General features: G+C 36.7%; 1 protein-coding gene across 1 annotated transcript; it reads right to left on the reverse strand.

The window, feature by feature from the left end:
* Window positions 1-38631: 38631 nt before the first annotated feature.
* LOC114412510 (pectinesterase PPME1-like) lies at window positions 38632-40485 on the reverse strand. Its single transcript, XM_028376440.1, has 4 exons — window positions 39960-40485; window positions 39637-39843; window positions 39293-39534; window positions 38632-39142 (listed from the first exon to the last, which is right to left on the reverse strand). Exons 1-4 carry the CDS (start codon window positions 40452-40454, stop codon window positions 38977-38979), a joined length of 1110 nt encoding a protein of 369 aa, XP_028232241.1. The 5' UTR covers window positions 40455-40485; the 3' UTR covers window positions 38632-38976.
* Window positions 40486-72089: the final 31604 nt, after the last annotated feature.

Below are 72089 nucleotides of genomic sequence, written 5' to 3' on the forward strand. Positions count from 1 at the left end.
ATAAAACTTTCCCAGATTGGTTTAAAGATACAATCTTTGCTGATGATAATGTTTTTGAAACGTTAAGAAAACTAGCAGATGGGTCTAAAAGAAATGTTATTACTTGGCAAGGATATAATATAAACAAGTATTCCTTTTATACAAAAGCACAAGATGAGAAAAGTACAATACAAAACAGTGGGGTCACCCTAAGGGCTGAATCTCAACACTTCGTCAGTGTACATGATGACAATCCTTGTGTAGCTTCCATCCCTTACTTTGGGCTCATTGAAGAAATTTGGGAGCTTAACTATGTCAAATTTACTGTTTGTTTTTTCAAATGTAAATGGGTTGATAGCAACACCAGTGTGCAGACTAATGATGTAGGATTTACGTTCGTAGATCTTAAGAAACTCGCTTACCACAATGACCCATTCATCATGGCAGAACAAGCTAAACAAGTATTTTATGTTCAAGACCCTTGTGATGAAAGGTGGTTAGTGGTTCTACATAGGAAAATAATTGGTGTTAATGTTGAAGATGATGATTCATACATTGATACTTATGTTAGTCCTTTGTCCATACAAATGTCGCCTAACATCATCGGAGAAAAAGAAGCTGACGACGTTCATGCTAATCGTAATGATCATGATGCAGGAGACTTAATTAACATCGTCTAATGTAATTTTCTTATGTATTTCATTTCAGTCCATTCATTTACTAAGTTATTCAGTTTTGTCATAATGTTAATTAACTAATGTTTTTTCTTTACAGGCAAATGGCTACCCCACCCAACTCTCCTCCTCCTCCTCCTCCTACTAGTGTAGCATTACAGTTGCCATCTACCTTGAAGCGCATAAGAAATGCCACATGGCTAAGATAATTGGCGACTAGACCAGTTGGGGCAAAGAGACCTCTGGTCCATGTTGATCCTATGACCGGGAAAGCCGACGGTCCCCACAATAAGAAGTTAAAAACATATTTGGGGATTGTCGCTCGTGATAAGCTCAATGTCACATACAAGAATTGGAAGCAAGTCTCTGCTACTCAGAAGGATATGATATGGGAGGATATTCAGGTATTTTAGTTAAATCTTTGTGTGAATGTATGAATACATGATTTTGATGATGCCAAAGAAGAATCAAACAAGGTTGTTTCAAAGGATAAGCATTGCTTGAAGATTAATACAAGGTTGCTTCAACAAACAAAGCCTTGCTTCAAGATTAACTAAAGATCAAGCCTTGCCTCAAAACAGTGTTTCCAAGACATCCAAGGCTCCGGTAATAGATTACCAGGCAGTGTAATCGATTACTAGAAGCCATTTTCGAAAAATAGCTGTTAAAAAAGGTTTTGAATTTGAATTTTGAACCTGTAATCGATGACCAAATGTTTGTAATCGATTACCAGCAACGGAACTCTTGAAATTCAAATTCAAAAGTCATGACCCTTCAAAATATAACTGTCTAATCGATTACTAGAAACCTATAACTGATTACCAGTGAAAAAATTCAAAAAAAGCTTTTTTGAAAAGACATATCTCTTCAAACCATTTTGAAAAGGCACGAAGGGCCTATATATATGTGTGTTTGATTTCAAAAAGCAAGAGAGAGATATTCCAAGAGAACTTCATTGTCAAATGCTCTCTCAACAACTCTTGGGCAAACTCTTGCAAATCTATTGAGAGTTCGTCCAAGAACTTCAAATTGTATTATCCACTCTAAAGGGGAGAAATCTTTCTGTTCTTCTAAGAAAGTCAATTGTAATCAAGAGACTGGTTGTCTCTTGAATTGCGAGTTTCCTGAACACAAGGGAAAGGGATTCCTTGGGTGTTCAGAATTTGTAAAAAAGATTTTTTACAAAGATAGTGGAAAATCTCAAGTGGGTTGCTTGAGGACTAGTATAATTCAAGTTTGCATTTCTCTCTTCCTTTATCTCATTTATTTTACTACAATTAATTTTGTCTTGCATGTTTCAAGAACATTATTAAATTGATTGCTACTTCTTCTTCTATATTCTGAGCCTATCATTTAGAAGGAGATTAAAAGTTTGTTAGTGGGAAATTAATTCACCCCTTCTTAAGTTATTGAGGCCACTTGTCCAACACTTTGATTTTATTCATTGATAATAAAATTGTAATTTAGTAACAATACAATGTAATTTTTTGTTTTTGAGGTTGAATTTGATATCCCTGAAACATCTGATCAGAGGACAAAAAAAAAAAATACATCAGATTATGGGGGAGCGGTGGAGACAATTCAAATCTGATTTGACGTTGAAATGGGCAATTGCAGTCGACAAGGAAAGTGTCGACGACACTGTATGCCAAAAGTATGGCATTAGCAAGGAGAAATAGGCCCAATTTTGCCAGAGCCATAGAGACCCTTCGTGGGAGGTATCTAATTTGTGATTTTCGTTGTTTTCAACTTTAAATTCACTTATTATAATACATTGTAATGATGAGTTTCATTAATGTTTAATCTTTGCAAGATGTGCAGAAAAAGGCACAGGCCATCCAGAAGCAAAACATTACCCTCCACGTGTTGTCTCGTGGGGGTTATGAATATTTAGAAAAGAAGCTGATGGATGAGAAGACAAAGAAAAAACTGGAGGAAGCTGCTCAATCCTGAAGCACTGACATCATGATTGATCCTTCTTCTCCCATCAGACGACACATCAAATGGAAGATGGCCCTCACGAAGAAAACTGGTCAGATGACGTCTGAGGCAGCAAAGCAATTGCTGACAAGATTGTAAGTCACATTTAATCAATAATTGTAATTATTTATGTTTATTGTGTGATTGAGTAAACCAATAAATGTGTTCTTTGTAGGATTCATTGGAGGAGCAGGCGTCACAGGATTCCTTTGTCGCCCATGGACGTCAGGATGTACTGACTGCTGCCATTGGGCGACCAGAACACCCCAGTCGTGTGTGTGCTGCTGGAGCCGGTGTGATGATCAAGCAATACTTTGGACCTGCTCCATGAACCTCCCACACTTCTTCCTCCATGGCTCCCGAAGACATAGAGCAGCTGACTCAACAAATCAGGGACCAGCTGGAGGAGTCGATCACAAAAAAGTGACTCCACATCTAATGTTATCCTTCAGCTAGATGCAATCCCAGTTTCAGTCACAGATGCAATCACATGGACTTGTACTGCCTCCAGAGCCTGAGGTTTGTCCTTTAGCTGCTCGTGTCAGCACAAATGAGAGTTATGTTGATCCCTTAGGGAACGATCCAGACACGGGTGTGTGGAAGCAATGCTTTCCAAGGTTATTTTGATGATGCCAAAGACTCAAGTCTAGAATCAAGAGTCAAGCAAGTTCCAAGAATCAAACAGTTGTTCAATCAAGAATCAAGATTTAAGTAAAGAATCAAGTGAAGACTCAAGATATGCAAGAACCATTAAGATAAGTATTAAACGAGTTTTTTCAAAATATTGAATAGCACAATTTTGTTCAAGAGAATTTTTCGAAAGAAAAATCTTTTACCAAAAGTTTTACTCTCTGGTAATCGATTACCAGAAGACAGTAATCGATTACCAGTAGTCAATATTCTTTTCAAACTGATTTACAAAACAATACTTATATTTTATATCTGTGTAGACTAATTTGTAGTTAAAGTTCAATACGTAAATTGCATCATGTATTTAGTGTAATAGACAAAAAGGAAGCACTGAGTGTGGGTATTACGTGATGCACTGGATGTCAACAATAATCCTAGGAAGTTTCAAGAATAATTGGGAAACGGTAATTGTTTAATTCAAACAAATTTGATTTTGTTATGTTTGGTATTATATTATTAACTTATGTTTTATTTTATTATGCAGTATTTCAATGATGCTAGACCAGTGGAACTAGAGAGATTGAAGGCACTTCGCATCCAGTGGGCAAAGTATTATTTGAAAGTTAGAAATGAAACTTAGGATGTTTAGGCAATTTTATACTTTAGTTTAGGCAATTTTGTAATTTTAGTTACTACTTTACATTTTTTACAATTCATGTCTCCTTTTAACATTAAATATTATTTTAATTCTTAGTTATTAATAAATTTATCATGAAATTTTTCTGCTAAAAACTGTTTGAAAACAGAATGAAAATTATAAATGTTATGCTATGTGGTTTAATTTAAAATTTGCAGGTTAATTTTTGGGTTTATTGAAAAAACAGACAGTGTATTAGAAAAATTCCTAAAAACAACATCGGTTTTTTTAAAAAAACCGATGTTAACGTATAATAACAACATCGGTTTCTACAAAAACCGATGTTAACATTAGAAGTTAACATCGATTTTTGTAAAAAACCGATGTTAACGTTTGGAAGTTAACATCATTTTTTTTAGAAAACCAATGTTAATGCTGGATGTTAACATCAGTTTTGATAAAAAAATCGATGTTAACTACCAATGTTGGTATTAACATATATACCTTTTATCTGTAATTCTTATTATGTTAACCGATATTGTTATTTTACGTTAACACGATAATAATTTCAACATCGATACTTTCAACATCGGTTAATAACCGATGTTGAAAGTCCTAAATAACCGATGTTGAAAGCTTATTTTCTAGTAGTATACCCTTGTTTACTTTTCTTATAACTTTTACTTTTTGAATAATTATAATATTTTTGGTTTTAATTTTCAAGTTTTAATAAGAAATTTACATCAAAACTATATAATTCACTCCATACTTCCTTATTTTGTGTATCAACAATGAAGACTTTTTGAATTATATGATAGAGCTATCAAAATGGATCAAGTCTGATGGGTTGAGCTCTTTAATTTGCATCCAAAAAGAAATTATACCAATTTGGTCTGAACTGATAAGCCAAACGAGTTAGGCTATTGTAGTTAAATATAAGCCCAAAAATTATTGGTATATATTTGTTTATGTAAAATACATGTAAATTATTCAAAAATTAAAATTTGGCCCAAACTTGTACTACTACAAGATTGACATTTAACATCGATTTTTTTAGACATTCAACATTAATTTTGAACTAAAAGTGATCATCCTTAAAAGTAGGTCATTTTTAACATTGGTTATAAAACTGATGTTGAAATCCACTATACAACATCAGTTCTCCCCCAAAATTGATGTCGTATAGCAGCAAATTGACAAAAAAATAAAAATAAAATTAAAATTTGCAAGTTTGGGTTTATTTAACAAATAAAAAAAGACAAAAATTACAAAAACAACATCGGTTTTAACCAATCAACACATTGTAGTACCAAAATCGATGTTGTAAGTACTCACTATTGGAAACAAAGCATTCAACGACGGTTTTTACCACATTCAAAGGCAATTCAAAATCGTCTTTGAAGTTAATGTCATGGGAAGATAAGACATTCTAAGACGATTTTTCCAAAAATCATCTTAGGATGTCATTTTTTTAAAAAAGTCTCTTACCATATACATAACTCTAAATAAAAAAAAAATGAGATTTAAATGAAATAAAAGGAAAACTTTTTAACAGAAAATTGGGACATCAAAAAGTTGTTTCTTTAATTTTATAATGTAATGTTGACATGCACGTATATGAAAAAATATATATAGAAGTAATCATATATATATATATATATATATATATATATATATATATATATATATATATATATCACATGTGGGGTTCACAACCAAAATTTTTGTAACCATGATTTTAATTTTTTTTCAAGTTTTCACAAAAACTTACTACATTATCATGCTTAATATTTTAAAAAATAAATAAATGCATGATTTTAATAAATTATCACAAATTTAACAATAATAATATTTCATTAAATAAGTCAGTCCATTAAATTTAAAAAGCTTTTTGGATCATCTAAAGCTAGATCTTTTTAATTAAATAAGTTTAAATAAAAATCTTGACTTAATTAATATTCAAAAAATGTTTTGATCTTATTTATACTAAATTTTACACCCTTGTGAGTGTTGTGTGCTCTATTTTTAGTAGATACATACACACAATTGGAACTTGAAGCCAATCAATGGAAATGGCCAGTGGCGGGCCTACATGTGAGTGAGGGTGTGCACTTCCACCCCTCATTTTTTAAAATTCATCAAATTTGTAAATAAAATCTTATATTTTTATATTTTATTTTATCTATATTTATATAAGTGAACCCACTGATTTTATTTTTTATAATTTGCACACATTGACTTAGGGTCTTGGATCTGCCACTGGAAATGGCAGTACCTTGCAAGTTGCAAATACAAACACATAAATTTTCTCCAAAATAAAGATCATGTAGGATCAAGTGGCCTCAGAATAATTAAGAAGGGGGGGTTGAATTAATTATGAACGTGTCTTGACTAATTAAAAATTTATCCTTCTTAATGTTACTATATTCAATTAGGCTTTACTTCTAAGTTATAAGAAAGTAAAGAACAGAAACAATAACTTAACCAAAAGTAAAGCGGAAATAAAAAAGTGTGCAACGGAAAAATAAAGAGTGTAGGGAAGAAGAAAGAAAACACAAGATTTATACTGGTTCGGCCACAACCCATGCCTATGTGCAGTCCCCAAGCAACCCACGGTTCTTGATATTTCCAATAACCTTGTAAAATCCTTTACAAGCAAAAAGCCACAAAGGATGTACCCTCCCTTGTTCACTTTGAACAACCAAGTAGATGTACCCTCTACTCGAAGCAAACCACAAAGGATGTACCCTCCCTTGTGTTCACTATTCAACCAAGAAGCTACCCGCTTCTTACACAGAATTCTCAAACGGTTAGTTCTTTGAATTTTTTTGGCAAGAAGGAGAAGGAATGAAGAAAAAGAATAGCACAAGTTTTTGGCCAATGAACTTTTCTTGACAAAGAAAGTATTGAACAAAAAATCTTAGAAGAATGCTTTGAATGAATGAAAGAAATCTATTTTTAAAATTTGTGCCATAGTCACATATTTATAGTCATTTGATGGCTCAAGTTAAAAGTTGTGACTCTTGCTAATTTCTTCAAAACTGGTCACTTTAAAAGTTGTGACTCTTTTGAAAACTAGTCACTTTAAAAGTTGTGACTCTCTTGAAAAACTAGTCACTTTAAAAGTTGTGACTCTTAAAAAATCCTTCAGAAACTAGTCACTTTAAGAATTTTGACTTTTGGTAATTTATTTTTCAAAATAAGTCACTGGTAATCGATTACCATTATAGTGTAATCGATTACACATCAACAGATGTGACTCTTCGTGTTTAAATTTGAAAATCAAAATGTTTAGAAACATTGGTAATCGATTACATATATTGTGTAATCGATTACACAAGTTTGAAAATGTTTTATCACAAGTTGTGACTCTTGAAATTTGAATTCTAACATTTTAAAACATTGGTAATCGATTACATGCTCATGGTATCGATTACTGCTTTGTAAATCAGTTTGAAAAGAATGTTGGCTACTGGTAATCGATTACTGCCTTCTGATAATCGATTACTGCCTTCTGATAATCGATTACCAGAAAGTAAAACTCTTGGTAAATGATTTTTCTTTCAAAAAATTCTCTTGAACAAAATTGTGCTATTCAATATTTTGAAAAACTCTTTTAATACTTATCTTAATGGTTCTTGCATATCTTGAGTCTTCTCTTGATTCTTTACTTGAATCTTGATTCTTGATTGAACAACTCTTTGATTCTTGAAACTTGTTTGACTCTTGATTCTTGACTTGAGTCTTTGGCATCATCAAAATAGGCTTGGAAGCTACGTTTCCACAATCTTCCCCTTTTTGACGATGACAATCCTGAAATCAAGAGAATGCATGCAAGTTTTGTTCTATCATTCACTCATCTCTTTCTCCCCCTTTCTTTTTGAATTCATGCTTAATTTTAAAACTTTGAAAATATAATATCTTGATTTCTAAAATACCCATTTTCTCTCCCCCTTTGGCAACATCAAAAAGCCAAAGTGCGTAAAATAAAATCATACATAAATAATTTTAAAGCATAATTTGAATAACACCAAATTTAAATACAAACCACTAGTCATATATCATCAAAATAACCAAGTCTAAGCACAAAACATAAACATCTTAGTGCAAAATAAATAAAAGTATCAAGTTTAGTCATAATTAACTAAGTACCAAATACTTAACACATAACCAATGTTCAGAGAATAATGTCATAAAACATAGCCAAATACACGGCTTAAACTTAAAATATAATAATAATCTAAATATATGAAGATGGTGGTGGAAGGTCAAAGCACTGACGAACAAAACTCACATCCTCCTCAAGCTTGGTGATGCGTGTATCCATTCCTGCAAATCGAGCATCCATTGCATCAAGAATGTTGTGCATAAGAGATGAAGAATCATCTCTCTGAGGAGGTGGTGATGGAGAGCGGTCTTCTAGGGCCTGTGCGGGATCCTTCTTTACCCAAGAACCACCCCTCTTTTTGCGGTATCCAAACGAGGAGACCACATTTGCACCGATAAAGAAAGATCTCTTGACTTTAACAAAGGGCTCAAAGTCAAGAGGGACATTAAAATGATGCAGAAACAAGGTGATCAGATGGGGATATGGAAGTGGAGCATTTGATCGCAATGCCTTATGCATGCGATATCTAACAAGATGGGCCTATTCGATTTGACGATCAGTTAAGAAAACCCATATAATTATCAAATCTTCCTCAGAAACCTGTGCAAGGTTGGATGATCTAGGAAGTAGGATGCACACAATCATGTAGTGCATGATGCGGCATTCGAATGCCAATGATCCGGCAAGAAGCCTTTTGGTCATATCCGCTTGATTGGTGCAAACCAATCAGCAGGCATCAGAAACAGAAAAGTCAAACTTCCAATCATCATCAAGTGTACCTTCAAACGGTACACCATCACTAGATAACTGGGTGAGTTCAAAGAAAATGGACTGGTCTATGACCATCTTAATCCCATATACCTCGGAAATCAAGGAATCTTCTTGAATTTCTAAGTTAGAATAAAAGGCTCTAACTAATTCAGGATAAAAAGGAAATTTCATGGAAATAAATTGGATTAATCCAGAATTTTGAAATGCTTGAAAACAATCAAACACTTCATCATCAAAGAAAGCTAAGTCTACAAACTTAGGGTCGATAATGGAACGAGAAGAGAAAAGGGAATTGTACCGGATACGTTTTTCTTCCGAGGAAAACAACGTAGAAGATGATATGGAGGAAGGAATTTGTGTTGTCTATGCTTTGGATGCTCCGTGGCTTCAAGTTCTAGTGACTGAGGATGAAGTCGAAACACCCTTTCGCTTCTTCGATGGTTCTGCCATTTGAGGGATTTTTTGGAAGTTTTGATCGGTGGAGATGAAAGAAAATGAAAAATGATGAATTTTGGGCTTTGTGGGACATGATTTGGTCAAGAATTGAAGGAGAAATCGAGTTCTGAAGTTTAGGGATTTTAGGGTCGCGTTGCTGCAGAAATCGCGTCTTAGCAGTTTCTGAAAATTTTGAATTTATTGGCAGAGACACTCTGTAATCGATTACAGGAATGTTGTAATCGATTACACTTAGCCTAATTGCCTGTAATCGATTACATGTGAAGGTAATTGATTACCAGACACTATTTCCTAAGACTAAGTGCTAATTGACTATCAACACTTACCAAGATGAATTTTTGTTAACATAGAAGGTTTTATCATATCAAAATAATTTTATATGAAATAAAATATAATAATTTTGAAAAGCATAAAAAAAATATTTTGAACAATCAATCAAGTAATCCAAACACATCAAACAAGAATTATACAAGGATTGAAGGATATAGAACACAACCATCATCAAGCATTCAGATTTGTTAAAGGTAATTTAAAACATGGAAAGTTTAAAGAAAACAATCAATCATTTTAAAAGCAATCCCAAACCAATAAAAAAACATGTTAGTCATCATGTTAACAATTTAATTCAAAATTAATGAACTGAACCACTTAATTGAGTAATTGGATAAGATAATACCTTTTTCGTGATTGGAATGTTTGATCTTCATCATCGGAATGAAATGGAAATTAGATTGCCATCTTGATTTTAATCCATTTGAGTGATGTCCTCTTCACTCTCATAGTCTTTTGTTAAAAGATTGATTTCTTCCTTTTCAGATACTTCTGATGAATAATTATCATCCCAAGCGATGTAAGCCTTCTTGGTCCTTCTTTCTTAATGGCTTTTCTTATCACTCTTCTCAGGCCATTGCTCGTTTGAGGGACAATTTGCGTTGATGTGACCAAGTTGGTTTCACTTGTAGCATCTAAGAGTTGGAGAGCCTGCTTGGAATCTTTTTCCATGGTTGAAATTTTGACGCCTCTCGATTCTTCTATTCTTGACAAATTTGTGAAACTTCTTCACAAAGAGTGAGAAGTCTTCTTCATCTTTTGATTCTTCATCTTCATTTTCCTCTTGCATTTATGAGGAGGCCTTTAGTAAAGCAGAAATAAAAAACAATAACTTAACCAAAAGTAAAGCAGAAATAAAAAAGTGCACAGCAGAAAAATAAAGAGTGCAGAGAAGAAGAAAGCAAACACAAGATTTATACTGGTTCGGCCACAACCCGTGCCTACGTCCAGTCCCCAAGTGTCATACCCTAATTTCGTCTGGGGACCTTTGTTTGTCGGCATGCGACCTTCGTTTGACCACCTTAAAATGTTTAACACCCATCGTTGTGAAATCCGTAAAGTCTTGAGATGTTTCGAGAAGAAACCGGTCAAAAACACGAAAAGGGGAGTATATTTAGCAAAGTAGGGTGTGTGTAAATAAACTGTTACACTCTAATTTCATCCGAGGACCATTGTTGATCTCTTTGGAAGGCTTAACACTCACCACGGTGGAATCCGTAAAGTTTTGTGAGATTTCGGAAAGAAAACGGCCAAAAACACAAAAATGGGGGGTGAACTTATCAAGTAGGGGTGTAAATAGCAATTTGAATCTAGGTCCTTCTGGAACATTTTGGAAGTTAGGTTGCTTAAGGAGGAAGCAACTGGGCGACAAGCTCCTCCACATTGTTAAAAAATGGTTTCCAGGGCTTCCGTGGCTTTTGTAATGCTTTCGTAAAATTTCCAAAAACCTTGGGTTGTTATTTCACTTAACATTGGTGAAAGGGAAGAGAAAAAAAGATGAAAATCAAATCTAAAACACTTCCGTAAGGCTAACGTAACTTTTTCGTAAAGTACGAAAAGGGAGGTGAACTTAGTAATTGGGGTGCGCTTAGAAATCTTCCTCAAGAAGCCTCTGGGTGGCAAGCACCTCCCTTTTTCCCTATAAATAGGGGAGGGGGGGCTGTTTCAAAAAATTCTGGACCCCTTGGCTATGCATTTCGGCTGTTTTGGGTGAAAAAATGTGTTTCGTGAAGAAAATCCAAGCTGAGGTGCTTCCGTAACGCTTCTGTAAGCGATTATGTAGAAATTCTTCATCGTTGTTCATTGTTCTTCGTTCGTTCTTCGTCGTTCTTCAGTCTTCAACCGGTAAGTTCCCAAAATCAAGTCTTTCAATTCATTCTATGCACCCTTAGTGGTCCCTACTTGTTTTGTGTACTTTCACTTTAATTTCGCTTACTTTCAGTTTTCTTTTCTTCTGCTTTAACGAGCTTTTAATCGTTTATTTAAGCTGTTTTCTCACCTAATAAATGATAAAATGAATTTCAATCGATCATTTGTGTTGTAATCTCGTTTAATCATTGTTAAAACAAAATCTAACCGATTGTTCACTCTGTAACCTCGGTTAAACTAAAAAAAGCTAAATAATAATAAAATAATCAAAATATCTTGAAAAAAAATAATAAAATAATAAAAAAAAAATCAATCGAATGTTTTTCTTTGAAAGTTTCCTTGAATTAATTGACTAATAATCAAAGTGAAACCAAGGCTAAAATCAACTCACAAATCAAGCTTTGTCCGCAAAAATCACTAAAAACCATTGAAAGGTCCAACGCCTTAAACGGTCCCCTTTGCTTTTATCGGTTAACATGGACCGTTCAAAAGCATAAAATCAACATGTAACTTTACCACTTTTGCAACTACATAGGTCTGATTTCCTCATTGCAATTGAGGATACGTAGGAGCAAAAGCCTCGCTTTTGTCGACCACCCCAAGAGATCGTTAATGGTCCAATGCCTTAACGTTTCTCTCTTTTCAAAAACAAGAGATTGTTAATGGTCCAACACCTTAACGTTTCTCTCCTTTCAAAATCAAAAGATCATTTAATGGTCCAACGCCTTAAATGACCTTTGTTCGGTTAAAATTGATCTTGCGGAAAAAGATCAAAACAACTTAACCAACGTCGACCTCCCGTGATCCCCGCGTCGACCTCCCGCCGAAGGGTAGGTTGCGACAGTTGGCGACTCCACTGGAGACTGTTTTTAGAGAGTTAGGCCTTCTAATCTTGTGCAATATCATGACTTCCTCTTTTGTCGGTTCCCTTTTGTTTCTCTTACGTTCTTGTATATAACTCTTTGATGCTTTTAGTGTGTTTTTGAAATGTATGCATGAGATAGATATTTATTCATTTGATGCACACAAACACCAACACTATTTGTACACATGGTGAGTTGAAAAGGGGCCCTATACCCGGGTCCATGGGAACATAAGGAGTGGAGGTGAATCTATGGTCATGCTGGGTCTCCGACTTGCTTGATAACAGTGAACCCTCATCTAGAGTTTTTCTCTTTGATAACATATTGTTGATGGTAGTCCCTACTACCGCAATATGTTTTTTACGAAGGGGATGATACCTCTAGAAACCATCAAGAGAGATATGACCACCTTGGGAATTATCACTAGAAGCCTTTTAGTTCCTCCTGTTTAGGTCCCTAAAATAGGGGCATGAAGCGAACACGCTGCGTGCCTTTTAAACACTGCTATGCATATAACCTGAATGTCATGTACGCCTTTGCTGTATGATTATCTGAGGATATTGCCATGCTATGTACATCCCCCTGTTGTGCTTTTGCGCATCTGCATCATGTCGTCATGCATGCATTGTATGTTGGTCTCGTCTTTTGTCATGGGAAGCTGGAAGGCCCATATCACCTTCTTAACTGCACACATGGGGCACTGCGCCCCCGAATGCGCAAGTAAGAAGAGAGGATTTTTTGGGCTCTTGTGTCCGTAAATGCATTCATATCATGCATCGCATAAGCATCCCTCCATGGCATCGTAATGGACGTATCGTTCCTGCATTTGTCACTTATCATTTCATGCATTGCATTTTGCATAAGTCATTTCATCACCATGCATCTGCATCTACCATGCTTTTTGCATACCATTTATTTTCATGTTTACTCATGCATGATCCTTGCATTTTCCTCTGCAAAACAAAAACAAAAAAAGGAAGCATGAAAATTCGCATTGCATTCTTAGTTTCATGTGTTAGGTACCATGAGCCAACCATGTTGGGATCATAAACGTATTTCCAAAAAAAAGAAAAAAAAACAAAACAAAATGATTGAGCATGGTACCTAATGCGTGATTAACTAGGAAATGATGTTTCTTCGGGCATCTCAATCTCATAATTACATTTTCCATGCATAACATACGTATTCCCGAGTCTTTCATCTCTATGAAATCTTGTCGAAGTATTGGCGATCAAAATTGTCATTCCTTGGGTTATGGGGTTGAACCAAGCTCATGCTTTTATGAAAAGGTTCATCAAGTCAAGTTGAAGTATGGAAGTAACCACCATGCAAAAATTGGGGCAAAAGATGGAACGAGTTACATCGCTACTTCGTCTACTGCCAAACACATTTAGGACTGTTGATGTCGTTGTTACTTCCAGTTTCACCTTGATAAAGATGTCATGAACCATGTTGAAAATCTAAATTGATTCAACCCCATGTCCTGCGTAAAAATTCGCAATACTTCAACTGTGCATCATTCGCATACATCCATGCTTTTCATTGGTTGCATTGCTCATTGCATTCTTTCCTTGAAAAAAAATGAACTTAATCACTGTTATCAAAAGGAAAGAACACGCTTTACGGTGCCCTTACCGAACCCGTGCTAGAGCTAGAGTAATGGGTGAAGTAGAGGAGGTGCAAAAGCAAATGAAGGCCAACATGGAGGCCATGAAAGAGCAAATGGCCACAATGATGGAGGCCATGATGAGCATGAAGAAGATAATGGAAGCCAATGCGGTTGCAGTTGCCGATACCAACGTTGTTGCTAAGGTGAACCCGATGCCCCCATCTGGCCTCAACCAAATGAATCATCCAACCTCAGATATGGTAGGCGAAGATTTGGGAAGTACGGGCGGCCCCTACTATGTGCAAATTCAAAACAAGCACGCCTTCCCACCATATGGCTTGCCTCCCAACTATACACCACCCAATACGGCGTACACTCCCAGTGAGAATGTTAATAACTCCACTTCCATACTCATTGAGAGTCGAAAACCCCAAACTGATCATGCACATGTCTCTCAAACCATGGTAGAGACACATGAAATTCCCCACCACAATCTAGCCGACTTCGAGCCTTACCTCGGATATGCCACTGAAGGGCAAGCAGTTAGTGGTATACCCCTGCAAAACACTTTGGAGGGACCTCAGTATCACCCACAACCACACCCCTTGCATTCCACAGTGGGTAAAAACCCTCATGCTATGGCAGAAATGGGAAAGTTGGATCATCTAGAGGAAAGACTTAGGGCCATTAAAGGAGGCGAAGATTATGCCTTTGCTAACCTAAAAGAGTTGTTCCTAGTACCCAATATCATCACCCCTCTCAAGTTCAAGGTGCCGGACTTTGACAAGTATAAGGGGACTACTTGCCCCAAGAACCATCTAAAGATGTATTGTCGGAAGATGGGGGCATACGCAAAAGATGAGGAACTGCTGATACATTTCTTCCAAGAAAGTCTTACTGGGGCAGCTGTTACTTGCTACGCTAACTTGGAACCTTCCCGAATCCATTCTTGGAAGGACCTAAGCCTTCGTTAGGCAATATCAGTACAATTTTGATATGGCTCCAGATAGGATGCAACTACAGAACATGTGCAAAAAAGGGCACGAATCTTTCAAAGAATACTCCCAAAGGTGGAGAGACTTGGCAGCTCAAGTGGCACCCCCAATGACGGAAAGGGAGATAATAACCGTGATAGTAGACACATTACCAGTGTTCTACTATGAAAAGATGGTGGGCTACACACCTTCAAGCTTTGCTGATTTAGTTTTCGCTGATGAAAGGTGAGATTGATAATTTCAATTTTTTTTTTTATAAAAAGAACTCCCTTAATTTTTGCTTATGAAAATAGATGTGATTTTGTTACAACATAAATTCATCCAACAACACGCCATTACTTAAGTGAATATGCATAATTACATAGAAACAATAATTCGGTACATGTCATACACATAACGAAAATTAAATATGTTCATATATATAATTAAAATTCCAGTTTTACATCTTTAACTCAACAAAATAAAACTTAAAAACCAACTACGGAGGAGTTGATTACAAAACACAACTGCCTCCCAAAATAACGCCAACGTCATCACATCTGCTCGACGGCTCCTCACCAGAATCTTACTCCCTACACCCTGCCACTGTCATTCTGCTCCCACGAACAAGGTTCGTGATCATCACAGGTATCAACCACACGATACAAAATTGCAAGGGTGAGTTTATTATAAAAGAACCAATACCAATTCCAAATAACCACAATTAGCAAGGAACATAGGCAAACATGATGAGCATACACACCAATCATTATTCAATACTCATATCCAACAAATATTCATCATCCATCCATGGACCCAATCAAGACTGCACAGAATGATGCATCCACCTGACTCAACACTCAGATGCAATGTGGTACGTACCAACAACAACCAAACCTCAGGAAATAGCCTAAGCGTGTCCACACGACACTCTCACTTAGGGAACTGTGCTGAGTTTGTCGAGACCACCCAGTTGTGCACGTAACAGCCCCCCTCCCATAGGTGATCAGCCTGGGAGCCCAAAAGTGTTCCCTACCAGGTGACAGCCCCCTAGTACAAAGTACACTTGGCCACAGTTACTCTATTTCCTGTGTCGTATGAGCTATGATCACAGCCAAAAGTAAGTGCCAAAGACCATGGACCAATTAAAGCGCCTAAGCATCCCCTCATAAATGCTTAGATTCTCTAACCATGCTAGTTACCCACGTCTGGGCCATCCGACAAGGTCAGTGCACTCTACCCCCCATGACATACACTTCATACGGCGTATGATCATGGCCAAAAGCTAGTGCCAAAGACCCTAGAAGGTCAGTGCACAGTGCCCCCCACGATCATACACAACATCCAACGTATGAACGTGGCCAAAAGCTAGTGCCAAAGACCCTGAAAGGTCAGTGCACAGTGCCCCCCACGAACATACACAACATGTACATGCCAATGCATTTCCAACATCAACCAACAAATCGTATTTCCATGTCATTCACAACATGAATATCATCTCATCTCAATGACGTTATCAACAACAACAACAACCTCATTTCATATTCACATATTCATCAATAATAACAATTCATGTTGACATGGTCTTTATTAACAACATCATCTCAAATAAATATCATCATAATTATCATTATCATCACATATCAATTAAAATCCTCAATAGCAACATCAACAACAATTCAAACAAACACAACAATATCATTTCCACACGCACGGTCTTCAAACAACACATTTCAAACAACCAAAACAATATCATTCATCACAATACATATATATATCTCATCCCATTAGTTAAAACGTAATTTTCTTTGAAGAAAAATCAGCATGCAACAGGGACAGGCAGATATCCTCATAGCTAGGTTCCCTGGCCCTAACTATGTTGTTAAAACGGTAAATTTTATAATAAACTCTCCTTACCTATCGTGAGCTACCCCGCGGATTCCTCGTCGCGTCACTTGAAGATTCCTTTTTGTCCTTGCTCGTCGATTCCACACAAGCCCCTCGAAAGAAAACGAAGGGTCATATTAGGGTTTTCGTTCTCTATCGGAACTGCAAGCCAAGTTGGAAGATTCTGCTTCGGTTGAAGGGTTCCTCTCGGTGTGGGTTTTCAATGGAGAAAAATGATGGTTTGTGGTGGCTAATGGTGGCTGTGGGTGATGGAGAAAGTTCTTGGAACTTTAGAAATGGCTTTGGAAGAAAGAAAGAAGAAGAAATGACGTTTTTACTAAGCTACACGAAAGCAAAGGCTGAAATGCTTAAATAAGAGATGCTCTCGGGAACGGAAGCTTCTAGCACACTCCAGACATCTTCTCAAAGATCCCAACGGTCAGATCATGGAAAATTGTCTTGTGAAGTTTCAAACCAAATTTCGAGAAGGGTTAACAAAGGCTGGGCAGCGTTTTTACCGAGGCAGCTTCATGTAGTTTTCTCTAGAAGCTTCATTAAGAGGCTTCCTCTAGAAGCTTCATTAAGAGGATTCTAGCACACTACAGGCATCTTCTCAAAGATCCCAACGGTCTGATCATGGAAAAGTTTCTTGTAAAGTTGTAGACCAAATTTCGAGAAGATCCAACGGTTAACGAAGGCTGGGCAGCGTTTTTACCGAGGCAGCTTCATGTAGCTTTCTCTAGAAGCTTCATTAAGAGGCTTCCTCCAGAAGCTTCCTCGTGGCTTCTTTGAGAAGTTTTCTCAAGAGGCTTCTTTGAGAAGCTAGATCCTTATCTATCCACACCCCTCTATTAACTAAATTAACTTCCTTGAAAATAATTATGGATGAAAATAACGCAACAAATAATCAAACATCAAACATAATTACTAATAATATATATATATATATATATATATATATATATATATATATATATATATATATATATATATATGTATGTATGTATCAGGGTGTTACAGAGTGTCTAGTTGTTACCCCTTTTGATATGTCACCGATGATATTATCAAGAGGATGATATCTTGAAGTTCTCCACTCTTTTGGAAGATCTGTATCTGTACTTGTTTTAGTTTCAACAATTTGAAGGTCTTCTTCATTTCCATTTCATTTCTCTTTGTGCCCTTTCTCATCAATGTGCATGCCTTCTAGAGAATATGTAACATCATCAAGTGTTTCCTTCTTGGCCTTATAGGGTTAGTTTCATCAAAAGCAACATAGATAGATTCTTCAATAACCATAGTTCTTTTTTTTTTTATAAATTCTAAAGGCTTTACTATTCAAGGAATAGCCAAGGAATATACTAGAGCTGTCAAAATGGGCCGACCCGAATGGCCCGATTTTTTTTCGGGCTTGGGCCTTAAAATTCCAGCCCGAATTAACATCCGGGCTTTTTAGCCCGGCCCGATAAAGCCCGCAAAAAATATGGGCTAGCCCGAATGGGCCATGGGCCGCCCGCAGCCCGAATAAATAATAAAAAAAAAGTAATTGGGCCAATGCAAAAACACAACCCACAGCCCACACAAACAAAACACATTACTGGCCACTTGTATTTGCTGCTGCACCAGCACTAATATATAGGTGGATATACATATTGTCTCTTAATATGTAAGAATTTGAATGTGTTTAATATAACTGTTGGTTAATATATGTATGAAATCCTGTTGTAGCTTATGCTTCTCAGTAGTCAGTACTGGCCACTTGCTCTAGTAATTTTGACGGGATGTTATTACCTGTATTGTTTATGAACATCCAGCTTTCACTTTGACCATACTTTGATTCTAAGTGAGTTGCAAAATAGTTGAATTCAATTTTACACAGTATTATATAATTATATAATTGGAGTGTCCAGAATGATTTATGGAGAGGTGGAAGGCTCCATGATCCAGGTGTGGCTGCCCAGTAATATGTTTCCAGCTTGGATTTAAGCACACACATTGGATGAAGAAAAAAAAAAGGAAAAAAATGTGGGCTGGCCCGAAAGCCCGTACCGGGCCGGGCTTGGGCCATACTTTTCCTAGCCCGTTTTTCATCCGGGCTTTTTAGCCCGGCCCGATGTAGCCCGAAGCCCGAATGGGTCGGCCCGAAACGGGCCGGGCCGCCCGTTTTGACAGCTCTAGAATATACCTTCATCAGATTTTGCATCAAACTTACCTAAGTTGTATTTTCTGTTGTTTAGCACAAAACACTTACATCCAAAAATATGAAGATGAGAAATGTTCGGATTTCTTCCCTTGTACAATTCATATGGAGTTTTCTTCAAGATTGGTCTAATTAAATCTCTATTCATTATATAGCAAGCAGTATTAACAGGTTTAGCCCAGATATATTTAAGAAGATTTGTATCATTAAGCAAAGTTCTAGCTATTTCTTCTAAAGATGTATTTTTCCTCTCAATTACTCCATTTTGTTGAGGGGTTCTATATGAAGAAAAATTGTGTTCAATGCCATTTTCATAAAAAAAATGATTCAAAATCTTTATTTTCAAATTCTATTCCATGATCACTCCTAATAGATGCAATATTGAGATTTTTCTTGTTTTGAATGATTTTAGCAAGTTTCTTAAAAGCATGAAAAACATCTTTTTTGTGAGTAAGAAATAATGTCCATGTAAATCTTGAATAATCATTAACTATAACAAGAGCATAATAATTTCCTCCAAAACTCATAGTTCTAGAGGGACCAAAAAGATCCATAGGCAGAAGTTGTAAGGGTTGAGTTGTAGAAATAATATTCTTTGATTTGAAGGAAACCCTTGTTTTCCTTTTTGACATGCATCACATAATCTATCTTTTTCAAATTTAAGTTTTGGTAAACCAATTACTAAATCCTTAGAAATTAGTTTATTTAAATGTTCCATGTTTATATGAGCAATTCTTCTATGCCATAACCAAGAATCATCATCTTTACTAAGAAAACATTGAGCATGATTTGATGTTTTATCTAAATTTATCATGTATACCTTATTTGTTCTATAGCCTATATGTTTTATATTTTTATCATGTTTACTTTCAATAACACAATTATGAGAGTCAAATGATACTAGAAAGCCTACTAACACTTAGTAGACTATGCTTAAGACCATCAACAACTAGAACATTTTTAATGGAGGTAGATGGATTCATACCTCTATTTCTGACTCCAAGAATTCTACCTTTATTGTTGTTGCCATCAGTCACATGTCCACTATTCTTGGGAGAAATATGAGTAAACTTTGATGCATCTCCCGTCATGTGTTTAGAGCATCCGCTATCAATGTACCAACTTTTCTTCAAAGAATCATATATAATCATATTTATGACTTAGGTACCCAAATTTTCTTGGGTCCTTGAATGTTCATTTTGATAAAAGATCCTTTTGGAACCCATATCATTTTAATATTATTACTATTTTTCCTAAAATAGCACGTAGATGCACTATGTCTTTTCTTTCCACAGTAAAAACATGTTAAGAAAGGAGAACTATTCTTTTGAGTAGATGCAAGGAAGTTTTTACACAATTTTTGTTGTTTGTCAGGTCTATATCCTAATCCAGCTTTATCAAACATAAATCTTTGCTTTCCTAGTATAATATCTAAATTATTTTTGCCAATAGTAAATTTGGCAAGAGAATTTTTCATATCCTTGATTTCTTATATAAACTTGTTACAACATTTACATGAGTTAGATGCTTCTTTACTATCTTGTATTACTTTTATGGTAGAAGATTGATTTGTGTCAATTGGTTTTAAAGTTTTGACTTCAGTCCTAAGATTTTCTAATTCTTCATTTAATTTCAAAACTTCCTTTTCTAAATTTGAAATAGTTTTCTTAGAAAATGAAACTAGTTTTGCAAGTTTGATTGATTCTTTATGCAAGTCATTGAATGCATCTTGAAATTCATCAAAGGAAATAGACAAGTTATTGTTAGAAGATGTTACCTCTTCTTGACTTTCATAATTTTTGGCCATGAGACTTAGATTCATGACTTCATTTTTTGAGTCTTCGAATGAATCCATATCGTTATCCTCCCAAGTGATGTAAGCTTTCTTTTCTTTCTTATCATTGAAGGTTTTGGTGTCAGATTTTTCCATTCTTTTCTTGAAACTAGGGCAATCAACTCTCAAATGTACAGGTTGGTTACATTCATAACACTTTGGAACAGAAGATGAATCTTCTCCTCTTTTCTATTGTTTGAAGTTTGATCTTCTTTGATATCCTTTGTTTCTTAGGAATTTACTAAATCTCTTTACGAAGAAACTGAAATCATCATCTTCTTCTATTTCATTCAAGTCCTCTTTGTCACTTTCTTCTTGAATTGAAGATGAGGCTTTAAGTGTAATTCCTTTCTTTTTCTTTCCATTTTCTTCATGTTGATTTAGTCTCATAAGTTCCATTTCGTGTTCCTAAAGCTTTACAAAAAGAGTTGCAAGAGACATGTTAGTGAAATCTCTTGATTTTGTAATTGCAGTTACCTTTGGTTGTCATTCCCTGCTTAAACATCTCAGAACTTTGTTAATGAGATCCTCATTAGGAAACATCTTTCCTAATGATGCAAGATGATTTACTATATGTGTGAATCTCTTTTGCATATCTTGTATGGTCTCATTTTGATTCATTCTAAAAATTTCATATTCATGAGTTAGGGTGTTTATTCTAGATGTCTTTACATCAGTTGTTCCTTCATGGGTTACTTGTAATGTATCCCACATTTCTTTTACATTCTTACAATTTGATACTCTAAAGTATTCATCCATGCCTAATGCAGAGGTAATTATGTTTTTGGCCTTTAAGTTATATTGTACCCTTCTTCTTTCTTCATCCCATTGTTCCCTGGGTTTTTCTATAGTTGCGTTTCTTACTACCATTGTAGGGATGTAAGGACCGATTTCAATGGCTTCCCAGATGTTTAAATCTATAACCTCTACGAAGATTTGCATACGGGTTTTCTAGTAATGGTAACCCACACCATTGAATATAGGAGGCCTATTAACAGAGTTTCCTTCGAGAAATAGAAAGTTTGATGAGGCCATAACTATTCTTGAAACAAGAATCAAGCTCTGATACCACATGTTGGACAAGTGGCCTCAATAACTTAAGAGGGGGGGGGGTGAATTAAGTTTCAAAATTTTCCGACTAACAAACTTTAATTCCCTCTTTAAATGATATATGACAGATTTAATATGCAGAAGAATGAGCAACAAACAATTTAATTGATGTTCTTTAAATGCGCAAGCCAAAATTAATTGCAATAATATAAATCAGATAAGGGAAGAGAGAATTGTAAACTTGATTTATACTGGTTCTACCACTTCCAGTGCCTACATCCATTACTCAAGTAACCCACTTGAGATTTTCACTATCCTTGTAAAATTCTTTTACAACTTCTGAACCACCTAGGGATCCCTTTCCCTTGTGTTTAGGAAACTCACAAAACAAGAGACACACAACCTCTTGATCACAACAATTTTCTTTTTGAAGTACAATTTTTTTTTCTCTCTTTTAGAGGATAATGATACAAATTGAAGATCTTAGAAGAATCCTTAATTGATTTGCAAGTGTTTGGCCAAACGTTTATTTTTTAGAGAATAAGACAATGTGGTTTTGAAAAACTCTGAAGATTTTTGTAGACAATTTACATATTTATTGGCCTTTGGTGGCTTTTCAAAAACTCATGAAGGGATGTGACTTTTCAGAATTATTTTTGAAATTTCCTCACTGGTAATCGATTACAGATCTTTGGTAATTGATTACACAGTTATTTAATGAGGAGTCATGCCTTTTCAATTTGAATTTCAGGAGCTCCGTTACTGGTAATCGATTACATACATGTGGTAATCGATTACAACTTTTAAAATTCAAATTTAAAACTTCCTGAAAGCTTTTTAAAACCAATTGTGCTTCTTGTAATCGATTACATCTCCTTGTAATCGATTACTAGTGAAAACTACTTTTTTAGAAATGTAAAAATATTTAAAAACTTTTTATAGATAATTTGAAAATTATGTTTTTAAGGTCAAACCTTTTCAATCATTAAGAGATTCTTTTAACAAAAATGGACTAAAGTGAATCTTTTCTCTTGTTCTTTTGCTTACTTGATCTTGACTTTGGACTTGAAGTAAAATTGAGTTTCTTTTATCTTTGGCATCATCAAAACCTTTATACATATGCAATCGCAGAGACTATATGTTTATTATAGAGAGTTAAACAAGGCCACCATCAAGAACAAGTTTCTTATTCCTTTAGTAGATGATTTACTGGATGAGTTGTACGGTTCCCACATTTTTTCAAAAATTGATTTAGGAGCTGGGTACAATCAAGTGAGGATGGCTACTTGTGACATTCCTAAGACTGCATTCAGAACATATGGTGGTCATTTTGAATACCTTGTCATGCCATTTGGCCTCATGAATGCTCCTGCAACCTTTCAAGGTCTTATGAATGTTGTTTTCAAACAATTCCAGAGAAAATTTTTGCTATTTTTCTTTGATGATATTCTCATCTACAACAAGTCTTTAGATGATCATGTCATACATCTACGGTAGGTACTTTCCACTATGAGGGTAATTCCTTATTTGCTAAGCATTCTAAATGCTACTTTGTTGTCCCTAAGGTGGAGTATAGGCAAGGCAAGGCAAGGAGAACGTGGTAGCGGATGCTCTTTCTAGAGTGAAGCCTATGGAATGCCAGGCCCTTATCACTCATAAAATCCAATCTGATATGCTTTAGAGAATTAAGCTCACTCGGTCCACTGATCCTTATCTTCAGAAGTTGATCTCTGATTTACAACATTTTGTTGCATCTCACAAACATTATTCTTGGCTCAATGGTGAGCTCAAAAGGAAAGAGAAGTTGGTAATGGGTCAGGATCCTACACTCAGACATGATTTACTTACTTAGCTCCACACCTCTGCTGTTGGAAGGGATTGTTTAGAGATATTCAATTGTTTATACAGTAGTGTCTCATTTGTTAGTAGTGCAAATATGATACTACGGCTTCTCCTGGGCTTTTACAGCCTTTACCAATCCCTGACCATGTGTCGCAACATATTACAATGGATTTCATTGAGGGTTTTCCTAATTCTGCTGAAAAATAGGTCATTTTCATTGTGGTTGAAAGACTCAGTAAAACTACTCATTTCATGTCTTTAACCCATCCGTATATAGCTGCTACAATGGCTTAATCCTTCCTTGATCATGGTTCTAAGTTGCATGGATTTCCTAACCCTATTACAAGTGACAGGGACACAGTTTTCATTAGCCAATTCTGGCAGGAATTCATGAGTCTTCACGGGGTTCAGCTGCAGCTTTCCACCTCTTATCACCCACAAACAGATGGGTAGACTGACGTTGTTAAGAGGTGTTTGGAGACTTATCTTTGGTGTATGTGTTTAGATAGACCTCATCATTGGGTTCATTAGCTCTCTTTAGCTAAATGGTGGTACAACACCACCTTCCATACTTCTGCCCATGCTACTCCCTATGAAATTGTATATAGCCAACATAATGGCTGATGAGCAACCTAGACGAGTAACCCTTGAAGACTACTCAAGTTCAAGTGTGCCGCAATTTTTCACTAGTATTGTGCGGCTGGAGGTTCAAGCTCCGAATATCACATATCCACATTCTTTGATTCAGCTTATACAGGGCAATCAATTTCATGGTTTTCCCAATGAAGATCCTTATGCACATCTAGCAACTTACATTGAAATTTGTAACACAGTCAGAATTGTTGGACTTCCGGAAGATGCTGTTAGGCTCAGGTTATTTTCATTTTCACTATCTGGAGAAGCCAATAGGTGGTTGCATTCATTCAAAGGTAATATCTTGAGGACTTGGGATGAAGTTGTGTAAAAGTTTCTGAAGAAATATTTCCTAGAGTCCAACACTGCAGAGGGAAAGGCTACCATCTCTCATTTCACCAGTTCCTAGATGAATCTTTGAGTGAAGCCCTAGAAAGATTCCGTAGCTTGCTGCGGAAAACTTCTACTCATGGATTCTCTGAGCCCATACAACTGAATATTTTCATTGACGGGTTGAGGCCACAATCTAAGCATTTCTTAGATGCTTCTGCAGGGGGTAAAATAAAGCTTAAGACTCCTGAAGAAGCCATGAAACTAATTGAGAATATGGCTACTAGTGATCACGCTATCTTGTGTGATAGAACACACTATCACACCAAGAAGATTTTATTAGAGATGTCATCACAAGATGCTCTGCTGGAGTAGAATAAGTTGTTGTCCAAGAAACTTGAGACTTTAACAGAAACACTGAGTAAGCTGTAACCTCAATTACATGTTAGTCAGCCTTCACCTTCTTTTGTTTTGCAGGTTGCAGGTTGCACACTTTGTGGAGGAGCTCATGAATCAGGCTATTGTATTTCTGCTAAAGAATATATACATGAAATTAATTATATGGGTGGACCATTAAATAGGCCGCCACAACAAGGGCCTAACCTCTATGAGAGGACAACAAAGCTGAAGGAGACTCTTACTCAATTCATGCAGGTTTCAATGTCAAATCACAAGAGTACTGAGTCGGCCATTAAAAATTTGGAGATCCAGCTGGGACATTTAGCTAAACAAATAGCTGACAACTCTTCCTCAAAATTTGGAGCCAACACACAAAACAATCCAAAGGAAAAGTGTAAAGCTATGATGACCCGTGGAAAAATGGCAACCATGGATGAAGAAGAGAAGGATGATAAGATAGTGGATGGAGATAAACAACAGCTAGTAACTGAACCAACATCTGAATCGGAGGACAATTTTTGTGAACTTAAGGAGATAGAAGATGAAGAGGATGAACAGGAGAATGAGAATACAATAAGCAAGAATGAGAATGAAATAAATGATGAGAAAAAAAAAGAAAGAAGAAAAAGAAAAGGAAAACAATGAAAAAACTGAAAAAATGAAAAAAGAGATGAAAAGAAAAAGAGTAAGAGTGAGCAGTCCAGAGAAAAGAAGAAAGAGGTAGCTCATGGAGTTCTTGCACCCCGGATACAAAGGCTTCTTTGAGTGACTCTGCAATCCTTCATACACAGGGGCATGCGCTTTCTGAAAAGACTCATGTCCAAGGTCACAAATCATATCCTCCAAGCGATCTCCCATTTCTACATCAAACGGTTCAGATTGGGATGCACTCTGCATGTCCGTCATTTCACCATGCCATATCCATGTCGTATAATTCCTCTTAATTCCATCACACAATAGATGCTCCCATATGTCGTCCAGTATTTGTCGTATTCTGTTCAAACAATTGATGCAAGGACAATAATATTTTCCATCTTCATCCGGTCAACCTCTTTTTGAAGCAAATTGTAAGAACTGCTCGACGCCTTCCTCATATTCTGGGCTGATGCGACTTTCATTCATTCAACTTCGATCCATCTAAGTAATAACTCTGTGATACTCTTAGAGTTATTCGATGCATGAAAATCTCATTTTTTTATTATAGGTGTGGCCCTATCCCATTCAGGAAGACCGTCTTTTATGGTAGCTTCATACGTCAGGGTTAATTCTATTTTGTTAAATTTGATAAAATTTCAACTGCATTTCGCATTGGTCTCCAAGTACACGACATGAAATCGGTGAAATTAATTTCCCGATAATCAAGTATCCACTCAGAGAACAACTACAAATGCATTGTACCGAAATTTTATCAAATTAAACAAAATAATTTAAACCTTAACACGTGAATCTACCATAAAAATATCAGTCTCCCCAAACAGTCCAAACGGACAATTCAAGATGGAATACAATGATTAATGCAAATTGTCCGCAAGAATCATTGCATTCAGTCTCAAACGGGAATCTAAGGTTCACTCATAATGAACACAATTTGTATATCATATATCAGTTGTCTTTAATGGCAGTGAATAAGTCAAATAGTTTCAAACAGTCATACACAGTAGTCAAACAGTCATACAATGTGAATAAGTCAAATAGTTTCAAGCAAGTTAATGTGTCATATTTTCTCTATTTCTATTTTCGGGGAACTAGTTATTTCATCCTCAGTCCCATGGGATATGTACTCCAGTGATTTTTTATTTTAGGCGGGGATGTGGAATTTTACCTCTAGTGGCTACAGTTGTTGCTCTATCTCCTGTAGCTCAGAGATCAGAAAAGGAATTTGGTTAAATTTGCTGAGCACCCTCCTCTTTCCTTTGTTGTTTTTAGATCTTGGTTCTTCTATAATCATTTTTTCCTCTGAGGCATTTAAGGGGGCAGTTATGACCTTTCTATTGCATATTCATGACATTGGGATGGGGTTTTGTAGGAGAAAAGTGAGTTCTACATTCAGAACTTTGGCATGAATTGGTTCTTTGCCATGCCTCTTTGGTGTCTAATGTAAGGGTGGGTTACTTCTACACTCTTATAACAAAAAATGACTTTTTCTTGCACTATGGTGACCCTTGTGCATACTAATGCTTAACTCACTTTTAAGCACAATTCATTAGTGTTAGACTGTTGCAGTTTAATGAATTTGCTCTTAGAAGTTATAAATAAAATATCTCCACCTACCACCTCGAAACCAGCACCTGAACTTTTTACATTTTATAACATATATGCTCTTTTTCTGCATAAGCTACATGCATATGCATAACCTAATCAACATTTTCCTGCTTAGGTTGCTGTGTCTACCAACAGGGAAGTGAATGGCCATATCCCTTTCTTAACTGATAACAGGGAAGTGAGATATATATAAATTAATTTTTGAATTGATCAAAGTTTGAAGGGTCCACTCCCACCAAAGTGGCAGAGTTACAGTTTACAGAGAGGACCGACATGCATGCAATGTACAGCACAACTAGCTCTGATAAATTGACCGAACTTTGACTCCAAAATGAAAAAGAAGCCAAGGAATGGAATTAGCTGGCGACACCGACAGATCAAAGTCATGGCGTGACCCTGGATTGTCTTTCAATTAGATAACAGTGAATTTCAATTTATCAATTCAAATTACACCTTTATATCCTCATTTGGAAGGTTAATTAGAGGGATGATGGCTTTCTCTTAAACATACTTTGTGAGTTAATTTCTTTCTTTGCTACACCATCAACTATAAATATCCAAATCAATGTGGAAATATATGTAGGACACTTAATTTTAACATTATTTAGCACTGAATTTATTGAGAAAGAAAAATTATGAAGATGGATCAATATTTGGTAGAGGTGTTAAAATAAGTTTCAGCTCGGACCAATTCATTAATCATGTTTATTGTATTGTAAGATCACATGTTCCCTTTTCAAGTATCTTTTCCTATCTCCCATTAAAAAATGACATGTAACTGAAAAAGAAAAAGTAGTCAAACTAATGCTATTGATTTTTTTAATTGGAGTGACATTTTTTAATTAGAGATTAAAAAAACATCAACAAGTGATTTGTTTCCCTATGTGATAGCTCATCCATATGCCCCATGGTCAAATGCATGCATGATTTTATGTTTTCCCATGACTTTCAATTTTGTCATGCTCTTCACATCAGGGCAACTTGCAAGAGGACAACCATCCAAGCCTACTCTATCTTGTGCAAGTAAAAACCTTTGGTTGTTGATTTGAGGAATTTGTGTTTAAATCTATTTTGTTTTTAATTATGGAAGTTGTTGTTGTAGTCACAAGATGCATTATGGAGTGTTTTAGTGTATAAATTAGATCTTAGTGGGAAAATATTAATGAGAGTTCTTTAATTTGACGTACAACTGGCATGTCTTTCCTTTTTATTTGCTTTACTGATTTTAGAAGTTCTTGGTTCTAGCTGCTATTCAAGTTTGTGTTTCTAGTCTAAACCATAAACTTAGTGTGATGCTTTTCAGGCCTCAAATGTAGAACAAGAGAATGCAATTAAAACATGTAAATGTTAGCAGAATATAGAACACTCTGAAGCAACTAAAAAGGTAGAAGAGGTAGAACAATATGCACCAACAATAGACACAGAAGAAACAGAAAAAATGCAGCATGCAGAATAACCAATCAAGGCAGAACGAAGAAGGCAGAAAAACCAACCAAAAACACAGTAAAAACACTCTGAAGTAAGGATGTGCTGGCACAAACCTTCTAGAAGCAAAATATCTCAAATCTTGGTGCCGTTAGATATTGTCTCTGGTAGCAATTTATTTTGCAATTTGTTTCTTTCCTCCAAGGCACTAACAAATAACTCAATCACCACCTACATCAATCATCAAACAGATATCAATAAGTCTAAATAGCATACATATGGCAATGTTAGAAAGTGGTTGAGGTTCAGGTTCAGCTCAATGCTGCATGTTGTTATTGATGCATAGAAGCATAAACTGGCTGGTGATTGCCAAAAGTAATCAAAGGGGTGCTGTGCTGACAAACTCAAATATTAAAATAGACAGGTAAATTTGCATTTTAATGTGGAGGTTCAAAACTATTATATTCTGCTCATGTGGATACTGAAAGTTATACACGATCTCTTTTGGTGTGCTGTTTATTTTCAGTTATGTTTCTTAAGTATCATATTTGTATAAGTTTTATTTCTTAACCATCTTCTATAAAAAATCATGTGTGCTTTGGCAGTAAAGGCATGTTGGCCATTTGCACCTCAGCTAGCAACCACTTTCTTCATCCAATTGCTTTCCAACAAGTTCATTTCACAACTTTGTTTCAGTTACATACATATTGTACAAATCACAACTTAGAACCAAGCAACATTGATCACAATTCAAATTTTAATAAATACATAAACAATGCTCAGAAAAAACAAACTTTTGTCTTACCTCTCCTTTCTGAAATATAACACCAAAACTCCAACCAATCACTTAAACTGGAGGGATATTTTTTTCCCGTTTAGGTGCTAAGCTGTCCTTTTGTTTCTTCAAGTAACACTAAATCAATGAAATGAAATGGTATTAAGCATGTTATGTACTGAACAAAATAGGGAAAAACTTGAATAGAAATTTAATGAACAAAATTAATAATTGCACAAACAATTACTATTGTGGACATAACCTCATTGGCATTGAAGCATATTATGTAATCCAATAATTAAGAAATGGATAGGACTAATGTCTCCTAATTGATTTTGCAGTATGCTACAAGAGGGTTTCATGGATGGCAGACAAGCCACCTTGTGAATGTAGGCAAATATGTATCAGCAATATTAGCAGCAGGGGCCTAAGTGGTAGCATTCAAAGATGGGAGTGTAGGATGTCTTCATAATTGATGTTTCTGTGTTTTGTTTTTGAACCAGCAAAATTCTAAGCTTAGGGATATTTGTTAGAAATGGAACTCATTTTGCAATTCAGCACATAATGATGTTGTGTGGTTTTCACTAGTTTTCATTATATTTCATCTATGCTAGATCAATTCAAACCATGGAATGTAATAGCATTATATTCCATTTCCCTCCATTCGATCCTTCTCCACCAATCGAAATATTAGTGGGTCAAGATTGTATGCAATAAAGTGGCTTAAGTTTGAGTCCATAAATTGCTTTATTCAGTTTATATACAAGGGATTTATTAGAGGACTCCACACAAACATGGGGCAGCCAATAACCTCCTTATTCCAGACCTCTGAAAACTGCAGCCTCTGACAGTTAGGATGGGAAGTCCAAATTTTTAGAAACTTAAAAGGAGAAGCAAAAACCTTTTCAGTTTTATGAAACTGCACAAAAGTTAGACTATGATCTGATTTAAACTGTGAAATAGTGCTACAAGAAAATTTGTCTAAGGAAGATTTTATTAGATGTTTGCCAAATTCAAAATGCATTGACTGTTATTTAAATGGGAAACAAGTCATCTTTTGTTATAACAAATAATCCTAATGAATTGGGTTTCTATAGCTATGGAAATCACTTGATTAGGCAAGGTTTAAACCAACAAAACTAGCTTAGTCAAAAGAAAAATGAAGCACTCTTGACTCTAACAGTGCAATCAAACAATCATTGTTCTATTATGATGATTCTATTTTCTTCACCTATGAGTTAAGGAAGCGATATGAGAAGAAAGAGGGAGAAGACTGGCCAAAAATATCTCACATTTCCCTTATTCAGATGTGAGGAGTTAGAAAAGCTATTTCAGAATTATGATTGGTGTGGTTGTCCAGGTATTTAATTTCTTTATTTTTTAACAATACAAGGTTGCATGTTTATGATATAGATACATTTGAAAAAATTTATATTGGAATGCATTATTGACCATATTATTACCATGTTAATGACATTTTATATTTTGTTATAAATTATAATTACATAGATAATAATTAAATTATAAACTAGAATGTAAGTGATAACATTACTAAAACAATAATGTATTAATTACATTTTAAATATGAAAATTAATTATGTAAAAAGAAGTATAATTATATTTTTATGAGATACATTTATTTTATTTTTATAAAAATAAATATTTTTTAATCAAAATTTCTAGAAAATATGCACTTAAGAGTTTATCATCCAAACATCAAATTAATTTAAGTAAAAGTAACTTTTCATATAAGAGTTTCTTAAATAAGTTCTTTGCCTACAAGATCTTTTATAATAGTATATCCAAACAGGCCGTACATTGAGAAACAAAAGTATTTCTTTTTCATAGGCTTTGTTTTTCATTATTCATCATATTTTTAGTTATTTATTTGTTTCTTATTTAATCTAGTTGAAATTGAGCTGATGTAGTTCACGTTTATATTGTTGACACTTATTTCTTATTTGTCTAAGAATGGGCCAATGTTACAATGGAATGACTCATTTTATTTATTACTTTATTTGTTTGTTTTGTATTGTATCAAAATGATGTCAATGTGACCTAACTCAAGTCAAAGAAGTAGGGTAATAAAAGCAATAAGAAAATTATAATAGACTAATGAAAACTACAAGGCCCATGTGCTTGCCCATTAATCCTTTTTCTAAAATTAAAAATGAAAGAAGCAGAGAAATAATAAATAAAAACAAAGCTCATGGGTCTAACCTACTTGTTGAATTTTAAATAAGAAGAGAGAAAAAACAACATAATGTCCCATTACCCTACAAATTAAGAAACAACATAACAAGAAATAAAATAAAGATTCTGGGATCAACTTTGTCAAATGTAATTTTTTTGTGTATAAAGGATGAAAAATCATTAAAAAGGGATAAAATAATTAGAGATTAATAAAATTTGGTGTTCGTAATGATGAAGAAATGGACGGTGACTATATATGCCATGACTTTATGCTTTATCCTTGTCTCTCTAATTATTTTTCTTACAATGAAAAGAAAGTATTTATACTGTCATGTTCTCTTGTCTATTAAAGAAAAAAGTATTTATATAAGTTCATCAATTTTCTCTTTCAATTTCTCTATAGTTTGTGTTTTTGTTTTTTCCCACTTGATACACTAGGTAAAAGTCGGAGAGAAGGGAGTGTGTTGTCTTAATTCATTACAAAAGACATCTCACAAGCTTGAAAAATGTCAACCAAATCTTTGACGTCAATGTTGTTTAACCTCTCGCTGTTTCACATTGAATCTTTGTTGGACATTTTAGTGTAATTGATCTCTTTATTATGTTAAAATAAGAGTGCACGCTTGTTTTAATGTAATAACGAGATGTTCGGTTTAGGCAAAGGTTGGAAGTTACATGGAAGTTACTAAAACTTCCATCAACGGTTGGAAGTTACATGGAAGTTACTAAAACTTCCATCAACGGCAATTTTTAAAAATAAATAACTTCCATCAACCGCCAAAAACCACCTGTTCTTTGATTATAAATAATCATCCTGGTTCAGAAAGCATAACATGTGAAAAACTCACAAGACCAAAACAAAACTCTTGAATTATAATCTTCTGATTTTATCCGATTGAACAATTTTGGTTGAACCCCGAAATTTGATTCAATCTGAAAGTGTTTATAAACGACTTCAGATTTATCCAGGATTATCTCGATTTTCAAAATTAACCAACAAAAGATTGAATCAAATCTTTCGAGATGACGAACGATAGTTCGAAGATGACAAGCAAGTTTGCAAAGTTGGACAAGTTTGAAGGGCGGGATTTCAGAAGATGGCAGAAGAAGATGCACTTTCTCTTGACAACATTGAATGTGGTGTATGTGCTGAGTACACCGATGCCGGTGTATATGGAAGACGAAACTCTGGATCAAACAAGGAAGCGTTCGAAATGGGAGAACGACGATTACATTTGTCGTGGACACATTCTGAACGGTATGTCTGACTCTCTCTTTGATATTTATCAAAATGTTGAGTCTGCTAAGGAATTATGGGACTCTCTTGAATCCAAGTATATGGCAGAAGATGCCTCAAGTAACAAATTCTTAGTTAGTAATTTCTTTAATTACAAAATGATTGATTCGAGGCCTGTTATGGAGCAATATAATGAACTGCTGCGGATTTTGGGTCAGTTTACTCAACATGATTTGAAAATGGATGAATCCATTGCAGTTTCATCTATAATTGATAAACTGCCTTCTTCTTGGAAAGACTTCAAGCATACCTTGAAACATATGAAGGAAGAGTTGACTCTGGTTCAACTCGGCAGTCATTTCATGATTGAGGAGTCGCTGAGGGCTCAGGAAATTGACAAAGTCAATAATAAAACCGTAGCAGGTTCCTCTTCCGTTAATATGGTAGAGGAAAGTGGAACAGTTAAGCAAAATTACAATGCTAAAGGTAACAAACGAAAATTTCAAGGAAATAAGAACAAAGGTCCAAACAAACAGACAAAATTGTCATGTTGGAAGTGTGGGAAACCTGGTCATTTAAAGAGGGATTGCCGGGTGTTCAAAGGAAAGAACAAGGCTGGTCCAAGTGGGTCTAATGATCCTGAAAAGCAACAAGGTCAGATTGTAGTGAATAATTTTAATTCGAATACGAATTCGAATTATGTATCACTAATATCTGATGCATTCTATGTGCAGGATGATGACGTTGCTTGGTGGTTTGATTCGGGAGCAACAAGCCATGTGTGCAAAGATCGTCGTTGGTTCAAGGAATTTAGACCAATCGATGATGGCTCTATTGTGAAGATGGGCAATGTTGCAACTGAACCAATCCTAGGATTAGGTTGTGTTAATTTAGTTTTTACTTCCGGAAAAAGTTTGTATTTGGATAATGTCTTATTTGTACCTGGTATTCGTAAGAACTTATTGTCTGGTATGGTTTTAAATAATTGTGGTTTCAAGCAAGTACTTGAAAGTGACAAGTACATCTTGTCAAGACATGGTTCGTTTGTTGGATTTGGTTATCGTTGTAATGGAATGTTTAAATTAAACATTGATGTTCCTTTTGTTCATGAATCTGTTTGTATGGCCTCGTGTAGTTCTATAACTAATATGACAAAATCAGAAATTTGGCATGCTAGATTAGGACATGTTCATTACAAAAGATTAAAAGATATGTCAAAAACAAGTATGATTCCTCCTTTTGATATGAACATTGAAAAATGCAAAACTTGCATGTTGACCAAGATCACTAGGAAACCTTTTAAGGATGTTAAAAGTGAGACTAAAGTCTTAGACCTTATTCATAGTGATTTGTGTGATTTGCATGCTACTCCATCATTAGGTCATAAAAAATATCTTGTTACTTTTATTGATGATGCATCAAGGTATTGTTATGTATATTTATTAAATAAAAAAGATGAAGCTCTTGATAAATTTAAAATTTATAAGAAAGAGGTAGAACTTCATCAAAATGGGCTAATCAAAACTCTTCGTACGGATAGGGGAGGTGAGTATTATGATCCGGTTTATTTTCAATCTACTGGAATAATACATCAAACTACAGCTCCCTATACACCACAACAAAATGGTGTAGCCGAAAGGAAGAATAGAACCTTGAAAGAAATGGTGAATTCCATGTTATCCTATTCGGGTTTAAGTGAAGGATTTTGGGGTGAGGCTATGTTGACAGCCTGTTACTTGTTGAACCGAATTCCTAACAAAAGGAATAAGGTTACCCCATATGAACTTTGGCACAAAAAGACACCAAATTTGAGTTATCTCAAAATTTGGGGATGTAGGGCTGTAGTCAGGCTTACAGAACCTAAAAGGAAAACCATAGGTGAAAGAGGTATAGATTGCATATTTATTGGATATGCTGAACATTCTAAAGCATATAGATTCTATGTGCTAGAATCTAATGATTCTGTTGCTGTGAACTCGGTTATAGAGTCACGGGATGCTATCTTTGATGAACAAAGGTTTACATCTATACCTAGGCCAAAGGACATGAATTCCATGTCGAAAGTCTCAGTTAATATTGAGGATATACCTTCAACTAGTACTGAAACTAGAAAGAGTACGAGAGTAAGAAAGGCTAAGTCATTTAGTGATGACTTTCAACTCTATTTGGTTGAAGGGTCAAGGAATGATATTCAATTTCAATATCAATATTGCCTTAATGTTGAGGAAGACCCAAATACTTTTAGTGAAGCAATGGCTTCAAGGGATGCTGTATTTTGGAAAGAAGCAATCCAAAGTGAGATGGATTCCATCATGCAAAATAATACCTGGAAATTGGTTGACTTACCTCCTGGATGTAAGCCATTAGGATGTAAGATGATCTTTAGGAGAAAGATGAAAGTGGATGGTACTGTTGACAAGTACAAAGCCAGATTGGTTATCCAAGGCTTTAGGCAAAAGGAGGGTATTGATTTTTTCGATACATATGCTCCTGTTGCTAGGATATCCACTATTAGACTGTTGTTAGCACTTGCTGCTATCCACAATCTGGTGATTCACCAAATGGATGTGAAAACTGCATTCTTAAATGGTGAATTGGATGAAGAGATATACATGAAACAACTTGAAGGGTTTGTTATGCCAGGAAATGAAAATAAGGTGTGTAAACTGATGAAATCTCTTTATGGCTTGAAACAAGCGCCTAAGCAATGGCATCAAAAATTTGATGAGGTTGTGTTGTCTAGTGGTTTTGTTATAAACCAAGCAGATAAATGTCTATACAACAAGTTTGATACTCATGGCAAAGGAGTTATCATTTGTCTGTATGTAGACGACATGTTGATCTTTGGTACCGACCAAGATCAAGTTGATGAAACTAAGGCATTTTTGTCTTCTAAGTTTGATATGAAAGATATGGGGGAGGCGGATGTGATCTTAGGAATAAAGATCAAACGTGGAAACAATGGTATTTCCATCTCTCAATCACATTATATTGAGAAGATATTGGAGAAATTTAATTTTAAAGATTGTTCTCCGGTAAGTACTCCCATTGATCCTAACCTGAAGCTATTACCTAATAAAGGTGTAGCAGTGTCTCAACTTGAATACTCAAGGGAGATAGGATCACTCATGTATGCAATGATTAGTACTAGGCCTGATATAGCTTATGCTGTTGCTAAACTCAGTAGGTTTACAAGTAATCCTAGTTCTCATCATTGGCAAGCTATGAATAGAGTATTCAAATACTTAAAGGGAACCATTGATTATGGTTTGACATATACTGGATTTCCTTCAGTTATTGAAGGTTATTCTGATGCAAGTTGGATAACCAATATGGAGGATTATTCATCCACAAGTGGTTGGGTATTCCTCCTTGGAGGAGGTGCTATCTCTTGGGCATCCAAGAAACAGACCTGCATTACAAATTCAACAATGGAATCTGAATTTGTAGCTTTAGCAGCAGCTGGTAAAGAAGCTGAGTGGCTAAGAAATCTGATCTATGAGATTCCATTGTGGCCCAAACCTATACCTCCCATGTCTATCAGGTGTGATAGTCAGGCAACTTTGGCTAAGGCATATAGTCAAGTGTATAATGGGAAGTCTAGACACTTGGGTGTTAGACACAACATGGTTCAGGAGTTAATCATGCATGGTGTGATATCAGTGGAGTTTGTGAGAACTCAGCATAATTTGGCCGATCATTTAACCAAAGGGTTAAGTAGAGATCTCGTGAAAAGGTCGGCTGTGGGATTAGGATTAAAGTCCATCTGAAATCTCTTATGTTAAGATACCCAATTCCCATCTAATATGACATTAGGTGCTGAATTCAATGTGGAAAGCTTAACATGTAGAGATTGGAACACATCATCGAAAGTATCCCAAAAGGAATGTGTTCGGTTCTGTAAGTTAAGGAGGTTGAAGTATAACTTCTCAATGGTTCTTTTGAAAAATTGCATTTACAGGTGCAAGAAAGAAAAGGACTACCTATATAAGCATGAAGTTTAGCCGCTTCAAGAAGCTGGGACTTGGCTTTGATATGCTTATGAAGGATAGGGACACAGGCTAGTAAAACTAGTGTCGAGCAAGAGTAATGTTATAAACTATTGTGCAGATTATCTTCATGTATTCATTATGAATAGAAAGGGTTCAATCCTTAGTGACACCCTGATATTCGAATATTTGAAACGTGTAATTTGCTAAGATGAAATTCAATCGTCACGATATTTCATCTATGCAGTAGTTTGTGGTATGTTATGACTTTGGTGATTTGATCGGTAATTACACTAAAATGGGGGAGGTTTGTTGGACATTTTAGTGTAATTGATCTCTTTATTATGTTAAAATAAGAGTGCACGCTTGTTTTAATGTAATAACGAGATGTTCGGTTTAGGCAAAGGTTGGAAGTTACTAAAACTTCCATCAACGGTTGGAAGTTACATGGAAGTTACTAAAACTTCCATCAACGGCAATTTTTAAAAATAAATAACTTCCATCAACCGCCAAAAACCACCTGTTCTTTGATTATAAATAATCATCCTGGTTCAGAAAGCATAACATGTGAAAAACTCACAAGACCAAAACAAAACTCTTGAATTATAATCTTCTGATTTTATCCGATTGAACAATTTTGGTTGAACCCCGAAATTTGATTCAATCTGAAAGTGTTTATACACGACTTCAGATTTATCCAGGATTATCTCGATTTTCAAAATTAACCAACAATCTTTTTGACATTTTAAAGTTTTTATATTTATCAAAATTATTTGTACTTATTTAAATAATTTGAACTCTAACCACAATACGATCCATCAATTTCATTCAAAGTGGAATAAATTAAAATACACTTCCCATTAACAGTTTATTTACAAGGACATACATGAATTGCAATATATCTTTTTAAAAGTTTGAAGCTACAACAATCTCAAGCCTCTAATCATTTTTACCAAGGATCTTACGACTGTATGCATGAACGTCTAAATACACCACTTGTGTATTGACTACTCTAAATTTAAAAGGATCTCACTTAATTTTAAAATGCTAAGACTCAAACAATTAAATTATAAGACACCAAAACTCCACATGAGCAAGCTAGTGTTTAATTGGAATACCGTTTTCTTAATTCACCATCCACTAAAATATGGGATGCATTGTCACTCCTCACGCCACATAGAAATACAACGTCATAATTAATTAGACTTTGGGAGTTGAAGGAGGAAGTAGCCATTTGGAACCTTCAATCATGCAAAGTCTAATTAATATGAAAATCTTTTCGAAATTTGTTATTATTATTTTTATTCTTTTTTAATCTAATTTTAGAACTGAGTCATAAAAGACTCAAAAGAAATAGAATTGGATTATATAAAACTAAATATAGAAAAAAGAGCTTTTAGCTTTTTTACTTTTTTTTACTTTTTTAAAAATGTTTTTATATTTTTTTTCTGTTTTTTTCTTAACTTTTATACTTTATTTTTAACGAAATAGGGTGGTCACATATAAGACATATAACAAGCTTGAAAAATGTCAACCAAAGTTTTCACCTCCCACTTTATATACTTTTAGCTAAACTAATACATCATGTTAGTATCTTTATTATATTTTAAACTTGTTATAATTACCATCCAAATCATTTGTATCTATTTCAATAATTTAAGCTATATCCACAATACAAATCATCTATTTCATATAAAATTAAATAAATTAAAATACATTTCCCATTTTCATGAATTTATAGGGACATATATTGACTACATTATGTCCTTTTAAAAGCTTGAAGCTAGAACAATAATAAATTTCCAATTATTTTTAACAAAGGTGTTATCATAGTGCACATGAACACCAAAACTCACTTAATCAAAATTTACAAGGATCTCACTTAATTTTAAAATGCCAAGACTAAAGCAAATAAATTACAAGACACCAAAACTCAACAACTCGAGCAATCTAGTATTGAATTGGAATACCATTTTCTAATTCACCATCCACTAAAACATGGGGTGCATTATTCCTCAAGCCAGACAAAAATGTGGTAATTAATTAAACCTTGGGAGTTGGAGGAGGAAGTAGCCATTTGGAGCCTTCAATCATCGCAAGTGTTATGTAAGGTTTAACCTCCGTTTCACTTAGTTGCTTAGTTATAGTAGCACGCCCTTTGGGGTCTGCACCAGGTCCCGAGTTCTGATACTCTCCAAAACGAACAGTTCTATAAATAGTCATGTATTGTATTGATTAGTATGACACCAAATCTAGTTTAAAAGTTTATAAAATGAAAAGATGACAAGTATTGTGTGTAATGCATCATAAATACACATTTATGTAAAATTGGTCATGAAGAGTTAAATTAGAAAGTTACTTGTCATGTTCAGGGTGATTGTTGTTACTCCACCCTAATTTATTTACAATGTCACTCATGTTGCTGTATGCAAAGACCACTCTAGGATGAGACATCCATGCTCTCCCCAAGAAAGTGCCAGTCCCAGTTCCAGTAACGTCACAATGTACAAATGAGTAGGCATTGTCCTCTGTCTCGCTTTTCCTTGCTTGTGCCACTATAACAGTAATCCCATTGTCGCCAAGCGTTCTTAACTCAGTACTCTACATCATAAAATAAATCCTCAATACCTATTACAATTATATTTAGTATATCACAAATAAATTGAAATATACAAATATTACAATTCACGAAATTTTAGATACCACATATAGTGACTTCCCACTTCCAAAAATATAATCCATGGTGCCTTGAATTAAGCAGTCTTTGAAAAAATGTCTATTCCTATCATCGCAAATTGTGTCCTGGAATCCATACATCTTGCAATTATAAAATGCTGCTTTGTCACCCGAAATACGCAATGCCACTGCTTGACCTCCTGGCGTTTTTGGATCAGGTCTCGGTGCAGTGTTCTATACAGTCAAATTCACAAACCACAAACAAAAAACATGATAAGAAAAATGCAAACCCAAAAGATAAGTTTGCATCATTTAATTAACAAGACTTTGGAGGAAGATTGTATACAAACCGAGATCATGATGTTAGCTGCCACAAAATAATCTGATTCAACAATCAATGTAGCACTATCAACAGTGCCATATTGTTGTGCAGTGCCCCCAAAAGTCAAGTTTGGCATTTTCTCTGGTACCCCATACAAGGTGACAAAAGGCTTTGTCTTCTCAATTTTGATTTTCTCATTATAATTTCCAGCTCCAATGTAAATAATTACACGCTTAGTGTTCCCACTAGGTATACTTTTAATGGCATCAGTGATGGTCTTGAATTCCCCACTGCCATCTTGCATCACCTTTACAACCTTAGCGCCTTCTTCAGCAGTCACCAATGCTGGGTCCACGGTGCTCTTTCTTTGATCTAAAGGCCCCACATTAGTATTATACCATTCACCTAATTGTGCTTTGTTCGCGGGAATTGGCACAGTGTCATCAGATAAAACAACCTTTGTTGTTAGAAAAGCTACTACAAGAGTCACTTGAATGGTAAAACATATAGTTCTTGAAGCCATATTACTAGTTTTCTTTTTCTTTTTGGATTTGTTTCTTAGGTGAATAGGTGATTGCAATTGCAATTTATAAGAAATATAGAACAAGTGAGATTCCTATTTTTGAGACAATATCCACTTTTAGAAAAGTTAATTTGATTCAACGGTGTTTTTTGTTAAGCTAAAATTAAACAAGTGGTTAAAAGTTGATGGATTTGAGGTTATAGTTTAATAAATAGATTAATTTTTTAGTTGAAGACAATAACATTTCTAAGGAGTTTTAGTTTCTAATCATACACGTGTGTAGCTTGAAATCGAAAACATTTTCTCCACACAAAATTAAGTATAGTTTTCCACAACAAATGTAGGCTATGAACCAATTGGGAAATTTTGAGGTTGGTTTGCATGAACCATTATGTTGTGGTGATTTATAATATTTTATTTTAACTAGGATTCAACTGCTATTTTTTTAGGCATTTTAAAGAGTATAAATACATTTCCCAAAAATAGTAGGGTTGGTAGCACAATATATCTTTACTCACAATTTTAAGCTTTAGAATTTTGATGATAATTTCATATATGTCCAATTATTCTACTAAGGAATTTTATACTTGCAAATTGAAATTCATAAATGTATCACTACTACAATTCATTGATTTAACATCGCAAGATTAACATCGGTTTTTAAAAAAATCGATTTTAAGAAAAGCACGGTAGCATTTTCATAAATAAGTTGACTTAATTAACATCAGTTTTGGAAAAATCGATGTTAACATCGGTTACTGAATGCTATTTGTACCCCCCTTTTTTACTAAATGCACCCCCTTCTATTTTTTTGGTAATTCTTTTTTTCGTAACGTTACGAAACTTTACGAATTTCGTAACGATACTTATTTTCCTTCCGCAAGGTTACGAATCCATACGGAATATATATTTACTCTTTTTTAGCTTTCGAAGGAGTTACGGAAACTCACGGATTACGCAAAAACACCTCTTTTCGATTTTCGCCACCTCACGGAATTTCATGGATTGCGCTAGCCTGCTTCCTTTTGATTTCTGACATGTCTCGGGACTTCATTTATTGTGCAACAAAGGACGCCAAGTATCTCAAAGCGGCTAACCAATGGTTGCATGTCATCAAGTAATAATCCCCGGACGAAATTAGGGTATGACAGTTGCCCCTCTATACTTACCTTTTATCGGAGATAAGAGGAAAGCAAAGATAAGACACTGATTTCGTCCATCCTACCCTTTCCGTGATGACGACTCTCGTCTCTACTCCTTCTTCTTTTCTGCACAACACAAAACAAAATACAAACAACAACAAGAACAACAAACTATGCATATACACATTTGGGAAAGGAAACAATCGGGAACATAACAAAGATCACATTTCCCAGTCAAGAGGATCCGCCCTTAATGATGAAAAACTCTGGAGAATGGAGGATTGCACTAGAGGGTCCTCACTAGTCAATCATGAAGCATAGCTCCAAACTCTTGGGTGGAGGACGCATGAACGGAAATGCAATTCATGGGGCTCCGAAAAAGATTGAGAATGGAGAATTGCACTAAGCAATCACTACGCATGGCTCCAAACTCGAAGATGGAGGACACATGAACGAAAACGCAATTCATGGGGCTCCGAAACAGGTTGAGAATGGAGAATTGCACTAAGCAATCACTACGCATAGCTCCAAACTCGAAGTTGGAGGACACATGAACGAAAATGCAATTCATGGGGCTCCTAAAAAGGTTGAGAATGGAGAATTGCACTAAGCAATCACTACGCATAGCTCCAAACTCGAAGGTGGAGGACACATGAACGAAAACGCAATTCATGGGGCTCCAAAAAAGGTTGAGAATGGAGAATTGCACTAAGCAATCACTACGCATAGCTCCAAACTCGAAGGTGGAGGACACATGAACGAAAACGCAATTCATGGGGCTCCGAAAAAGGGTTGAGAATGGAGAATTGCACTAAGCAATCACTACGCATGGCTCCAAACTCAAAGGTGGAGGACACATGAACGAATACGCAATTCATGGGGCTCCGAAAAAGATTGAGAATGGAGAATTGCACTAAGCAATCACTACGCATGGCTCCAAACTCGAAGGTGGAGGACACATGAACGAAAACGCAATTCATGGGGCTCCGAAAAAGGGTTGAGAATGGAGAATTGCACTAAGCAATCACTACGCATGGCTCCAAACTCGAAGGTGGAGGACACATGAACGAAAACGCAATTCATAGGGCTCCGAAAAAGATTGGTCGGCAGGACCGAACAATCCACCGGGTCTTTCCACCTACAAAAGCAAACATGCTTTTTGCAAAGAAAAATAAATCATTCGCGAGAGCACCATATCTTAGAGAAACAATATACTTGTGCTAAGGGTAATCTTCCTTGTAATCGAGAATGAAGGGTAGGATGTCAACTTTTAGCTTTTAAATGAACATGCAGGGGAAACATTGGGCTAAGCTGAAAATAAATCATTCATAGTGTATAAAACTCACAAGGCAAGTGTTTTATCCTATTCCCAAACCATAACTGCACCATGACTCTATTTTGCACACGACTTCCTATCAAATCAAAGATCAAACGTACGATCACGGACCAATAGGATTTTCTCGAGGGTGGTGTTTTTGGAGAGGAAGCTGGGTGTTTCGGTCTTTTCCTCTTTGTTCATGTGGGGTGGGATATCGCCAGTCGAGAATGACTTTGAATGGAAATTCGAAAGGAAGAGACACCAAAATTGGGTTTTCCTTTGCCGGCAGTCCCTTACCTTGCTGAAAATTTATCTGGCTTGAAGAGTTTCTGTCCTCTTTGTTTCATTGATCGAGAATTGCTTCTTTTCCCTTTTCACTTCCTTTTTGATCTTTGATCGGGAATCCTTGTTTTCCTTTTTGGTCATGATACATGTCAGGATTCGGCCAGCGGTTCGGGGATAAAGGGGATGTCCCCACATTATTCCCATGATACACATGCAACAAATGATGATTAGGAAATTTTATGCAAAAATGGTCATGCATGCACCTACGTGGACGCTCAAGTGTCAAATTTTTATGGTCATGTGACACTAGGGCTCAGGATTCATTTTCCCTATTTTACGTCAACCCAGTGTTTCCAAAATATGTTCTTCTATCAATTTGTGCATTCATTCGAGTCCATTTTGGGCGTCTGGGAAAATTTTCACAGCATTCACCCTTCAGGTGTATACACATTCTTTCAAAAACCAGTTATGATCAGCAAAATTTTTTTTCAAAGAAAAGTTGGAAGTCATCTCTTTTCAAAAGCATGTTGTTTTTTTAGCTAGACAACTTTTATTATTATTATTTTTTTTCTATATATTTTTTTTCTTCTTATTCTTTTCTTGCTCGCTCTCTTTTTGCTCTTTTTTTTTTCCATGAGGTATTTTGCTACCTAAACATACGTATAATATTTTTGCTATATACATGCATATCCAAGGTATCTTGCTACCTAAACATACATATATATGTTTTGTGAGATATTTTTGCTATATACATGCATATCCAAGGTATCTTGCTACCTAAACATACATATATATATTTTGTGAAGTATTTTTGCTACATACATGCATATCCAAGGTATCTTTCTACCTAAACATACATATATATATTTTGTGAAGTATTTTTGCTACATACATGCATATCCAAGGTATCTTTCTACCTAAACATACATATATATATATTTTGTGAGGTATGACTACCTTTTGAGCTTGTGCTTGTTTTATTTAAATTCCTAGGATCATGAGCAAATAGGTGTGTCCTGCTATGACTTGAGAAACAAAAAGTGATCAAATAACAAGCAGAGATTTAAAAGCTACTAGGTTGCCTCCTAGTAGCGCTTCTTGAACGTCTTGAGCTGGACGCTTGATGGCTTGTCGGTCACGGACCTAGTACTTTGCTTACCTTTGGCTTTGGACTTGGTTGCCTATTGGTCAGCCATGGGTCGTAAGCAACGCTCTAACCTTTTTGTGGATGAGCTGAGGTGAACTCTAGAGGTGATGGTGGTGCGTCTGTTGCCCGCTGCTGGCCATCCCCAGGCTGCTGTGGTGTTTCGCCCTGCGCCTGCCTAGGGACGCAGTACTTCTTGATGAAAACTCGATTAGTAGGGGGCCTGATGACCTTGTTGGAGGTGACAGGCACTCCGTAGAACTGACAGAGACCCGTAATTAGGGCTTGACAACTCCAAGACCCTATTGGACTTCTTCGGGTCCACTGGGTGTCTTGCAGGCGCGATCCCTGCAAACAATAGATGAAATCAGAAATCAGTTGAGCGATGTGCATACTTACCTATGATGACGTGACCTTGCCGGGGGGAACGGGCACCCTGTAGGACTACAGAGGCCCGTAACCAGAGTTGGAAACCCCAGGGCCCTGTTGGACTTCTCCGGGTCCACTGGGCGCCTTGTGGGCGTGATCCCTGCAAACAATAGATGACATCAGAAATCAATTGAGCCATGTGCATACTTACCTATGTCATGACGGCACAGACCAACCGATACATCTGCAGGCGGAGATTGGCATTGTGGTCGTTGGGCAGAATGTTGCTAAATAGCAACGTCATCCACGTAAGGGTGGTCATGTTGGTGCGCATGGTCCGCACTCGTCTTTTTGCAGCGACACGGGGGGAATCTTGCCCCGGTATGCATAGTAGATGTATGATAGCCTCCCTCTCTGGATGTGCTCGCACAGTTGGTCGCCCTCCAATATCAGGGGGTGACCTAGGGACTGATAAAAGGAAACTATTGGCCCCTTAACCGGGAGCGCAAGTCTCGGTTAAGCATCTAAGGGCAAAGGACCTTATATTCTCTTAAGGTGTGGATATGAAGCCCACTGAAAACGAGGACGCGTAGCCTTCTAAAGGCGAGGGCGTGCAGCCCTCTGCAAGCGAGGATGTGCAGTCCTCTGATGGCGAGGACATACAGTCCTTTAAAGGTGATAGGTACTAGTACCCAAAAGTCCACCTTTATGAGAAAGCAAGAGATCGACTCATCGAGAGAGCCGGTCATCCAAAAAGATTGGACACGAGATGTAGGAAATCTATGCAGTTAACATGATTTTTAGGGATGCAGACGCATGCAACCTTTGTCGTGAAATTTGGTAATGCTGACCTCATATGAAACAATGCAATGCAATGGAAAGTTGTACAATGTTCATGACATTCTTTCCCTATTTTGTGATTTTGATTTTGATTTTGATTTAATTTTTTTTGGAAAACACAGATTGACTGTCTTTTTGAAAAAGGTGATAATTCATGCAACCTTATCCCATCTTTTGCAAATATATCCGGGAACTCCCTCAGAGTGTATATTCTGTTTGATTCAGTCACTTGACCATTTTGGAGCGACGACAATGGAGTCGTTTGACGTTTAATCCATCTATTGAAATTCCAGGGCTTGCATCCCTTTTTTTTTCTTGTTTAAAAAACATCGATGGGTGAGAACTTTTGATCTGCCCCTATGTTCACTTGAGGCTCATGCACGATGCCCCTCATTGCCCCAGTGTAAGGCTTTGAGGTACCAATTATTATCTTTCGTCATGACCTTATAGCTGGGAACCTATTGGGTGAGAACTTCTAATCTGCCCCTAGGTTTGCTTGAGGTTTTTGTATGGTGTCTTTCATTGCCCCAGTGTAAGGCTTTGAGGTACCAATTGTTATCTTTCGTCATGACCTTGTAGCTGGGAACCTATTGGGTGAAAACTTCTAATCTGCCCCTAGGTTCGCTTGAGGTTTTTGCATGGTGCCTTTCATTGCCCCAGTGTAGGGCTTAGAGGTACTAATTGTTGTCTTGTTTTCACAACCTCGTAGTGAGGAAGAATGAAAGAAGCAGTTGATTCTTGCAAAAAGAATTTTCCAAGGACGAGAAATAGTTGAAGGATTTTTCAGTTGATGGATTAAGTCAAATGACTCCTATGTAGAAGCAAGATGTTTTGATGTCTTGATGATGCTAAAGGATCAAGTGCTTCCAAGTTTTATTCAAGAAAAGAATCCAAGAAAATCAAGATATATGATCAAGTTGATCTCTAGAATCTTTAGGAAGAAGTTTCCAAATTGAAAACAAACAAAAGGTTTGACCAAAGAATTCTATCATTTCAAATTGAGATTTGCTCTCTGGTAATCGATTACCAGCAGTTGAAAATGTTTTAATTCAAATTTTTAAAATCTATAATCGATTACACAAGTCTTGTAATTGATTACCAGAGGGGATTTTCATAATATAATTCCCAAGAGTCACATCTATTCAAATGGTTTATGAATGGCCATCAAAGGTCTATTTATATGTGACTTTGAAACACGAATTTAAAGAGAGTTGCCAAAAAGTTTTATCCTCTCAAAATATTAAGAGTTTTTTTTGAACTGAAATGTTTTATCCTCTCAAAAAGATTCCTTGGTCAACCACTTGCATATTCAATAAGGAATTTTGATTGATCTTCATTGTACAATCTATCTCTTTTAAGAGAGATCTCTTCTTCTCTTCTTCCTATTTCTGAAAAGGGATTAAGAGATCGTGGGTCTCTTGTTGTAGGGGATTCTTGAACACAAGGGAAGGGTTGTTCCTATGTGCATTGTTAATCCAAAAAGAGAGAGTGAAAGTTTAATTGGGGAATAATTTTCATATCTTAATTCAACCCCCATTTTTCTTAAGGTAACTAAGGCCATTTGTCCAACATCCTATTCTTGATAACTCACTTCCCTCTAAAAAGACAAACTTTCCGGAATGATAAAATGAGGTCACATGAACGTCTTGAAAACACAGTCAATCAAATGCCTTTTTTTTTTGAACTTTTTTTTTATTTTTATTTTTATTCTGAAACTTATTTGTTTTGAACTTTATTTGTTGTTTTACGGCAGCCCCACCAACGCGCAAGACGAGTAATCTCTGATTGAACGGTCTTGGAAGTCCAAACTCAGGAGCACAGGTCGCTTGAGCAAACAGACCAATGGCTTGCACCCACTTCCGGTGAAAGTTGAAAATCCTGATGAGTCATTAGAGACGTCTAACAATAGCTTTCAAAATTGCCCCATGTGTGGCATCTCTTGTCAATGTCAGGATTTACACGCGATTCTCCTCAAATTTCAGCCAGCCCGCATCAATTAGACCTTGCACCTTACACTTCAGGCCCCTACAATGCTCAATGGAATGCCACGGGGCTTCTCCATGACAAGCACACATTGCGTTCGAGTCATATTCTCGGAGAAATGGAGGTTGATGAACCTTGGTTGGGGTTATGGCTACCATTGAATTATCAAGTAGATATAGAGCAAGTCAGCATAGGACACTGGAATTGGGGTGAATTCTATAGGCTTTCTCGCTGCAAAATTCATTTCTTGGTTGGTGCTCTTGGTTTGTGCTAAAGGTGATGTTCGTCATTGGAAGTGCGGAAGACAGACTTTGTGGGTGTTTTAAGGATGGCCTTTGTGGATAACTGGGTGGTGAGTAAGGAGAAGGTTGGTTATTGGCTGAGTAATGACATTGTTGGGTTGGTGGGAAACTTGGCTGTATAGGAATGACAATCACAGCACGGGCTTCCCCTTCATCCTCACCCTCTTTATTTGCCCCAACTGTTTTTTTCATTTGTCCAAGCAGGATGACTAAATTTGCCTCTTTTCAGACCCACATCGATCCTTTCATTGGCAAAGACCAAATCCGCAAAGCTCTAAAGGTGCGTAGCCCACCATTTTCCATAGTAGAATACTGGTAATGTGTCTACTATCATTGTCATCGTTTTTTCGTCATTGAGGTGCCACTTGAGCTGCCAGGTCTCTCCACCTTTGGGCGTATTCTTTGAAAGATCTGTGCCCCTTTTTGCACATGTTCTATTGTTGCATCCAATCCGGAACCATATCAAAATTGTACTGATACTGCCTAATGAAGGCAACCATTAGGTCCTTCCAAGAGTGGACTCGAGAAGGTTCCAGGTTAGTGTACCAGGTAACAGCTACCCCAGTAAGATTTTCTTGGAAGGAATGTATCAGCAGTTCCTCATCTTTTGCGTATGCCCCCATCTTCCGACAATACATCTTTAGATGGTTCTTGGGGGCAAGTAATCCCCTTGTACTTGTCAAAGTCCAGCACCTTGAACTTGAGAGGGGTGATGATATTGGGTATTGGGAACAACTCTTCTAGGTTAGCAAAGGAATAATCTTCACCTCCTTCAATGGCCCTGAGCCTTTCCTCTAGATGATCCAACTTTCCCATTTTTGCCATAGCATGAGGGTTTTTACTTGTTGTGGAATGCAAGAGGTGTAGTTGGGGGTGATACTGAGGGCCTTCCGAAGTGTTTTCAAGGGGTATACCAACAACTGCTTGCCCTTCAGTGGCATATCCGAGCCAAGGCTCGAAGTCGGCTAGATTGTGATGGGGAATTTCATATGTCTCCCCCACGGTTTAAGAGACATGTGCATGATCAGCTTGGGGTTGCTGGCTCTCAATGGGTATAGGAGTGGAGTTATTGACATTCTTATTGGGAGTGTACGCCCTATTGGGTGGCGTATAGTTGAGAGGCAAGCCACATGGCGGGAAGGCGTGCTCGTTTTGAATTTGCACATCATGGGGGCCGCCCATACTTCCCAAATCTTTGCCTACTATAGCTGAGGTTGGATGATTCATTTGGTTGAGGCCAGATTGGGGCATCGGATTCACCTTAGCAACAGTGTTGGTAGCGGCAACTGCAACTGCACTGGCTTCCATTATCCTCTTCATGATCATCATGGCCTCCATCATCATGGCCATTTGCTCTTTCATGGCCTCCATGTCGGCCTTCATCTTCTCTTGTACCTCCTCTACTTCACCCATTACTCTAGCTCTATCACAGGTTCGGTGAGGGCGCCATAAAGCGCATTCTTTTTCTTTTTTATAACAATGATTAAGTTCTTTTTTTTTTCAAGGAAAGAATGCAATGAGCAATGCAACCAATGAACAACATGGATGTATGCGAATGATGTACAGTTGAAGTATTGCGAATTTGTACACTGGATATGGGGTTGAATCAATTTAGATTTTCAACATGGTCCATGACATCTTCGTCAAGGTGAAACTGGAAGTAACAGAGACATCAGCAGCCCTAAATGTGTTTGGCAGTAGACGAAGCAGCGATGTAACACGATCTTTTGCCCCAATTTTTTCAAGATGGTTACTTCCATACTTCAACTTGACTCGATGAACCTTTTCGTAAAAGCATGAGCTTGGTTCAACCCCATAACCCAGGGAATTTCAATTTTGATCGCCCATACTTCATCAACAATTCATAGGGATGAAAGACTCGGGAATATGCATGCTATGCATGGAAAATGTAATTATGAGATTGAGATGCTCGAAGAGACATCCTTTCTTAATTAACCACGCATTAGGTACCATGCTCAATCATTTTGTTTTGTTGTTTGTGTTTTTTTTTTTTAATTTTAGAAATGGGTTTATGATCCCAACATGGTTGGCTCATGGTACCTAACACATGCAACTAAGAATGCATCATGAATTTTCATGCTTCCCTTTTTTTTGTTTTTGTTTTGTAGAGGAAAATACAAGGATCATGTATGAGCAAACATGTAGAACAAAAAGTATGTTGAACGCATATGCATGATGATGCAATGACTCATGCAAAATGGGAATGTGATAATAGACAAATGCAGGAACGATATGTTCATTATGATGCTGAAGAGATGTTTATGCGGTGCATGATATGAATGCATTTACGGACACGAGAGCCCGGAAAATTATCTCTCCTCATTGCGCATTTGGGGGGCGCAGTGCCCCATGTGTGCAGTTAAGAAGACGATATGGATCTTCCGGCTTCCCATGACAAAAGACAAGACCCACATACAACGCATGTGTGACGGTATGATGCAGATGCGCATGCATGAAACGGAAAGAAAACAACACAAAGGGGTAATTCACACATACGAGACTGCAGAGATCCAACTTTAATGCTACGTTTTGGGCATGATGGCGCCTCAACGTAGTATTAAAAAGGTTACGTATTACTCTAAAGAAACCAAACATCACTAGCAAAACTATAAACTAGTGCTATTTACCAAAAAATGCATGAGAATGAATGGCACGGAGCGTGTTTGCTCTTTGCCCCTATTTGGGAACCTATAGGACAATATCTAGGGGTCTCTAATAACTACTCCCCAACAATTCATAACTCACACGGCTGTTTTCTAGAGGTATCATCACTCAAGATAATAATATTGTGGCGGTATGGAATACCAGCGACAACACATTATAAAGAGAGAAAGCTCTAGACGAGGTTTCACTATTATCAAGCAAGTCGGAGACCTAGCATGATGATAGATTCACCTCCACTCCTTAAATTCCCATGAACCCGGGTATAGGGCCCTTTTTTTACTCAAACCCGTGGGTGCTTAGAATTCAGTGTAAAGAATGCGAAATAGACAACAATTTTTTACATTTTACACAGTTCAACAAATGCACACACGAAGTTTCACAAATTCACAATTCCTTAAAATAGGCCTAACTCACAAAAATAGTCCCCAGTGGAGTCGCCAACTGTCGCAACGTGCCCTTTTGCGGGCAAGCGAGGACAAGGCTCACGGGTGCACTTTCCAAAGGAGGAAAGATGCGCGGAGTCGCCACCAACGTTTATTTGTGGAAAACGTCGGAAAAACCGAAGGAAACCGGTCAAAATGAAAATTCTAAGTTCAGGAGTTGTATTTACGTTTGAGGAAGGTATTAGCACCTCTCACGTTTGTCTCAAAGGACAACAACCTATTTTTTAGAATTGTGGAAATTGTGTTACCTTAACTTTTATTTCTTTTTATTTTTTGAGGTCGACAAAAGCGGTGCTTTTTCTCCTACATACCCTCCATCGAAGAGGAAATCAGACCTACGTAGTTCTTCCCTATGCATGAATCAAGTGATTCTTTTTACTTGAAAGGTGATCATTTTAAGGCGTTGGACCTTAAAAATGATCCATTTTACTTGGTAAGAAACTAAAATGATAAACTTTCAAAACCCTATTTTTGTGGATGAGCTTGACTAGGCGAATTGATTTTAGCCTTAGTTTCACTTTAGTTATTAGTCAATTCAATTAAGAATGAGAAATCCCAAAGAGAAAACGTCCGATTGATTTTTCGCTTTATTTTACTAAAAGGGATTTTTTGATTATTATATTATTATTTTACCTCTTTTTTTTATTTCCAACGTGGTTACGGCACGACCGAACGGTCAGAATTCATTTTAACAGAAATTAACGGATGATACAATTCAAACGATCGGTGGAAATTTATTTTATTTTTAGATTAGGCGAGAAATGACTTAAATAAATGGCTTAAGCACGTCAAAAGGGGGTATAAAAAGCGAATGAAAACGAGAATAAAAATACATGAAACATAATGTGGACCACCACAGGTACATAGAATGAATTGAAAAGCTCGGTTTGAAGTACTTACCCGTTGAAGACCGAAGAAAACGAAGAACGAACGATGAATGTTGAAGAACGGTCGAGAATCTTCGCGTAATTACTCACGGAAACGTTACGGAAGCGCCTCGACTTGGATTTTCTTCACGGAAACAATTTTTCTCAGCAAATTTAAGGGAATACGAAATGTCAAGAAGGCTGAACCCTTTTCTTCTTCACTCCTCCCCATATTTATAGCAAAATAGCGGAGGAGCTTGCCACCCAGCTCGCCCAGGCGAGCAAGGTTGCTTCCTCCAGAAGCAACAGCCTTCTGGAGGAAGGATCTGGAAGGCCCAAGTGGTCCAGATTGCTATTTGTACCCCATTTTTTACTAAATGCACCCCCCTTCTATTTTTTTGGTAATTCTTTTTTCGTAACGTTACAAAACTTTACGAATTTCGTAACGATACTTATTTTCCTTCCGCCAGGTTACGAATCCTTACGGAATATATATTTACTCTTTTTTAGCTTTCGAAGGAGTTACGGAAACTCACGGATTACGCAAAAACACCTCTTTTCGATTTCCGCCACCTCACGGAATTTCACGGATTGCGTTAGCCTGCTTCCTTTTGATTTCTGACACGTCTCGGGACTTCATTTATTGTGCAACAAAGGACGCCAAGTATCTCAAAGCGGCTAACCAAAGGTTGCATGTCATCAAGTAATAATCCCCGGACGAAATTAGGGTATGACATCTACTAAGGAATTTTATACTTGCAAATTTAAATTCATAAATGTACCACTACTACAATTCATTGATTTAACATCGCAATATTAACATCAGTTTTTAAAAAAATCGATGTTAAGAAAAACACGGTGACATTTTCATAAATAAGTTGACTTAATTAACATCAGTTTTGGAAAAACTGATATTAACTAGTTGATGTTAACATTGGTTACTGAAAAACTGATGTTAAGTTTAATATCTTAACATCGGTTTTGTTAAAGAAACCGATGTTGTGTTATTCATAAGTTAAAACACCAAAATCCATTTTCCCCCCATGCGATAAGTTACCAAAATCCTTTCTCCCTTTCTTCCTTTCTTCCTCATTGCTCAGGCTCGAAAGACCTGTCTCTCCTCCTCACTCAACCTACCATTGAGGTTCGTGTGCTGCTTCACGAGTTCGGGTTAGTCACTACCGCGATTTAGGTACGTGGATGCTCAAACCTTCATGTTGCTTTAACCTTTGTCCCTTTAGAATGTTAACATCGGGTTCATGAGTTCGTTGTTTCATAGGTTTTAGACATAGTCTTGGCTCTTGGTTGGTGGGTTCGTGAGTTCGTTGTTCCATTTGGCACTTTTGATTTTGTAAGTTTTCTTTTCAACTTTTGATAGTTGTAACAATTCAAACAATGTAACATTGTAACTCCCAGAGATAGCTGTTATTGTTAGTGGCTTCTAGTGATTTACTGAACCTTGAGTAAGAAAAGGACATAGCAACCCTCTTTCGAATTGTCGAAGCACTTCTTCCTTGAGTTGTTGCATGGTTCGGGATTTGATTGTAATTTATGCTGTAAAGCTGCCCAATTATGTGGCTTTAGAGATGATAGAGTACCTTAGGAAAACCTTGCTCATGTAGGTTATGTCTCAGAAGATGGGATATATACAATTTTTTCAATACAGTTTTGACGAATTTAAATGATTCTCAGATTTTACTTCGAAGGGATAGCATTCGATCTTTATTCTCCTTTCATTGTCTCTTATTATTTCATTAAATACTGGTTTTGAATGAAATATTGGTCGATTCTGTTTTGTATGCCAACCTAACCATGAGAGATGAGTGGTTTGAATACACTTGAAAATACATATATAGTCATATATGGTACTAGCAGCCACAGTAATTGACCAAGGCGAAAAGTTGGATAGGGAGGAAGATCTTGGACCATCGTTTCCTGCTGAAATTACTGTCAATACTCCATTTTTCATAGCATGAAATGCTCCAATGGCTATTACATCTCTAAAGAAGTTTTCATCATTGAACCCTCCAAGAGAAACTGTTATTATGTCAACCCCATCTGCAATTGCATCATCAAATGCAGCAAGTATGTCTGCATCAGAACAACCATCAAACCAACACACTTTATACACAACAATGCAAGCTTTTGTCGTGGCACCTCTTGGTGTTCCCTGCCAAGGCCTAACATGCTAACTGGGTTCCCAGCTGCTGTTGATGCTACATGAGTGCCATGACCATCTATATCCCTCACAGATTTTGGATCATCATCGCTAAAAAATCCACCAGCTTTGTAAATCTTAGCCCCAATGATTTTACTACAAAAACATAGCAATATTTGTTAGTAATAGGGTACATTTTTGTGTGCCTCTAAATATTTTGAATGTTATCTATGTGTAATTGTGTATGTGGACTATACCTATTGCATGTGAAATTTTTAGAAGTTTGGTAGGTGCCCTTCCCTTTACTAGGTGGTGGACCGAATCCTTTGTCATTGAAGCTCTCAGATTTTGGCCAAATTCCAGAGTCAAGTACTTCAATGATGACATCGCTTTAAGCTGGTGCTCTATTTGCTTGTAGTGGAAAGCCAATAAAATCCCATGACCTTGTTGTATGGAGTTGCTTCTTTTTATTAAGAAAGACAGCTACAACTCTATCATGTCCTTCATTGGACAGACCTCCAAATGTCAATCCTATGTGCACTTGTGCTAAGTCTGGTATCATTAATCCCAAAATCAATCCTACTCTTCTTCTTGCTCATCTTCAACCAAAGTCTGCCATTACCAAAGCTGCCTTGACTGACCCTTCTTGGCTCTCAGCTATATGATACAAATGAAGCAATTTCTATTCTTTGTTGTTCAGCTCATATTCCTATTGACTTAGTGGTTATATTCACAAGAGGACAATGCATGTAAACAAGGAAAAGTTAGAAAAATACTTATTACTAGTATGCCAGTCCGGGATTCTTAGTTAGAAATATGTTGATGCAATCCTCCCTAGCAAGGGACCATTCACTAGAGCCATGAGCAAGAGGCTCCAAGAGGATTGGGCTAAACCTGCTGAAGAAGACCCTAGGATTCTCATGAACCTCAAGGTAGATTTCTGAGCCCACGGACGAAGGTTGGGTCCAATTATCTTTGTACATATTAGACTAGGATGTCATTATATTTGGTCCTTGTATTTAGGGCTCCATAATGTAGGTAGGGTACCCTAGAAATATAGGATTTTTCAGCCCATGTATTTTAGGGCACCTAGACTAGTTTTTGTATCAGGGGTAGTTTTGTAATTTCACATGCACTAAGTGAATATTTGATGTGTGTGTTGGGAAATAAATTTAATTGAATTGGTAAAAACTCAATCCAATTAAATTTTAGAAGGGGAGGTGAGCATTTGCTTACTACACCCCATTGCCACATCATATAGTCACACTTGGTGCATGTCCTTCACGCTTTACATGCCTCATGACACCTAAGCAAACTTAGTGGAGAATCTTGGAATTGATCTTGGATTAGTGGGCCCAACCATAACTAAAATTCACTAATCATAATTAGTGAAATTTTGCCTCCAATGTTTGGCTCCACAAATTCAAGTGAAATTTGAATTGAAAATCACATTTCCCTCCAATTTTGTGTGACACTTAGGCTATAAATAGAGGTCATGTGTGTGCATTTTTTCAACTTTGATCATTTGAAAATTAAACTTCAGATTTCAGAACTCTTCTAGAGAACAAAATTTCGTGCTCTTCTCTTCCTCTCCCTTCATTCATCTCCTTCTTCTTCCAAGCTCTTATCCATGGCCTCCTATGGTGGTGAGCTTCTTCTAGACTCATCTTCTCCTTGAAGTGGCGTCTCCTCTCTCTCTTCCTTCTCCATTCCGCTTCCATTCATCTTCCAAGAAGCAAAGGAATCCATTGATGAAGAAGATCCTAGGCCTACAAGCTCCAATGGAGCTTGCATAATGTGGTATCAAGAGCATCTTCATCTAGGTGATGTTCTTTTGCTTCCTCTATCTTTTTGTTTGGTGAATTCTCTTTAATTCCTTGTTCTTCATCTTATTCTCCATGTATATCCTCCATTGTATTGTGGTTTGGTGCTGTTTAGAGTAGATTCAAAAAAAAAAAATCGATTAAATCTTAGATCTACACTTGTTCTTGCATTGCTATGGTTCAAATTTTGTAGATCTACTCTTGAATCATGTTTTTGTGTTGATTTTAGGTTCTATCATTTTTCATTCATAATATTCTTGTACTGAACCTTAGATCTAAATCTTCTTCCAAAATATTGATTAGAAAAAAACACAAAAATCTAAGTGTGAATCACTTAATCCATGTTATCTTAGTCATGTTTAGTCATAGTAATTGTCACATTATGTTCTAAGTTTGTGTTGAATTTTTATTTTGTTGATTGAATTCTAGATACATTTATTCATGTATTCTTGTCATTCTTAGCCTATCTTTTGAATTTTGAGTCTAATTCATGCATGTTATTTAGTTCATAACATGTTCAATTTCTAGAAGTAGTCTTGTTGTTGAACTTTTTTTTTTATATAAGTTTCCTACATGATGCCTATGATGAAGTTGGGTTGTGGTGCTGAGTTGTGGCTGGATTTGTGAATCAAATAAGTCTTAAGCTCTCTTGAATTGTGTTATTCAAGATAATTGAGCATAAGCAAACACAAATTGTAACTATCCAAGCCTTAAGCAACATAAACACTACTCTTGATTTCTAGGTTGAAATCGTTGGTGCTGGCTGCTTGAACATACAAACTTGTATAAATTACTGGGAATTGGTCACTACGTCTTTTGAGCTGAAATTTTTATTGAATTTTCTAGACACCTGGACCAAAATTATAAAAAAATAACCAAGCGATTTGGATAAAAGGGAAAAAATAAGAAAAATCACACAAATAGGCAGAAAAATCAGTGTCCAGGAAAAAAAAGTGAAAGGGACATGTGTTTGTTGCTTTGGCTCAAAATTTGTTCTAAAATTGGTGCCTATTTTATACCAATCCTAGTTCTGAAATTTCAATTGAAAATTATTGTGAAAACAAGTTTCAAAACTTGAGGTTTCTTGAGTCTTTTTTTTTTAAGTTTTTCTACTCTACTCTAGAGCCATTCTAGGTTTCTCTTTGAGTCCTAGCTTGCTTTTGTGTGCTTTTCATTGCTTTAATGGTTGAATAATCCTTGAAAATTTGTCTTGTTGAAACTCTATTGGTTTAGCTTTCATTTATTTTTTTTGGTCTTTGATTATTGCTTGTCTCTTTGTGTCCTTGCTTGTGAGTTGCCATATAGGGAATTGGAAAGGAGGATTGGTGTCATCCCTTGAAGAATTGGAGTCAAGAAGCAAGGGGCCAACCACCTTAAGAGCTATTGGAATACGAAGCACTCCAAATTGAGTGAAACACAAAACAGAGAATAGCCACCAAAATTGAGGACTTTTTTTTTTGTAATTTGTAATTGGCAATTTTCTTTGCTTTCAAACTTTGTAACAAAAAGGCCTTTCATTGGAAGTAAGTTGGGAGCCTCCAATTGGTCACCCTACTTCCATTTGTGTGTAATAATTTTAGGCAATTTTCCCTTAGGATAGTGAGTGTTTTGTTAGGAACCTTAAATGAGGTCATCCAAACACTCTTAGGATTCGCCTAGTTTGCATTTCTTGCTTACTTTCATAACTTGTTTCCTTTACCCTTCATTGTCAAACTGCCTAGATAGCTTGCCTTTTACCAATTAGTTTTTACCTTATCTTTCACGCCTCTTTTAGTGTTTATTTTGGCTAGTTTCAACCATATTTTCTTTTACCTTTTGTTTTTAAACCCCCAACAAGAAAGAACCATAACTTAGGAACCAACATGAGTCTTCATTCTTCATCTGGTGTTAATGGTGAGGGTTCTACTCCTAAAGACCCCTTGTATAAGATATTAAATGAGTTGAGATCCCTTAAGTTATGGAAAGAAAAACAAGAGAGAAAAGAAAAAGGTAAAAAAAGAGTGGAAGAAATAAGTCGAGATGAAAGAGAGAAAATAAGAGAGGAAGAAAGAACAAAAATAATGAAAGAAATGAAAAGAGAAAAACATGCCTCCTATAGTAGTCATGACTCTTGCAAGAGTTTAAGTGAAGAACTTAGCGACTACTATAGAGGGCGCCATAGTTCACATACTAAACATCACTCCCAAAGAAGAGAAACGGAAAGAAGGCCTCAAGAGGTTAACATTAGCCTCCCATATTTCCATGAAAAAGATAATGTTGAGGTCTACTTAGATTGGGAAATGAAGGTTGAACAACTCTTTGCTTGCCATCATATTAGCGACGAGAGAAAATTTCCATTGGATACCCTTTGCTTTCAAGGATATGCCCTCTATTGGTGGACTTCCCTTGTTGGGGAACGAAGGATTTATGGGGATCCTCCAGTAGAGTATTGGAATGATCTTAAGAGTGCCCTTAGGAAGAGTCACATTCCCTCCTACTATGAAAGGGAGCTTATGGACAAGCTCCAAAGGCTTAGACAAGGGAGTATGAGTGTTGAAGAACATAGACAACAAATGGAACTACTCTTTTTAAGAGCTGGACTTAGGGAGGAGGAAAGAACTGGCATAACTAGGTTCCTTAGTGGGCTTAATATGGAAGTGAGGGACAAGGTTGAACTCCTTCCATATAGGGACCTAGATGAGCTAGTCCAACTTTGTATAAGAGTGGAGAAACAACTTAGAAGAAAGCCTTCTTTAAAATCTTATGGCTCTCTCTCTTATCCAAGGAAGGACCAAGTTCATGGAATTTTAGGGGCTGCACCTTCAATACCCAAGGAAGATAAGGGTAAGACCATAGAGAAATACACCCCTAAGATTAGTTGCCAAGAAAGGACTAGCAACATTAAATGCTTTAAATGTCTTGGGAGAGGTCACATTGCCTCTCAATGCCCCACAAAGAAAACCATGATCATGAGGGGTCAAGACATTTATAGTAGTTAAGAGGAGACTACTTCTTGCCCTTCCTCTAGTGGAAGTGAAGATGAAGTAAGGGGTGAAGAGTCTAGTGAGGAAATCTACCCCCATGAAGAAGGTGACCTCTTAATGGTTAGAAGGCTTCTTGGAGGTCAATCTTGTGATCTATCTCAATCCCAAAGAGAGAACATCTTTCATACAAGATGCAAAAATTTAGATAAAACTTGTTCTCTCATTGTGTATAGTGGATCTTGTTGCAATTGTTGTGGCACAAGATTTGTTTCCAAGTTGAACCTCACTATCATTCCCCACCCAAAACCTTATAAACTTCAATGGCTCAATGAGCAAGGGGAAATGATAGTTAACCAACAAGTGAAAGTACCTTTCTCCATTGGGACATACAAGGATCAAGTTAATTGTGATATAGTTCCCATGGAGGCAGGACATGTTCTTTTAAGAAGGCCATGGCAATTTGATTGGAAGATCATGTACAATGGCCTAACTAATGAGACTACCCTCACCCATCCTGGCACTAAATTTGTGATGCATCCTCAAACACCTTCACAGGTGGCCAAATATCAACTAACTATGAAAGATAAGAGGGATGAGGAAGAAAAACTAGAAAAACAAAAGAAAAAGCAGGATAGTAAGGCCTTGTCTTCAAAGGCCTAGGGGAAGGAAAAAGAGGAAGAGGATTCCTCCAAGAAGATTGTTAAGAAGGAAAATCATTTTGCAAAAAAAGGTGATGTTAAAAGAGCACTCCTTCTTAAACAGTCTTTCTACCTTCTCCTATCAAAGGAAACATCCCTTAGCACTGCGACAATTCCTACATTTGAGACCTTACCCCCAAAGGTCCAAGAACTCTTACATGAATTTGGTGATATATTTCCCAAAGAGATACTGATGCAATCCTACCCCGCAAGGGCATTGGATAGAAAACTCCAAGTAGATTGGGCCAGAGATGCAAGAGAAGACCCTAGGGTTCTTATGAGCCTTAGGGTAGATTTCGGGCCCATGGGCTAAGTACGAGCCCACTTATCTTTGTAAATATTAGATTAAGGTTTCATTATTTTTGGGCCTTGTATTTAGGGCTCCATAATGTAGGTAGGGTACCCTAGAAATATAGGATTTTTCAGCCCTTGTATTTTAGGGCACCTAGACTAGTTTTTGTATTAGGGGTAGTTTTGTAATTTCACATGCACTAAGTGGATATTTGATGTGTGTGGTAGGAAATAAATTTAATTGAGTTGGTAGAAGCCCAATCCAATTAAATTTTAGAGGGGGGGGGGGGTGAGCATTTGCTTACTACACCCCATTGCCACATCATATAGTCACACTTTGTGCATGTCCTTCATGCTTTTCATGCCTCATGACACCTAAGCACACTTATTGGAGAATCTTGGAATTGATCTTGGATTGGTGGGCTGAACCATAACTAAAATTCACTAATCATAATTAGTGAAATTTTAGCTCCAATGTTTGGCTCCACAAATTCAATTTCAAATTCAAGTGAAATTTGAATTTCCCTCCAATTTTGTGTGACACTTAGGCTATAAATAGAGGTCATGTGTGTGCATTTTTCTGAACTTTGATCATTTGAATATTAAACTTCAGATTTCAAAGCTCATTTGGAGCACAAAATTTCGTGCTCTTCTCTCTCTCTCCCTTCATTCATCTCCTTCTTCCTCTAAGCTCTTATCCATGGCCTCCTATGGTGGTGAGCTTCTTCTAGACTCATCTTCTCCTTGAAGTGGCGTCTCCTCTCTCTCTTCCTTCTCCATTCCGCTGCCATTCATCTTCCAAGAAGCAAAGGAATCCATTGATGAAGAAGATCCTAGGCCTACAAGCTCCAATGGAGCTTGCATAATGTGGTATCAAGAGCATCTTCATCTAGGTGATGTTCTTTTGCTTGCTCTATCTTTTTGTTTGGTGAATTCTCTTTAATTCCTTGTTCTTCATCTTATTCTCCATGTATATCCTCCATTGTCTTGTGGTTTGGTGCTGTTTAGAGTAGATTAAAAAAAAAATCGATTAAATCTTAGATCTACACTTGTTCTTGCATTGCTATGGTTCAAATTTTGTAGATCTACTCTTGAATCATGTTTTTGTGTTGATTTTAGGTTCTATCATTTTTCATTCATAATATTCTTGTGCTGAACCTTAGATCTAAATTTTCTTCCAAAATATTGATTAGAAAAAAAAAACACAAAAATCTAAGTGTAAATCACTTAATCCATGTTGTCTTAGAGTCATGTTTAGTCATAGTAATTGTCACATTATGTTCTAAGTTTGTGTTGAATTTTTATTTTGTTGATTGAATTCTAGATACATTTGTTCATGTATTCTTGTCATTCTTAGCCTGTCTTTTGAATTTTGAGTCTAATTCATGCATGTTATTTAGTTCATAACATGTTCTAAATCAATTCCTAGAAGTAGACTTGTTCTTGAACTTTTTTTTGTTTCATAAGTTTCCTACATGATGCCTATGATGAAGTTTAGTTGTGGTGCTGAGTTGTGGCTGGATTTGTGAATCAAAATTAGTCTTAAGCTCTTTTGAATTGTGATATTCAAGATAATTGTGCATAAGAAAACACAAATTGTAACTATCCAAGCCTTAAGCAACATAAACACTACTCTTGATTTCTAGGCTGAAATCGCTGGTGCTGGCAGCTTGAACATACGAACTTGTATAAATTACTGGGAATTGGTCACTACGTTTTTTGAGCTTAAACTTTTACTGCATTTTCTAGACATCTGGAAAAAAATTATAAAAAAAGAACCAATCGATTTTGATTAAAGGAAAAAATAAGAAAAATCTCACAATTTGGCAGAAAAATCAGTGTCCAGGAAAAAAAAGAAAAGTGAAAGGAAAGTGTGCTTGTTGTTTTGGCTCAAAATTTGTTCTATAATTGGTGCCTATTTTATACCAATCCTAGTTCTGAAATTTGAATTGAAAATTATTGTGAAAACAAGTGCCAAAACTAGAGGTTTCTTGAGTCTTTTTTTTTTAGAGTTTTTCTACTCTACTCTAGAGCCATTCTAGGTTTCTCTTTGAGTCCTAGCTTGCTTTTTGTGCTTTTCATTGCTTTAATTGTTGAATAATCCTTGGAAATTTGTCTTGTTAAAACTCTATTGGTTTAGCTTTCATTTCATTTTTTTTGGTCTTTGATTATTGCTTGTCTCTTTGTTTCCTTGCTTGTGAGTTGCCATATAGGGAATTGGAAAGGAGGATTGGTGCCATATCTTGAAGAATTTGAGTCAAGAAGCAAGGGGCCAACCACCTTAAGAGCTATTGGACTAAGAAGCACTCCAAATTGAGTGAAACACTAAAGAGAGAATAGCCACCACAATTGAGGACTTTTTTTCTTTGTAATTTTGTAATTGGCAATTTGCTTTGCTTTCAAATTTTGTAACAAAAAGGCCTTTCATTGGAAGTAAGTTGGGAGCCTCCGCTAGGTCACCCTACTTCCATTTGTGTGTAATAATTTTAGGCAATTTCCCCTTAGGATAGTGAGTGTTTTGTTGGGAACCTTAAATGAGGTCATCCAAACACTCTTAGGATCCGCCTAGTTTGCATTTCTTGCACTTTAATTTCTTGCTTATTTTCATAGCTTATTTCCTTTACCCTCCATTGTCAAACCGCCTAGATAGCTTGCCTTTTACCAATTAGTTTTTACCTTATCTTTCACACCTCTTTTAGTGTTTATTTTGGCTAGTTTCAACCATAGTTTATTTTACTTTTTGTTTTCAAACCCCCAACAAGAAAGAACCATAACTTAGGAACCAACATGAGTCTTCATTCTTCATCTAGTGTTAATGGTGAGGGTTCTACTCCTAAGGACCCCTTGTATAAGATATTAGATGAGTTGAGATCCCTTAAGTTGTGGAAAGAAAAACAAGAGAGAAAAGAAAAAGGTAAAAAAAGAGTGGAAGAAATAAGTCAAGATGAAAGAAATAAAATAAGAGAGGAAAAAAGAAGAAAAACAATGAAAGAAATGAAAAGAGAAAAACTCCTATAGTAGTCATAACTCTTGCAAGAGCCTAAGTGAAGAACTTCGTGACTATTATGAAGGAAGGCATAGGTCACATCTTAGACCTCACTCCCATAGGAGAGAAAATGAAAGAAAGCCTCAAGAGGTTAACATTAAACTCTCATACTTCCATGGGAAGGACAATGTAGAGGCTAATTTAGATTGGGAAATAAGGGTAGAGCAACAACTTAAAACGAAGTCTACTTCAAAATCTTATGGCTCTCACTCTTATCCAAAGAAAGACCAAGGGCAAGGAATCTTAGGGGTGAGACCTTCTAAGCCCAAAGATGATAAGGGGAAGACAATAGAAAAGCAACCCCTTAAGGCTAGTATGCAAGAGAAGACTAGCTCCATGAAGTGCTTTAAATGTCTTGGAAGAGGACACATTACTTCTCAATGCCCCACCAAGAAAACCATGATTATGAGGGGCCAAGACATTTATAGTAGCCAAGATGAGGCTACTACTTCACCTTCCTCTAGTAAAAGTGAAGAAGCAAAAGGGGAAGAATCTAGTGAAGAGATCTACCCCCAAGAAGAAGGACAACCTTTAATGGTTAAGGAGGAGTGTAAGGAGGTAAGTGTCTCCTCCAAGAGGTTAGCTAAGAAGGAAAGACATTTTGAAATAAAGACAAATATTAAAGAAAATTCCCTTCTTAGACAACCTCCATATTTTCTCCTTTCTAAAAAGACACTTGTTAGCATTGCCACATCTCTTAGGCTTGAGTTTATTCATCAAGTAAAGGAGTTGTTGGATGAGGGTTTGGTTCGCAAGAGATTAAATCCTTGTGCTTTGTTGGTGCCCAAAATAGGTATTATTAGGCACCAAATCCCTAAAATAGGTGGTGTGATGAATGCTTTGGGTGGTGCAACACTCTTTTGTAAAATCACTCGTGCACCCAACATCTTCATGATTTGTGTACATAGGGACTCATTAGGTAGGTTTGTTCTTATTTTTAGTTTCAATACAAACTTAGGCACTCATATGGGACACCTTAGGTTTGTCATACTTTTTGGTAGGAATAATCAACATGAAAATACAAAAAAAGGTATGTTCTATTGCTTTACTTTTCTTAATTTTTTAAATTGTGATCAAGGGGTTCCCATGAACCCTAAGAGAATAAAGGTCATTCCTGAGTGGCCCGCTTCACCAAGTGTAAGAAAAATTTTGGGCTTCCAAGACTTAACAAACTTTTACAAAAGGTTTGCCCCATATTTTTCTATACTTGTAGCACCACTCATTGAGTTGGTGACGAACCATGTTCCTTCATGGGAAGATGCCCAGGAAATGAGTTTTCAGACCTTAACTTACTTCAACATACTAAACACCACTAATACATATGTTTTTGTTCTTTTTACAGGTGTTGAGGGAAAAAGTCCAGAGTTTCAAGAACCTCGGGATTTGAGGTCAAATCCTTTTCAAGGGGGAGGGAATGATGCAATCCTACGCCGCAAGGGCATTGGATAGAAAACTCCAAGTAGATTGGGCCAGAGATGCAAGAGAAGACCCTAGGGTTCTTATGAGCCTTAGGGTAGATTTCGGGCCCATGGGCTAAGTACGAGCCCACTTATCTTTGTAAATATTAGATTAAGGTTTCATTATTTTTGGACCTTGTATTTAGGGCTCCATAATGTAGGTAGGGTACCCTAGAAATATAGGATTTTTCAGCCCTTGTATTTTAGGGCACCTAGACTAGTTTTTGTATTAGGGGTAGTTTTGTAATTTCACATGCACTAAGTGATTATTTGATGTGTGTGTTGGGAAATAAATTTAATTGAGTTGGTAGAAGCCCAATCCAATTAAATTTTAGAGGGGGGGGGGTGAGCATTTGCTTACTACACCCCATTGCCACATCATATAGTCACACTTTGTGCATGTCCTTCATGCTTTTCATGCCTCATGACACCTAAGCACACTTAGTGGAAAATCTTGGAATTGATCTTGGATTAGTGGGCTGAACCATAACTAAAATTCACTAATCATAATTAGTGAAATTTTAGCTCCAAAGTTTGGCTCCACAAATTCAATTTCAAATTCAAGTGAAATTTGAATTTCCATCCAATTTTGTGTGACACTTAGGCTATAAATAGAGGTCATGTGTGTGCATTTTTCTGAACTTTGATCATTTGAATATTAAACTTCAGATTTCAAAGCTCATTTGGAGCACAAAATTTCGTGCTCTTCTCTCCCTCTCCCTTCATTCATCTCCTTCTTCCTCTTAGCTCTTATCCATGGCCTCCTATGGTGGTGAGCTTCTTCTAGACTCATCTTCTCCTTGAAGTGGCGTCTCCTCTCTCTCTTCCTTCTCCATTCCGCTGCCATTCATCTTCCAAGAAGCAAAGGAATCCATTGATGAAGAAGATCCTAGGCCTACAAGCTCCAATGGAGCTTGCATAAGATACCCCCTGGGCTACCTCCTTTAAGGGGAATAGAACACCAAATAGATTTAGTCCCAGGAGCAAGCCTTTCTAATAGGATAGCCTATAGGACTAACCCTCTCAGGAGACTAAGGAGATAGAGACTCAGGTTAAAGAATTGTTGGAGAAGGGCTGGGTCTAAGAGAGCCTAAGCCCATGTGTTATCCCAGTGTTGTTGGTCTATGCAAATATAGAGAAGTGAACTTTTTGTGTAGATAATATAGTTTTCCTAGGATTTGTAGTTGGTAGAAATGGGGTCCAAGTGGACCCTGAGAAAATCAAGACCATCCAAGAATGGCCCACCCCAAAAAGTGTGGGAGATATTAGGAGCTTCCATGGGTTAGCAAGCTTCTATAGAAGGTTCGTTCCTAATTTATCTACAATTGCATCACCTCTCAATGAGCTGGTGAAGAAGAATGTGGCATTTACCTTCGGTGAAAAACAAGAGCAAGCCTTTGCTTTGCTCAAGGAAAAGCTTACTAAGGCACCTGTTCTAGCTCTTTCTGACTTTTCTAAAACTTTTGAGCTAGAATGTGATGCCTCTGGAGTGGGAGTTGGAGCTGTATTGTTACAAGGTGGGCACCCTATTGCTTATTTTAGTGAAAAAATTCATAGTTCCCCCCTCAACTACCCCACCTATGATAAAGAGCGTTATGCCTTAATAAGAGCCCTCCAAACTTGGGAACATTACCTTGTTTCCAAGGAATTTGTCATTCATAGTGATCATCAATCACTTAAGTACATTAGAGGGCAAAACAAGTTAAACAAAAGGCATGCAAAATGGGTAGAGTACCTATAGCAATTTTCATATGTTATCAAATACCAAAAGGGAAAAACAAATGTGGTAGCTGATGCCCTATCTAGGAGACACACATTGTTTTGCTCCCTAGGAGCTCAAATTTTAGGATTTGATAATATCAGGGACTTGTATGCTTTAGATGAACATTTCTCTCCCATTTATGAGAGTTGTGGGAAAAAGGCCCAAGATGGATTGGGACCAGTCACTAGAACCATGAGCAAGAGGCTCCAAGAGGATTGGGCTAGAGCTGCTAAAGAAGGCCCTAGGGTTCTCATGAACCTCAGGGTAGATTTCTGAGCCCACGGGCGAAGGTTGGGTCCAATTATCTTTGTACATATTAGACTAGGATTTCATTATATTTGGTACTTCTATTCAGGGCTGCATAATGTAGGTAGGGTACCCTAAAAATATAGGATTTTTCAGCCCTTGTATTTTAGGGCACCTAAACTAGTTTTTGTATTAGGGGTAGTTTTGTAATTTCACATGCACTAAGTGATTATTTGATGTGTGTGTTGGGAAATAAATTTAATTGAGTTGGTAGAAGCCCAATCCAATTAAATTTTAGAGGGGGGGTGAGCATTTGCTTACTACACCCCATTGCCACATCATATAGTCACACTTTGTGCATGTCCTTCATGCTTTTCATGCCTCATGACACCTAAGCACACTTAGTGGAGAATCATGGAATTGATCTTGGATTAGTGGGCTGAACCATAACTAAAATTCACTAATCATAATTAGTGAAATTTTAGCTCCAAAGTTTGGCTCCACAAATTCAATTTCAAATTCAAGTGAAATTTGAATTTCCATCCAATTTTGTGTGACACTTAGGCTATAAATAGAGGTCATGTGTGTGCATTTTTCTGAACTTTGATCATTTGAATATTAAACTTCAGATTTCAAAGCTCATTTGGAGCACAAAATTTCGTGCTCTTCTCTCCCTCTCCCTTCATTCATCTCCTTCTTCCTCTAAGCTCTTATCCATGGCCTCCTATGGTGGTGAGCTTCTTCTAGACTCATCTTCTCCTTGAAGTGGCGTCTCCTCTCTCTCTTCCTTCTCCATTCCGCTGCCATTCATCTTCCAAGAAGCAAAGGAATCCATTGATGAAGAAGATCCTAGGCCTACAAGCTCCAATGGAGCTTGCATAAGATACCCCCTGGGCTACCTCCTTTAAGGAGAATAGAACACCAAATAGATTTAGTCCCAGGAGTAAGCCTTCCTAATAGGATAGCCTATAGGACTAACCCTCTCAGGAGACTAAGGAGATAGAGACTCAGGTTAAAGAATTGTTGGAGAAGGGCTGGGTCTAAGAGAGCCTAAGCCCATGTGTTATCCCAGTGTTGTTGGTCTATGCAAATATAGAGAAGTGAACTTTTTGTGTAGATAATATAGTTTTCCTAGGATTTTTAGTTGGTAGAAATGGGGTCCAAGTGGACCCTGAGAAAATCAAGACCATCCAAGAATGGCCCACCCCAAAAAGTGTGGGAGATATTAGGAGCTTCCATGGGTTAGCAAGCTTCTATAGAAGGTTCGTTCCTAATTTATCTACAATTGCATCACCTCTCAATGAGCTGGTGAAGAAGAATGTGGCATTTACCTTCGGTGAAAAACAAGAGCAAGCCTTTGCTTTGCTCAAGGAAAAGCTTATTAAGGCACCTGTTCTAGCTCTTTCTGACTTTTCTAAAACTTTTGAGCTAGAATGTGATGCCTCTGGAGTGGGAGTTGGAGCTGTATTGTTACAAGGTGGGCACCCTATTGCTTATTTTAGTGAAAAAATTCATAGTTCCCCCCTCAACTACCCCACCTATGATAAAGAGCGTTATGCCTTAATAAGAGCCCTCCAAACTTGGGAACATTACCTTGTTTCCAAGGAATTTGTCATTCATAGTGATCATCAATCACTTAAGTACATTAGAGGGCAAAACAAGTTAAACAAAAGGCATGCAAAATGGGTAGAGTACCTATAGCAATTTTCATATGTTATCAAATACCAAAAGGGAAAAACAAATGTGGTAGCTGATGCCCTATCTAGGAGACACACATTGTTTTGCTCCCTAGGAGCTCAAATTTTAGGATTTGATAATATCAGGGACTTGTATGCTTTAGATGAACATTTCTCTCCCATTTATGAGAGTTGTGGGAAAAAGGCCCAAGATGGATTGGGACCAGTCACTAGAACCATGAGCAAGAGGCTCCAAGAGGATTGGGCTAGAGCTGCTAAAGAAGGCCCTAGGGTTCTCATGAACCTCAGGGTAGATTTCTGAGCCCACGGGCGAAGGTTGGGTCCAATTATCTTTGTACATATTAGACTAGGATTTCATTATATTTGGTACTTCTATTCAGGGCTGCATAATGTAGGTAGGGTACCCTAAAAATATAGGATTTTTCAGCCCTTGTATTTTAGGGCACCTAAACTAGTTTTTGTATTAGGGGTAGTTTTGTAATTTCACATGCACTAAGTGATTATTTGATGTGTGTGTTGGGAAATAAATTTAATTGAATTGGTAGAAGTCCAATCCAATTAAATTTTAGAGGGGGAGGTGAGCATTTGCTTACTACACCCCATAGCCACATCATATAGTCACACTTGGTGCATCTCCTTCATGCTTTACATGCCTCATGACACCTAAGCACACTTAGTGGAGAATCTTGGAATTGATCTTGGATTAGTAGGCTGAACCATAACTAAAATTCACTAATCAAAATTAGTGAAATTTTGCCTCCAAAGTTTGGCTCCACAAATTCAATTTCAAATTCAAGTGCAATTTGAAATGAAAATCAAATTTCCCTCCAATTTTGTGTGACACTTAGGCTATAAATAGAGGTCATGTGTGTGCATTTTTTCAACTTTGATCATTTGAAAATTAAACTTAATATTTCAGAACTCTTTTAGAGCACAAAATTTCGTGCTCTTCTCTGCCTCTCCCTTCATTCATCTCCTTCTTCCTCCAAGCTTTTATGCATGACCTCCTATGGTGGTGAGCTTCTTCTAGACTAATCTTCTCCTTGAAGTGGCATCTCCTCTCTCTCTTCCTTCTCCATTATGCTGCCATTCATCTTCCAAGAAGCAAAGGAATCCATTGATGAAGAAGATCCTAGGCCTTCAAGCTCGAATGGAGCTTACATCAAATGTTATGCTGAGGGAAAGAAATTTCAAGTTTCATTTGTGTTTCTTCTTTTCAAGGTTAAGAAATGTTTCTCTAATAAGAAAAATTTTGATTGTATCTTAATTGTTTTTTATTATCGAGATTATTAGCTATATTGATACTGATTTGTTTCTATAACTTGCTGTAATTGTTAGCTTTTCTAATTATATTAACGACTAATCTAAAAAATTAAGGTACAATTAAAATGCAATCAGAATTTTGTTCATTGTGTTCTCAAACTAATAGCTTTGGTCCGGTGTTTAAAGGGTTGTTTGAAGTGGTAGTATCATCTCCAAAAGTTCAAAGTGGCTTTGAAAAGGCATTATTAATCCTACTAAGAATCTTGCTTATTTCCTTGCAATTGTCTAGTGCTGATATTTTTCCTGAGGTGCATTCTTTTCTTTCTAACTTCAAGGAATAGACATCTATTTTTGGTGAATTCAAATATTTGCTCCCTTTATTTGAAAAACCAGCATTATCAAGTAAACAATGATTGATGTATTCTGGCAAGCTGGGGATGTTATAGTTATAGCCATAGTAAACAGAATATGCGAGTTTTATTTGTTTTTACTTGATAACAACATGTGGCCAGCATTATGAACTTAGTCCTTCAACGTAATTAAATTACTGCATTGTCCCTGGTAAGCATTTTAACACATGTCCATTTCCCAAGGTATATGTACGAAATTAGCAAAGCCCATGTTGAAATCCTTTTTGAAATTTTGGTGTTTTATTTGGTTTATGATTTTAATTATTAGCCTCACAGTTCATTGTGATGACAAGTTGTATTCTGTGTGTTTTGTCTTGTTAGTCTCCTAAAGTCTTTCATTGGCCAAGTTGGTAAACATAAAATGAGTTTGAAGAGTTGTTTCTGATTTTGTGTTTGTACTGCAGAATTGTAACTCACTGTTCCTCAATACAAGCCAGCATTAGTAGAAGCCTAGCCATAGCCAGTCTCTACTTCAAAAGAAAAGGTAAGCCTTGTAAGCTTCACTCTTTTCTTCCATTGGCTACGTGCCAATTTAATTTGAACTGCTAGACTGCTACAAAATTTGTTAGTTAGAGGGAATGATTATTTATGCCAATAAAGAATTGTCTAGTTTGTATGCATTGAACTTGGCTAATTATAGGGATCTGCACTCATAAACAATAGACCCAAGCTCGAAAAAAATTAGCTTTGGGGTCACTAATTCTATCGATTACCCCCTTACAATCTATATAAAAAATAACATGAGTCATATCCCAAAAAATAGCCCACTGGATAGTATACAAATGGCCTAAAGTTTGACCTTCCAAACACTAAGACAAGGAGTTTGCGAACCTGTATTAGCCAAAATGAACTCGCCATTGTTGTCCAAACCCTAGACTTTGCATACCCCAAGGATCCATTAGGAAATTACTTGTGCAAGAAAGCCATGAGGGTGGGCTCATGGGCCAATTTGGGATAGACAAGACCCTTGTCTTACTCAAAGAAATGTTTTATTGGCCCCATATGAAGAAAGATGTCCATAAGCATTGCACAAGGTGTGCGGCTTGTTTACAAGCCAAGTCTAAGGTGATGCCTCATAGGCTATACACACCCTTACCCATCCGCTCTGCACCATGGGTAGACATTAGTATGGACTTTGTCCTTGGGCTTCCTAGAACCCAAAGAGGTGTAGACTCTATCTTTGTGGTGGTGGATAGGTTTAGAAGGATGACACACTTTATACCATGCCACAAGGTGGATGATGCTTCCCACATCTCAAAACTCTTTTTCAGGGAAGCTGTGAGACTCCATGGTTTGCCTAGGACCATTGTGTCAGATAGAGATGCTAAGTTCCTTAGTCACATCTAGAAAACCTTATGGGCTAAGCTAGGAACTAAAATTCTTTTCTCTACCACTTGTCATCCAGAAACTGATGGGAAAATAGAGGCTAGAGCCATGAACAAGAGGCTCCAAGAGGATTGGGCTAGAGCTGCTGAAGAAGGCCCTAGGGTTCTCATGAACCTCAGGGTAGATTTCTGAGCCCACGGGCGAAGGTTGGGTCCAATTATCTTTGTACATATTAGACTAGGATGTCATTATAGGGAATTGGAAAGGGTAAATGATAGTTAACCAACAAGTGAAGGTACCTTTCTCCATTGGGACATATAAGGATGAAGTTAATTGTGATATAGTTCACATGGAGGCAAGACATATTCTTTTAGGAAGGCCATGGCAATTTGATAGGAAGATCATTTATAATGGCCTAACTAATGAGATTACCTTCACCCATCTTGGCACTAAATTTGTGTTGCATCCTCAAACACCTTCACAGGTGGCCAAAGATCAACTAACTATGAAAGATAAGAGGGATGAGGAAGAAAAAGTAGAAAAACAAAAGAAAAAGAAGGATAGTAAGGCCTTGTCTTCAAAGGCCAAAGGGAAGGAAAAAGAGGGAAAGAATTCCTCCAAGAAGATTGTTAAGAAGGAAAATCATTTTGCAACAAAAGGTGATATTAAAAGAGCACTCATTCTTAAACAATCTTTCTACCTTCTCCTATCAAGGGAAACATCCCTTAGCACTGCCACAATTCCTACATTTGAGACCTTACCCCCAACGGTCCAAGAACTTTTACATGAATTTGGTGATATATTTCCCAAAGAGATACCCCCTGGGCTACCTCCTTTAAGGGGAATAAAACACCAAATAGATTTAGTCCCAGGAGCAAGCCTTCCTAATATGCCAGCCTATAGGACTAACCCTCAGGAGACTAAGGAGATAGAGTCTCATGTTAAAGAATTGTTAGAGAAGGGCTGGGTCCAAGAGAGCCTAAGCCCATGTGTTGTGCCAGTGTTGTTGGTGCCCAAAAAGGATGGTACGTGGAGAATGTGTACAGATTGCAGGCCCATCAACAACATCACTGTAAAGTATAGGCACCCCATTCCTAAACTCCATGGTTTGCCTAGGA

This window comes from Glycine soja, chromosome 1 (assembly GCF_004193775.1).
Source record: "Glycine soja cultivar W05 chromosome 1, ASM419377v2, whole genome shotgun sequence".
Taxonomy (NCBI): Eukaryota; Viridiplantae; Streptophyta; class Magnoliopsida; order Fabales; family Fabaceae; genus Glycine; species Glycine soja.

Bases quoted from the DNA above. Each gene is read 5' to 3' on its own strand.
- LOC114412510 (XM_028376440.1), bottom strand. From the start codon at position 40,454: ATGGCTTCAAGAACTATATGTTTTACCATTCAAGTGACTCTTGTAGTA. The intron at 39,535-39,636 runs GTATCTAAAATT...TTTATGATGTAG, and splicing joins GTGGGAAGTCACTATATGTG to AGTACTGAGTTAAGAACGCT. The intron at 39,143-39,292 runs GTAACTTTCTAA...GACTATTTATAG, and splicing joins AATCACCCTGAACATGACAA to AACTGTTCGTTTTGGAGAGT.